Raw genomic sequence first — 72,089 nt, forward strand, 5'->3', positions numbered from 1 at the left:
CCATACCGGTTAGTTGCTCAATACTGCTCAGCCATTTGGGAAATTAACTTCATGTTCATTACAATACATTCACTTCTAAGAATGAAATAAATCCATATCTGTTTTGCACCTCACAACTCGTAGCCTGGACCATGATGCAAACTCTTACTGCTTTCGACTCGTTCAGGGCAGCATGTTTGTGCAATGTCATGGATTATGGCATGATCGTTTCTGTCATTTAAGATATTTTTCTCTACTAACGCTTGAGAAAAATATCTTTAGGTTGTTGAGACAAAATGTATTAGTTTGCTACCAAATGTAAGCCGGCTAACTGCTAAGTGTGCTAACTATACGCTTCTACGCTCCAAAGAATTGAAGTCTGCACACGTCACCGACCTTTCTGGAGTGTATAAAACAAACGATCAGACGGACTCGTCATTTCAGCGGGACTTGTAGATTTAACAGGGCCATAAAGCAGAAGGCAGCTGAAGATAATTCAAGGATGAAGCAAGGCTGTTAATGAGTCGATGTCACTCACTGAATTTGGTTATCGTCAAAAAACAAAATTCACGCCTGGTTGAAAAAAAATTAATGTTGATTGTAACCATTCATGTCGGCGCAGCCTGCCGTCGCGTATGAAACATCACGGTCTGTCCAAGTCCAGCAGTGAGTCTGAGCTGATGGACGACTGGCTTCAAGCTGGTTGTTGTTCGGAGGTGTTGACAGCGGTGAAGCAGACCGACGAGGAGGACGGCTTTTTTTTTTTAATTGAGAACGGTTTAGTGGGCTGTGATGTCGGTCCAGCCGCCTGTAACCTGCAGCTGAGTTTCTCTTTATCCGTCCCATGATAGATGTTTCACTACTGTTTGTATAAACTCACAACTCCGGAATTTGGTTACAATCCCAATGTGTGTGTATGTCCTGTGCGCTCTGCTTAGTGTTGTTCCACACTTTTTTGAAGGAGTAAATAACACAATTCTGCAATGTTCCTATTAAAGAACTTTCAGGGAGGCCGTGCCACACTGGAAATTGAAACAGCATGTTACAAATTGGCTGCGGCGGCCATCACTCCTCATCACTCCGGACCGGACTGGAGACTAAACAGGGACCAAGTTTGGTGAAGCTGCCCTCCAAAAGCTTCACCATTTTTCCGTGAATGCTTTTTGTCTGGAAAATGCTCTTCACAGAAAGGGAGGGGGGGTGGTGGTGGTGGTGGGGGTGGTGGTGGGGGGGATCCCTATGAAGCCAGTCTGTGCGGTGGAAAAGCCATCAGAGAGGAGTTGGGACGAGGAGCATTGGAGGATGAATGACAAGGCTCTGAGCTTTCATTTCAAGGTAGACAGGTGAGAATGAAGACGTTCACCGCTTCGCCACCGGCTCGCCGCAGTACGGCGGGAGCCTTTCACGGCTCACACTTCAGACTTGAAATCAACGCTCCCCTTAAATTAAGAGGGCCGCTTCATTTCATCTTGAATCAAGGACCTGTGATTTAGCTCCGTTGGCGCCGTTACCTGACTTCTTTAGGGCAAACCACAGAGTAGATGGGCTCTTATGAGAGGATTAAGTAAAGTCACGGTTGAAATAAAGACAGAGACACAAGACTTTGACAGTAAGCAAATAAATAGTGCTGCTGGCGGCAGCTTGCGTGACTTTGACATCACACTTCAAGGGATTTGTGGCTTTACGTGGATCACATTCAGCCTCAAGTGGTAACAACGTCACGCTTATTTTCTGTCAGATACTGAGACGAATGTCAATGAATGGTCTTGATGAGTGATTTACTGAATCCTGTGTCATTTTTTTTTTTTATCTGAATGGATTGAGAAGAGAACCGCCATTACAACGTCAGGAGCTGGTTTCAAGATTAATGTTAACATTTCCTGCGCAAGTGAGGTGGGATATTGAAGGCCTCCTGTATCGGTCCCTGTCGCCCTCTAAAATAATTAATTGTGTTTTATTTTGCAGGAGGAAACAGACTGAAGAACGGAATATGTACATATATATAAGTGTTTTGGTGAAAAGAAAACGTGTGCGTAATACTTTATGTCGATCAACTGTTCCATTTTGGTTGTTTTTTTTGTTCTCAAATGTTCTGTCGAGAGGGCCTACGTGCTGTTTCGCGTCTTCCATATCAAGTCTTTTTGTCACCTTATGGCAGAACTGCCCATTTGCACATGTCTACTTGGATAAACTCCCTGAAATGCATTGCCAGAGACGTTCAGAGATTTCTGCGCCGCAAATCTGTTCACTGCGTTCCAATTTTTCATCAGATGATCAATTGATCTACATTATCTATTGTTCAGCATTTCATTTGATTGAAGGGTTTCCACTGCACACGAGAGCCCCCCCAGGTTAGTCTCACCACACTGATGATGTATTGTTGCAATAGGAATCCTTCCCCCTGCCCCCATATCATACACTTTTTTTCGTTTTTCTTTTGAAAAGCATCAAGTTTGGAAGGATTCATCCCCTGAGGCGACGTTTAAGATGAGATAAGATGAGATGAGATAAGACATTCTTGTCTCCTTGGCGAAAATGTTCCTGAACAAACAAGAGTAGTAATTCACATTAAGGATTTTCTTAAATTCTTAAGATGAGATTTTATCAGCCAAGTTCCAGCAGCTCCTGATAAATTATTGTAAATGATAAAAGCAATTAATTTCTCTTGTCTTCTTCTGAAGCAAATGTATTTTGTGACAGAATTTGAAAGGAAACAGCAGAGGCGACAATTGACCTGCACATTACTTGATTAGCATGTACACAATCATGATTTTGATCTGAAATCGATTGAAATATAGGAATCGCATTTTATATAAATTGTGTAAAATATAATCTCTTGGGACTGAGGGTGATTATTGGTGCTATGGCCTGGGTGTGGACATTATCTGATTTATACACATATAATGTTTTTCTTTTCGTTGGTATTGAAGAGGAATTTCCCAATTTTTCAAATGAAATGTCCTTAAAACGTCTGAGTGAAACAGGATAAAATTGCTTATTTGTTATTGTATCCACGCTTCACTTCAGTCTTCAGATGAATATGTTCTATTTGTTCTTTCTTAGCAGCGCTACTGCTCATGATTTTGATCCATTATATTATATTACATGGCCTATTTGGCCTGTCATTTATTCATCACCCTTCGGAAGAGCATTTTCCTCTATGCCACTGATGGACGTAAGCTGCTCTTGAAATAATAACATAGAGGGTTGACTGTTTTTTCAGAAGAAATAATTTAATTTTCGATAACAGTTAAAGATACAACAGTGGCATAAATCTAAAATGATTTAAGACTGTGTTCTCACATTTTTTTCCAAGAGTAGCCATGTAAATCCCAGAGAGTTATTGCTCACAGTCATGGCTCATCGTGTCTGTACTGGCCATAAAGAGGACTCTTCCTAAAGGTGTTTCAAGGTTAGTAATGGGGGATAAAAGCTAGTCACTCTTTCCAAAGTTCACCTGAAGATAAAAATGGAGTGGTAGCAGTTGGAGGTAGTCATATCAAGCTGCTGTCCTTCAGAGCTTCTGTGTCCAAATAGAAGCAGGGTTTGAAAAACACTGGGGGAAAAAAAAACCAACAAAAACCAACATGCTACTGTGGGCATGTGTCTGTGCATGCATCCCTGTTTAGCCTCCACCTGCCAATCATTCCGTTGACGGCTCAGATTAATGAGCCGTAAATGCGCTTAAGTGAAGGCAATAATGCCCTGATCATATCAGCTATATATAGCACTCTGTCGAGCAGGGGATCTCTTACTCATTGTATGTTTCCCTCTCTAGATCCCTCGGTATCTAGGCCAGTTTGTCATGTGATCCGTGTGACCGTCGGCTTTGTTGTGACGAGTTTTATTTCGGTCTGACAAACAAAGTTGGACTCTGGTCACCGCTGCATCGTGGCTGCATTTCTGTGAGAGGGATGGTAATGGAGGGAATTTGATGAGCAGGCAAAGACATTCACTCTACAAAAGCAATAAAGTCCCTTTTTTGGAAGGGGGTGCAAACCCCCCCACCCACCCCGCATACAACAACAGCTCTTTCTGGCAGCAGCAGGCCCGTTCTGGACTAGTTTGTCTCTGGCTGGGCCCATCGGGCCCAGCAGGCCGCTCTCAGAATGAACGAGCCAGCGTATGACTCACATCAGTGTAAAGAGACACTGCGACTCGTCTGTGAAAGAAAGAAAAAAGAACAAGAAAAGAAAGAAATCTGAAGTTAATGTACAAATGAGCAATTTCTCATGCTTGGCTTAGAAGGTTTCTGTCTGGACCAAAGCGGGGTAGTAAACTTGATTTAGGCTCCGATGAATAACGAGAAACATTACAAATCTGGTTTTCAGATATTTTATTGAAGAAAACATCTTTAACCTTTTGACCCATTGGACACATAACATATTATAGCAAAAAAAGCTATCGAGAACATATCCTTTGAAGCCCGATCACAGATTCAACAGCACCGCAACACCTGCGGTGTCTGATACATTTATAAAAATAACAATCATAAAAAATATAATATACATGACGAGGATCTTTTTTCTCTCTTTTGCTTTTTTGTCCAACGCATGATTTGCAAAAAAAAAAACAAAAACAAAAAACAAACAAAAAAAAAAACTGCATGAAGAACAGACATCTGAGACGGCGCATTACAAGACGATGCAGTAACCCACAATCTCTAACCGACAGGCACGAACACTAAATCGACAGGCGGACTGCAGCGAGCTCGCTCGTCGGCCGTGAGGACTTCACTGAGTATAAAAATGGCGAAACACGCTGCCTGCACAGTTCAAGCCGAGGTGAGAGTCATCGAGAGGAAAACAACTGAACGGAGCAGCTGTGAGAGACAAGAGGACGAGAGCTGCTTGTTGAAGTTGAGGGCCGAACCTGCCTCCTCACGCTCGGAGATCACCTTGTTTCTACCTGCCTTCATAAAGCTCGCAATGATATAAGTGTGCTGTGAAAGCTGCTAGCGCGTAATCGTATATATCTGTACAATTGAATAAAGCTGTTAAAAAAAAGAAGAAAAAAAAAGAACTGTTAAAGTAGCCTCGCAGATGAAAGATATGGTGCAACTTAAAGATTCTCCTGGAGCTGCTGTGAGTGTGGTTTTCTTCACTTTCCACTTTTACTTGATAATGAAATGATTAAAACAAACTAAAAACAAAAAAGAAATTAAATCACAACAAATGACACCAGAGTGTTTTGAGCTGCAGGACCGTCTGTCAGGTTGTAATCTGACCTCACCGGAGACCGTGTATACAGTAAAGCACAGTAGCCCTCCAGAGACAAACCCCATCACCAGCTGCACCCATCTCTCCAGACCGACTCGCTCGCGCCCCCTCTGGCTCTCAACCACCGTGCATTTTCCTTACTCCCGACCACCGTATTATTTGGCACTGCGTTTTCTCTTTTTTCTGAAGTCTGAGCAGTGTGCCTGGAGAGAAAACCCTTAGATCAGGTTCAAGCCCTTCAGCAGCAGCTGAGGAATTCCCTGCAAGGGTGCTACAGCAAACAGTGTCTCATCATCTGAGGTGTCTCCTCAAATATGCTTCTACTGTAGGATGAACACACACACACACACACACACACACACACACATGCACACACACTCTCACACACACACACACAGGCTGTGTTGAAATGTGGGGGGGGGGGGGGGGGGGGGGCTCTCCATTAACCTCACCTGTCTCTGTCTCTTATCTACTATTTATGATTTACCTCTCAGAGTTAAGAATGGAGAAAAATATGCAGGAAACACTGATTTTGTTTTGTAGTTTTGATTGATAATCAGACAATTTGACCTCTGTCACAACAGCAAAATCAATCAGAGACAATATAACACCACTCAGGAGGGGACTTCCACACAAAATATATGAACCTTGGAAAAAAAAAAGAAAGATCAATCGTACATATGACTGCTACATTGCTGGAAAATCCACAGTAATGCATGGTGCTTTTTTTTTTCCTTTTCTTTTTTATCCAAACACTGTGCATGATTTCACAAAATACATTCACAAGGGTGCTGCTGTCCTGTGTGCCTCACTACAAACAGAGTGGGGGTCATATGGCCTGCTCATTCTTTTTTCTGCCTGCTGAGAGGCAATAGGCACTTATAAACACACTTATGTTCACATATACAAATAAACATTACAATAGCTTCAATTTTTTTTTTTTCATGATTTATTTTTTTTTTTTAACCCCTCCCGTTAAAATCGGGTTTTAAAATTACAAACGATTCAAAAAAAAAAAAAAAAAATCTTTGGTCTGCAAACAACCAGAATCATTTTCAAAACGTGAGGCGAAGATGTCAGTTTGTTATCGGCATCTTGCCTCAGTTCAGCTGGTCCAGGGTGCTGATTTTCAAGCCCTGCACACACATCGTGTGTGTGTGTGTGTGTGTGTGTGTGTGTGTGTGTGTGTGTGTGTGTGTGTGTGGAGGTTGAAACGGAGCTACACACAGACACACACACAGACAGACAGACAGACAGACAGACAGACAGACAGACACACACACACACAGACACACACACACACACACACAGCCCTGAAAGTTTTGCTGGAGTAGCTGTCAACTTCAGGACTCTGCTGCAGCCCCTCCGTCGACTGCATGAACATGCTGGCGAATCAGTTTGTGACAGGTTCAACGAGTCTGGATGACAGTTCCACCGCTCACATTCGAGGCCGTCACACAGTTGCGTTTCCCCTTTCAAAATTAGTTTTTTCCAAAAACTGGTCGGCCTTGTGGCGGGATCGGGTGGCTTTCCGAGGAATGTGAGACATTCACAATGATGCATACACTTGGAGTGGAAAGCCAACTCTTAACTTTTCATACTCAACGTATGAACACCAACAGAAGCTTTGATGCAAAACATTAAACAGAGGCCTCCTTCCTTCTGTCAGCTGTTGAGCACGGTGCAGGATCTGAGGACACCAGTATGCCGCTGACTCCTGTTTAAAGAAAGCACACACTCTGGCCCTCCTCTTTCCATGTGGGCTGGCTCAGTTACACGGCAGCCAGGTGGAGTACGCAGGCTGCTGGCAGGCGAACACTGGCTGTACCTGAGCTATGTAGTAGTTACTGAAGTTGCCATCTGCCACATAAGGAGCAGGTTGGTAGTAACATGTAACATTGGCCACGTTGGGGATGACGTTCTGCTCGGCGAGCACGCGCACCGCCAGCATGGCGATGAGGCCCAGGGTCTGCCGCCTCTCGTGGCCCATCAGACACACCGTGCTCTCGTTGACCACCCCATGGAGGGTCATCAGGTAGTCATACTTGCGGTCCTCCAGGCCCACGAAGTGGTTCTGCAGGTAGGACTCCAGCTTGCGCTGCTGCTCGCCGATATCGGGGAAGTCGATGAAGAAGCGTGAGCACATGTATCGCTGCAGGGACTTCATCTCGGACTCCGACGCCGCCCTGAAGCCCCTCACCAGAAGGTGGCAGTACTTCAGAAGACCCCCGCCTCGGATCTCCTCCGGGTTCCGGGTGCAGATGATCTTGTGGCGAAGGTGGTCGAGGGCCTCGCCGAAGTCTCCGTACACGCTCTCCCCCATGATGGTGGGGTGGAAGGTCTCGGCCATGGGGTTCTCCGAGCACTCATAGAACAGCAGCAGGGAGTCCAGTTTTATCTGGAAAGAGTCGACGCTGAACTCGAACTGCCGCCGGAGGGAGTCCACGAACTTCAGCTCCACATTCTTCCCCCTGTTGTTAGACAGGGAAATGAGACTCCAGCGGTCCGAGTCGTTGCACACCTTCACCATCTTTTGCACGTAGGCCTCCTGTTTGTGTGTGTAATGCAGAAAAAGAGAGAAACACTGAGTACATTTGCAGGACCAGGTACACTTACATAAGACTCAAGATTGCAGTACAAAACTGAATTATATATTTTCTACAAGCAAACATATCAGCAGTGCATCTAAGTCTTATTAATTAATGCTACTGTCCCCAGTATTAAAGACTGCACAATGTGCTTATATGAGAGCTCGTGGTTGAGCTCAGATCCCTTTCAAATTGGTTTAACTAAATCCTCTTAACTACAGAAAACCAACATTTTACTAGCACTAAACTAATCTAATTGCACATTAAGCTGTGCGTAATGGTCGTTAAGTCGAATTGGTACAAATGCAATTAATCTTATCAAATATCTAAAAGTAAACAACGGAACAAACAAACAAACAAACAAAGATTGCAGGATGAGAGTACCTTTAACGTTAGCGGGGTTATTTTCTCTTTATTCACACAGTCGGGTAAAAAATCCAGGAGACAGTCCAAAACTATGTCCTTCACAGTCTGGAAATCACTTTCACCTTTCATATCTGCGCAAAATATGAGGTCTAGGTCCTTATAGCCCAGTCCGCTATCCCCGTGCAGAATGTGGCTGGCTGCGGAGCCGTTTAACCGCACATCCCGCACGTGGATCTGCTTCTCCTCCATCCGACTTCGCACCACTTTAACGATCTGCCGCGGCTGCATCTCTAAAGTGGGGAAGTTTCCGCGGCCGTGGATCGGGATGGTCTCCGTCAGGATGGCGTCCAGCCGTTGCACTTGCTCCCAGCTGAGGACACTGACGTTGCTGCCTTCAGTGTCCGACTTAAAGCTGGTGGTGGAGCTGCTGTCGTCCTCTGACATGGTGACAAAAAAAAAAAAGTCCCGAGGAATTCAAATAAGAATATAGATATTTTTTTTATATCACGTCGGATCCGTTGACGCGTCTTTACGCACGGATTTTGTGAAGAAGGTTTAAAGTTATTTCTTCAGCATCTGGACTCTCGGTGTTGGAAATCGTCTGAATGGACTATAAACATGTTGTTTTTTTTGTTTTTTTTAGAAAAAGAAAATCGTTGATAATCGGAATAATTGTGGCAGGTCGCGTAATAAGCCGTCGGTTGGAGATCCGGTGGGCCAGTGGCGCAGCAGTGGAGCTGAAGTAAAACCAGTCAACAGAAGCGTGCAGGAGACCGATCCCTAAACTTTCTCCTCTCTCTCTCTCTCTCTCTCTCTCTCTCTCTCTCTGTGCCTTTATTGCATCCGTCCCGGTGCTGCTTGTCAATGCGTCCGAGAGCCGCGCATCACAGTCTTTGAAGGTCGCAGATGATCCAGGAGGGGGTTTGCTTTTCCGTCTGTGACTCCATCGCCCAAAGGCACGCCTATGATTTTATGAATTTGCATGAATAAGCTGCTCCTCGAGTCGCACTTTGGCACAGTCCTCCCTCCGATGATCAGCCCCTCAGAGGAATCTTCTAGAGTCTTCCTTCTTCTTCTTTTTTCACGCGCAGATCCTCCTACATAATTTTATCCTTCCGCTCGCCAAGAAATAATCTCCCGATAATGCAACGTGTGTGCGCGCGCGCGCGCTGAGGAAATCCAGCTTGCTTTCTCCGACTTTTGTTTAGTTCAACATATTTGCACCACTTGTGGAGAAGTTAACTGTTACCTGCCCACTTGACGTGCCGCGTCCTTCTGCGCGAGGCGCGTCTCTGTCGCCCGGAGAAGTCGGCTCAGCTGTGCGTCACCCCGCCCCCTTCTCTCAGCCCGCTGCGCGTGAACGCCGCGCTGCTCAACACTGAAAACACTTCATCAAACAAAACCCCGTAGCAGCCTTTAACGCAGCGGACGCTTCATTTCATGCTTTATTTCCACTCGGAACACATGTTTATGGAGGTGATCATTTCTGATTTCAATTGAAAAGCGATCCGCCGAAATCCATTCATTTAGAGAGTTTATATTCAAACAGATTTTAAATAGTTTTAAATCCTAAATAATGTATATGAAATGTGTTCCAGGGTTGCAGTAAGATTTAAATCAAGCCGATCAACATGAAAAGATCGCTTGATGTCGCTATGTCGCCCTCTGTGGGCGGCTCCTGGTTTCAAAGTAAGAACAACAAGGCCCTTTAGTGTTTGTATATATTATTTTCAAAAGGCCACACGCAAATTCCCACCCTGCACTTCAGTTTCGATCCGTCTGCTGTGATGCTTTAAACAGAAGGGAATATTTTTTCATAATCTGATAAACCTGTTAACCCCGGACTTCAGCTTAGGCTCTGTACTTGGATGTAAAAATACCTCTGGGATGCAAAGTAAGATGTTCCAATCAGCGAAAGGATTGGGTGATTTCACTTTTGTGTGTCTTCAAGATTTGCCACACTCTTATTTTGACGGGTAATCAAGGAAAAAAAGTCCTTCAATGCTCAGACTGAGCTTGTTTCACACTACATGTGAGCGGGTCAGAGGGCACTGGGAATCGGAAGCAAGGCAGCGTAGGCCTGGGGGAGGTGGTGGTGGGGGGGTCAGTGCCTCACGAGGAGGGAGGGCCTGCTGTCACGGACGCTCCATTAGGCCAGCGTAAAGACCTGCGTCACTGCAGCCACCCAGATCTGTAAACCCTGATTATCCCATTTACTCCGTAGCACTGTCTTAACTCTGGAGTCCCACTCAGGAACTCGGCCTCGGTCCCTCTGCGGGGCAGAGAGGACGCGGTGTCGCACCTCAGTGTGCAGTCACACAGAGCGGCTTCTTTTCACTGTGGAATACAAGATATTTGAGGTATAGTCTGAGGCATCGTGGCAGTAGGTTAGGTAGGAAGAGGCAGACATTGGTCAGTATTAATGACAATCTGATGAAACACCTTCACTGTCTGCAACAGTGACAATATGTTGGCCTGACATGTTAGTTTAGGGACCACTTGGTGTCTAGAAACTCCCCTCACCATTCTGAACAGTATTCTTGATATTTGTTTTGGTTGCATATGCATGTGTCATGCACGTTGAATGCAGGTTCCCTGAAATCAAACCCCACATCTGGAAATGTGCGTGGAACCATTAGGCGGTTACAATGGAGCGAGAGCCGCCTGCCCAATGCGTTTCCCAGGTGCGGAGACGCAGCTTCTACGGCCTGGACCTCATCCCACGACCGGCACAGCACAGCCGCTCGCTGCAGAGCTAAATCACAGCAGCTGTCAAGAGAAAAGAAACAGCAGGTACACACATACGGCACAACGCAGAGCCCCGCTTGATGGGATGTTCTGTTTAAATACAACCTGGCACTCCATTACTCACCGCGGAGTGGCTGATTCATTCACTGGAGGTTATTGAAAGACAGCGATGAGATTATATCCTCATGAAATTAAATGGAAGCGAGGGTTCAAAAACAATACACACCTTTTCCCCCTCCCTGATGATGTTAATGTTTATATTTCCCCCCTGTCAGATGGATTAGTTTAGTTTGAAGCAAACCTTTCCAGAGTCTCTGCTCTAATGGATGTGAAAGGGACTTCTTCTATTCCCCATGAAGTAATCTTTCACACTCACACGAGGTTTGCCTCAGGGGTCTTCGAAACCTTTTTTTTTTTCTGGACAGTTCAGACCAATAACGAGAAAGAGGGGGGGGGGGGGGGGGGGGGGCATTGGTTGTTTCCATTTCTAGTGTCGTTGATGTGAATGAGTTGGATTTATCTGCTGTGAAGTGCATCATTGCTGCTGCCTCTGAGCGTTTTATTTTTTTATTTTAATGACTGCACAATCTGGACTTTTCTGAAGTGACGTACACTCGTCATCATCCACTATCTGATCTCAACAGATCTGCCCTTTTAGTTTTGCATAAATTTCCCCGAATATTATTTCTGTGAAAAGTATTTACAGTGATTTTCTCCACTTATGACAGCAGTGACCCACTTCAGTCGCTTCTGTACGTCTTCTCTTATATCTTCCAAACGATGATGCAGGTCGATATTTTCATGGCCCAACCAGAAGGTAATGTTTAGCTTTTTATGAAGCATTTTGTCCTCCTTGATTGATGCACTTGCCTTGAAAATATGAAAAAATAGGAGGAGGTCCTTTCTGAAGGTTTGTCATACAAATGATGCTTTAGAAAAATCTGAATGAATTGTAGTATTTTGCTAAGCAATGGTCCTTCATTTACACACATTCATTGAGAAATGATCAGTTTATGACATTTTTTAAAGTAGAAATGGTGATTTTTGGATGGACCATTTTATCAATCTGTGACATATGTGTGTTTATTGTTGAAAGTTAAACCATAATAATGTAAAATATTCGAAGAAGCCGAACCTACTAGGGTGTGGAAACGCAACGGAAAAACATGTTGTGGCTTAGCGGCAGCACCATTTGTGTAAATTATTTTTCTTATTGCTTTCAATGTAATATTAATAATAGCTTTAGTGTAACTATTTCACGAGAATAATATCACACTTAAAGTCATGCTGTTGTAGTGAATATGAGCACAAGTTTAGCACAGAATGGCGATCGTGTTGATTTTACTCTTCATATCACAGCAATAATGCAAAATAAAGTCAGGAGAGCCTTCCATCTAAACTCTATGCTCCTTTATCTAAATTAGTGACTTAATAAAATAAGGTCTGCGATCAGTTGTACAAAGTATTATTACTTTAAATGTACATAGTTACAAAGTTTTGGCAAAACATTTAATTTGTCTTTTTTAGGGGGAGTGTATTAAGTAGAACATGTGGCAGTGTTCCAGATTTCAGTTCGGTATCGATAAGGAGCCAATAGATCAACCTTCATGATTTCCACTATTAACTCATTTCAATATGTTGAGTTGTGACGTCGTAACGGTTTATTAGTTTCTACTCAATAACCTCAACTACATTTTCTCTTTTTGCAGAAGGTAGTGTCTGTAAAGGCATAAGCACGACTAAGATCACATTAGATTTATTTGACGTTTAAACCAAAATAGCTCTATAATCACTCAAGAAATCCAAGTACAACCCTCCCTGGCAAGCACCAGACTTTACGCTTAGATTGTCCCAAAGCTTGAGCAGTGCGTGAGCACACCCAAAAGGTTTTTGCACCCTGGTCTTTGAACCACAGTATACTGGCTCAGGAATGATTTAATAATAATTCATGCACGTTCACTGACGCTGCCCATTCTGCAGCAGCTCGGCAGCTACTTGAACTCCGAACATGCGTTTTTGAAAGGAAGACACATACACAGATGATACAAGTTTAAAATGTTTATTAGTGATTTATTTTTTTGGGCGGGTGCAAACCTGTGTAGAGAAGGTAGTGTAAGTATGAATGTTTGTCTAAAATGTTTGAATGATTGAAATGTTCCTACCTGTTGTTTGTTCTGCCTCTCTAGGTGTTCTGGCCAAGAGTCCCCGACTGTTAATACAGGAGGGGTGTCCTGGTATTGTTAAATTAATAAAGATATATTTTTGTAGAAATATTGTAATTTGCTATCGCTGTTTTAATTGTTGAGAAAATTGGAAACTTTGTGAAGGTACCGACCCGTACTTACCTGTGCTGGGGTATGCTGCAAACCAATCAGCTCCATCTGCTATAAAATCCGCCCTGCTTCCTCTGCCAGAGGTGGCTGCTGCCTGGCATGTGAGGCTGCTCAACATGTGTGTACAGATTATTTGTATTTATTGTAAATAAATCCACTTCAGCTCTGTTTTGCACCTGCAGAATGCAGCAGAGCTATTTCGACAGTAATTAGCCAGTGAGCCAATTGCTTTGGTAGCATTTTGATGATGAAGAGTTTACTCTTTTTTAGAGCACAAATGTCAAAGCTTTGCTGGCATTATAGTGGAAAAGCATGACAGTAACTTGGTCAACGATCTCTGGAAACCCCCCCTCCTCCCGCCGGTGACGCTACGATTAACCTTAACTCCAGTATATTTATTCCAAATACTTTCTCTGCAGGGGCAATCCAAGAAACTCACAAACCCATTTGTGTTGATCAAACTAGTAAAAAAAAAAGAAAAAAGAATAATTAATCAACAAATTACAAGAGTTAAAAAAGACAAAGCATTCAAGGTGCAGTAGAGCTTTGCTGGTCAGCGTCTGGAGTGTTGAGACTAAGAGACTAAAAGTATTGTCCAACAACGGACATGTTGCACTGAAACTGTCATTGTCGGTAGAAAAGAAGAAGAAATAAGAGGGCGTCAAATTAGCCTCATAAACCGCAGCGGCACCACGTGCCACATATGGCCAAGTGGTTTCTGAGGCAGTGGTACGATGACATAACTAGAAAGCAGAGATCCCTGGTCCACTTGTTTGCTCCTCGCCCCTCCTGCCTTCATCCCCTCCACCCACAGAGATAACTGGATTTCCAGGAGGGTCGCATTAGTGGGTCCCGGCTGTCGGACAGACGTGCCGGCTGCTGACGCCACAGTCAGTTTTGGTTGTGGATCAGAGGGCAGAGATGGGATTTCCAGCTACTTTTAGTCAAACTGCGTCTGACCCCCAGTGACCAAAAAGCTGGAGAAGCGCTCCGCCACCAAGGAGAAGGAGAGTGGGGTTACGTGGGGTCTGAAGAGTGGAGAAGCAGCAGCAGCAGCAGCAGCAGCAGCAGTCGCCTCCACACAGAGCTTTCTTTTATTTCAGCTCTTCCTGACCCAATAGGGAAGGCATGTGTGCCGTGTTTGGCTTTGAATTGTTCTGGCAGATTAAAGTGCAGAAGTGGTCCCACTCCACTGGGGGATAGAGAGGCCCATCTCACCTAATCGTCCTTATTATAGGATCTTTGTGATCTCACTGCCTCTGCAGGAGCGAAGACAGTGCAGGCGCTGAAAGCTGCTGTTAAAGCACTTGAGCGAGTAATAGACGCCACAGACGCCCTGTGATCTCGGTACCGTGTGTGCTTGTCTCATACTTTACATTCGCTGGATCCACCTCCTCGACGAGATGACAAGCCCCCCCCCCCCCCCAAACCCCACCCCACCCACCCACCCACCGCCACCCGCTCCTGAAGCCACACTGGAAGACGTCCACATCAAACAGCCACACCTTGCACTTTAGGGATTTTGGATGTGGTTTTTCTAATCTCTGTCATGGCAACTGCACGCTAAATTGCACCTTGGATCCCTCATGGGTGTGTCGAGTTATGCTAACAACACATCTTGAGAGTCAAGAGATAAACGGAAACACAGCCGGATGCATGAAGCCCTGAAGCCGACAAGTACAGTGTGTCTTCTATTTTCATCCCCAGCAGGAACATGGATGAAGAGTAAACATGGAGACCGACTGGCGCTCGTGTGGGTCTGCGTATAATGCAAAAAAAAAAAAAAGAAGAAGAAAGTAGCAACATTTTCCTTATTTCTGAAAGGTTCTTAAAGCCAGATTACAACGTATTTGTTTTCATTCTTTGGTTTTAGTGAAACTAACAGTAGATAATCGGGGAAGCGTTCCGTTTTGTTTATTGTACTCCCAGAAAGTCTCCAGTTTATCGTGTTTATGTGAAGCTGGTGGTTTTCAACTGGGCCTCTCCAGGGAAGATTCTCTTTTTTTTTTCTTTTAAATTTAGAAAATAAACTATTGAAGTCTTCTAAACAGTTATGATGGTTACAGATTACAAAAACAAATATTAGAAATTAAAGTATTTAGCACCGAAAGACTGTTTCTTTTTTGTTTTTTTATTGCCTCAAACTAATATGATGAAATAAATGTTAAAATCTGAAAAGACAAAAGTGCACTCTACATAAACAATATTTCCTTTTGGACATTCAGTAGCCTCTGACTTCAACCACAGAGTAATCTTGTGTTTACTCTTGTTTAAGATCAAATTTGTACTTTATCAAACTACAGTTCTGTCATTGTTTGATTGTTGTTACGGGGATTGCAGCCGGTGCTTGTACACTCCGTGGCGTGGATATCCAACACCTTGCAACTATTGAAGACTACTGTAACAAAATACACTGACATTACAGCAGAATTACTTCTCTGTATTTAACTAATCTCTTGTTGGCAGGTTTGGATTTGAACCTCCAATCACAAGCTTGACTTCTCCACCACAACCTGTGCGGAGACTGAAAGTCTAAAATAATGTATGGATTCGTCATGATTCCATCAACCGCAACGTCCCTCAAGCTGTAATTCTCCAGGAAAGACAAAAATACGTCGCTGAGCCCGACGAGACACGTGGAGCGAGTTCTTTGAAATTTGCAAAGCTTCTTATTAGACTAATTGTTGCACTTACCCCTCCTGCAGTTTCAAGCAAATTATAAACATTTGTCATGCTTGACAATAAAATGACACGCTGAACACAAAAATAGGAGTCTTTTAGGTATGAATGTTAAAAAACAGGTTGAAGGTTGGATCGCAAGTTCTCGACTGGTCTTCACGTCCTTGGGAAAAGACACGAACCTCCAAATTGACTTGCAGCAGTGTGTGATGGCAGAAGGTGAAGACGGACAATGTGCGTCCGTTTCTTTACCAGAAATAACAACCATCTCACATTTTCTTAGAAAGATGCAACGTTTCATGTTCTCATCTGGAAAACGATTAAATGGATGTTCAAACGCTTTCTTTGAGACTTGGATGCTCACCAAGTAAAAGAATCAAATGAATGACGAATGTGGAGCAAATGAGAACTGGATAATGGTTTTTGCGATGTCCCTACCAAAGTGGGGTTTGCCCATCAAGAGGGACTGGGGTCATAAACCTGAGGCAGCCGATTACGTGAGGAATGTCAGTAGAATCAGGGTTGAAGCACAAGAAGAAGGAGGCGACGAGCCCCAACACTCGCACGCGTCATATAGCAACAACCGCAGCCACGTCGACAGGTCGGGCGCACACTCCATCACAAAAAATCCCGAGTGACGTCACAAGACTCTGCACAGGAGACACGTGACTCGGAGGCTGTCGGAATGACCGGGAGATGAAGCCCAGAGGACGTCACTTGAGAGGCGGCCAAACAGGCGGGCGGCCAAGCGGGCCAGCCGTCACGTTCTGGACACAGAGTAAAACACTTCCTTGAGGACTTAATGATCCTTGTCAAGCTGCCAGAAGAGTGACGGTCGTGGAGGGGTCGGGATAATCCGCGGCTAACTGGCTCCATGTCCACTAAATAGGATTGCGAGGGCGAGTCAAACCTTTACTCTGCTTTGACTGAGGCTATGGAAACTAAGCGGCCGGAAGACGCCGTGAGCCACAGGTCAGCATTCAAGCCAAAGTGGAGTATGAATAACTCTTAAGTAACTGTAAACGTATGAGCTTTACGCTCCATACATTTGTGGTCCCGGGTTGGTGAAAGCAACTGTTCTGACTGAGCCTTCAAAAACGCAGCTTAAAAAACTCGATTTGGAAATTTATTCCCGTGAAATGGAAGCAGCTCTCGATCATCTCACGAGACATGTTGAGCCTGCAAATCCACTTTTTCGTGCAGTTGTGGACGGAAGCTATGCACCAGCATTAAAAACATTTACTGATGGAAAAAATGACTGCAGAGGTCACGAAGTGTAGTAGTGGATAGCAGACCCACCTCACAAGGAGAATAACCCCGGTTCGAGTCCAGTCAGTGTTGGGTTTGCATGTTCTCCTCGTGTGTGTGTGTGTGTGTGTGTGTGTGCGTGCGTGCGTGCGTGTCTCGCTTCTTCTTTGGGTCGTCATCCCACAGACAAGAAGACAAGTTTAACTGGTGCCCAATATTTCCTCCCAGATTGATATAGCTTTTTCCTCCCTGCGCCAAACTAGTTCACTTTTGGATATGCGTTCAAATCAGGAGAGCTCCTACTACATTCTTTGTAAAATAAGTAAATAAATAACTGCAAACAGAATTCAAAATAATACTCAAAGTAACAACATTCCTGTGGTCTGATTTACCTTATGAGTGCCACAAATGCTGAACCTTACACTTATTTTAGAGCTCTAATGAGATTCCAGGACTACGGCTTTAGTTTAGGCTTAGGATCAGGGTTAGACACTTGTAATGAATCAGATTATTTAAAAACACGGGATTGCATGGACATGATGGGATTTGCTGTTAAAGGTGACGATCTATTTGCTTCCATTGCCTTTTTTCCCCCCCTGGAACTTTAATCTTGGTGAGGTTTCAAACCTGCCCTGAAGCACTCGAGGAAGATCTCAGTGACCTGTTTTGCTTCAGAGAAGTGAAATTACCTTGAGGATGCAAATATTGGATTTCAATAACTAAGGTTTCAGCATCTCATCTACTGTACCGTTTCCATTGTGGTGTTCCAATTCATAGTTTGAAGTCGACGTAGCGCTAAATAAGTGGTACGTCTGCTGAGAAGTCATTTGCAATCATCACAGCCTGAACAGATGACACAAAGAAGCAGCCTGATGAGTGATTACACGAGCCTGGATAAATGGACGCTTTCACCTGCCATTGTCTTGTCAGGAAAGGTTGGAAACGTCGGGAGAGTTTCCACATGGGCGACTGGATCTTCCCTTTTCTCTCCAAAAACAAATTAATCCTGAAGTTATCCTCACCATCTGGCGGACAGCTCTATGACTTTCCCATCTGCCTGGCAGGAAGGCTGGAAGGCCGATCCTCCACTGTCTCTCCACACGAAGAGTGCACCTTCCTTAAATACGCTGCGCCGCCCTGCCACGCTTCCCCCTGCCAAACTCCACAGCAATATAGCCCCCCGGGGGTTGGGGGGGGGGGGGGGGGGGGGGTACTTTTGCAGCTGGCAGGGGAAAGGTCCCATATCATACAGCTCTTCAACAATTTCACGTAACCGGCAGAGGTTCAACGACATTGTGTTCAAAATGAATTTTCCCAAAATCCAGCTTTGGCGCTGAATTTCAGCGTGTCTAAAACGTCCCTCTAGTGAGCTCTTCTGAGAACAGGCCGTTTCTGTCCACGCCGACTCCAGGCGTGGGGGGGGGGGGGGGGGGGGGGGTAACGAAGCCCCGGTACCATGCGCTAACCTTTACGGTGGATTTATCGCTATGACTTGTCGAAACACTGTTTTTAAAACACGTCAGTTTGAACCAGAATCTGAGCCAGAAGGAGAGGCTCCTGAAGAGGAATCATTTCAGAACGGTTGTGTGTCGTTACAGTTACTACAAAGTAGCTAACGCTAGCTCCCGCTAACTGTGAGGGCAACGGTTATGGTTTTTCATATTATATTGGATTTATTCAGGACATCAGGAATGTTTGTACATTTTTATCTGCCTGTGGGAGGGTCAAAGTGAGTATCCACTACAAGAGGGAGTGGTTATTTCCCCGCATGACATCATGAAAGGAAATTCTTTGATTGGCCGGTATGAGCACACATTCGCTAAAAAGTGGAGCAAGTGAGAGAGAGGACAGACTTCCATCACTTCATACACAGGCTGAGGAGACCGTTAGAAAACCATTAGGAAGACCATTTCAATTACAATTCATGAGACATAATGAAACAATAATTCGAGACCGATTAATAAATGCACATTTGTACTTGTACTTTCATGTCTGCGCATTAGTTTGCCAATCTCTGTACAGTTTTCTGAAGTCATACTTTACTTTTGTTGGCATATTGCTCAAAATCTGTTATAATTGCTTGCAAATAAATAATGGAGATTTAAATAAATGCAAGCACATAACAGTAAAGGCTTTAAAAGAAAAATGACTATGGCTGCACAAATAACCTTAAATGTACAGTACATAATGGCTAAAGAGGCAGCCACCAATGACAAGAGAAAGAAGACTACGTACTTACATTCAGGTTTATACTGAAACGATAGCAGTACAGTAATGGTTAAATGTATCCTAAAATACCAACAAAAGGAAAAAGGTTGCCGATAGTAGATTGCCCTCACGTACTGTAAGCAAATTGGTACAATGAAAAGCAAAACTGCTAAATGTAGAGTGTCTAGCTAAATAGTTTGTTTTATATAACTACAGTTATACATCAATTATTAGTTATAATGAAATCCTGATTTGATGAAAATAACAGCTGAAAAATTATTCTTCAGATGTGTATTACATTGTATTAGCAAACAAAAATATCGATGATTCAATTAGGTAGGATTCGCTATTAGTGTACCAGTACATAAAAACAAAACAAGTCCCTGATAAATGGTTAAAGTAATGCGACAAATGTATCTGAAATAGATGGCAATCCAAGTCACAGAGCTTCAGAAGAGTTGGAATAATAAGTAAATTAGCCTGAACGCCACCATATGGTGAGCATGTGTGCTTCAGTATAAAATGTAAATTGATTGAGGTTGATAGTCTGACTTTAAAACATCTGAGGGTCGAGATAAACGCCAACATCTTCATTCGGAGCACAGACACACGAGATGAGCAGTCCTCTCAGAATATCCCCATATTAGTCTGCAGGTTGCATGGCGGTGGAAAAAAAAAAAAAGACTTTTTCCTCTCCAAGGTTTTGATTTATGTGTCATCTCCGCTCTGGGTAATAGGTCTTAATCTGTAATTAACATTTTCCCCACGCGCCGTCTCCCCACTGACTTCCTGTGTGATGCTCTGCCTGTAATTAAAGCCAATATAATCTCTCAATGGCCACACTCCACGTCCAGATCGGGGTCGCGACGGCTCATCACAAGGTTGAGACTTGATAATGGTCCTTTGTTCGTGCGGGGCAGGTGAGGTGTCAGATTAAATGCCATTTCTATTAGATGAAATGAGAGCCAAGTTTTGAAAGAAATGAGAGAAAATGAAGCAGTGATTAAATGTCTCTGAAACAGGCTCATTGCACAGGGTGGGGTATTTTATTATTGCATGCCAGTTCCTCTTCACATACACGACAATGGCACCTGAACATGAGAACACATGGTCCAGATCTGACGTACCTACACCCAAGCTTGCACCCCCTCCAGGGGAAAAAGATCTGGAGAGCTAAACCACTGATGAAAATGGAAGGTAACACAGAGACATAATAGTTTAACTGCTATATGTATGGATCAGTCTTCAATAAAAGGCACACCACCATGTCTAAAACAATCATTTCCAAACAAACACCTCTATTGAGCATTTAGCATTCACTGGAACAGGATCAAAAGTGTATCTGAACTGTGACAAATATGCATGAAAGGAGTTTTAAACACACATTTTTTTCAGTAAAATATGCTGAAGCGACCCATCCAACAATGCAGATTTTTAAGAGGAGCATGAAAAGAAACTAACTATGGCGCCTTGGTTAACAGGTCACTGCAGGTCCGAGGAGCAGCTGATGCTCTGCCTCACTCACATACAGGCAGGCCTTTGTGTGGATGGAGCACGGAGCCATCGCTTTCAAATTATTTCTCACTTCTTTGGCATCTTCCACTTTGCATCAAATATTCCGTTGAGGGAAACTTGTTAAGTTTTGATGTTACCCTACTGAAACAAAGCTGTGACTCTTTAAAAAAAAAAGAAGATTAAAATGAAAAGCAGCAACCTTAAGGCGCAGAACAGGATTCATCTTCCAAAAGAGCAGCAACAAAGTAAAATCTAAATAACACTGCAGAGAGAAGCGTGGCTTTGCTTCAGGCTCATGGTAAACTGGGTTGTTTGAGTCTTGTGGTCTATCTCAGCATGGGCAGATGGATCTGATGGGCCTGTTGGGGGGGGGGGGGGGGGGGGGGCAGCAGAGACGCCGACAATAACACAAAGTGACAACTGGATGAGATGTTCTCACTTTGATGGTATGCAGCGGCTGTGGCGTTCAGACTTCAGTGTTTGTTCCAGGTCGGGGCTGCCATGGGACCCCTGGAAGACCTTTCCACCACGATCAGCTCATCAGGGTTGTCTCGCGCCTTGTAGTGGAGCAGCAGGTCCTGGATGGCCCGCTCTTCGATCTGCAGGCGCAGGGGGGGGTGAAATGTGCCGGTGGGCAACAAAACCGCATGTCATTTGAGGGTAAAAGAGAAAACGCTGACACTCAAAAGCCTAATGGTAATGTAGAGTGTTTTACATAATGGCAACCAGAAAGCCACAGGGGGAAAGCAAAGTGTTCTGAGGAGGACTTGACAGACGTCTGGTGGCGGCCGGCGAGGAGCGGCGAGGCTCCGGCACAAGACAAAACTGGGAGGCTCCTCGTTTCTTAGCGGCACCGCACACAATGTGATGCTCATTAGCTGAACATTCAGTCTGTCAAGATGTAAACAGCAGGCGCTCGGCACTGAGGGGCCGTCGCTGTAGTTTTTAGTGGGTTTTCTGAAGCTTCAAATTTATTCATGGTGGCATCGTGTATGTGTGTGTGTGTGTGTGTATGTGTGTGTGTGTGTGTGTGTGAGAGTGCTAACACACTCCGACAAGAGATGCGTCACCTGGATGAGCGCCAGCGGCTTCTCTCGGCTGCGGATCAACGCGGCTTCCTGCTGCTTCTCTTCCTCCACGATGGAAGCAAAGGTCACCAGGGAGGACGGGGGAGGGCTGCCCACTGCACCCAGCAACCAGGGCCTGAGGGGCAGAGGAGGGCCACACACAAACAAGGTGGCTATCAGCGACTGTGCTGCTGTGCCGTCGTCGTGAAAACAAACGAGAGTCTCGACAGGGTGGACAAAGGTTCAGCACGGCGGTGAAGACAGGCTCCGGCCACACGTCCAAACCTCTCCAATTGTGCAACTCCAAGTTAAATTCCATAGTTTTACACCTAGTTTGGTTCATCTGTATCATATAAACACATTTCTGAAAATGTTCCTCTTGAATTTGTTTTTATTATTTAATGCAAAGACTTTCCCCACATCAACGGCTACAGTAATAAATGTGAGGATGGTGTCGAGTTTCAGAGAACGAGGCTCAAAAAGGACAAAGTGGTTGAGATCAATGGGGTCAAGGCTTTGAGGCTTTCTCCGCTTGGATGTCGTCAAAAGATTGGCAAATTAGTGTGTCGAAAGAAAACCATAAAAAGAAACTTTCTACGATCTGAAGGTATTGCGTGCTTTGTCAAATAAGAGGGGGTCTGCCGCTTTTCCCAGAGGAAATCTGGGGGGGGGGGTCTTCAAGGAAGCGGGTTGAAAACCGCGGCACCAAAGAAAAATTGCATGTCTGCATTAACATGCTCCACGACCGATCCTGGAAATTCTCCATCTTGGTGCATGACCGAAAGAGTTTCTGGGCTGTGAACCAATGAAACATATATTTTAAGTGCATCATGCAGCTCAACGCCATCGACCATGAAACAACCACAGGATAGACGGAGAGGTATAGTTACGTAGATACGGTCATGGGATTGGAAAATGAAGAAACTACAACTTGTGCAGCTTTTGATCTTTATCTTGAGGAGCCGTTTTGCTGAACCGCTGGTGTGCGAGAGGCAGGAGAAGATGCTGCCTCTCCCTGGAACCATCTCCCCATGTCATAGTGGTTTATAAAGCCGTTTAGATTGAAAGACCAAATGTGGTGGACAGGCAACGTTTATGAGGTGGCATCCAACACCATTACTCGGGAAGACTCTTTTGATTTCACATGGAACCGTTTGGAAACCAGTAAGACTGTAAGGAACCATCAAATGTGCAGATGATATGTGGCTGAGTGTTTCACTGTTTTCGGAATACGATGATTGAGTCCATTGAACAGATCAGAGCTGAGGTTTGGGACGACATCCTGAATAAAATGCACCTTTTATGGCTATGTGGGGCAGCAGGGACAGACCAAGGACCACAGTGACATACTAATGCCTTTGAAGTTGATACGGCCGAGTTGCTCGCAAACAGTTAGTTTGTTATTGAGCAGATACAGAGCAGCATTCATTTCACGTCAAGTTTGCAAAACAGAATCTATAATCTGCTTGCACACTGGCCTCCAAAGAAAACTGCTGGCCTTCTTTAACAATATGAAACAAACAGCCCTCTTCTATCTTGTTGCTGCTCTCTGTGTTTATTCCTTCTAATGTTTTATGTTCATATCGAGGCTGTCCTAACTGTATAAACATGCTCACATTTTTTTATACAATCGACCTCGGCATGTAGTTTCCCAATGCTTTTTAAATGTCTGTCAAGCATCTTGTAGAAAGATCGCTCGAGAATTGTGCAGTTTACATAAATTTCTCTTTATGCACACTGAAAGTACTTTCTGTAAAACTCAGACTTGCAGAACAAGCCATTTCCTCTTTGGATATTTATACGTTTTGTCTCTAGAAGCGCGCAGGATCATTGATGTCTAATCGACATAACATTTAAAATACGGCATGTTGAATAAGTTACAAGAGCTACCTGGAGTCTGATTTGTGATTTAAGAGATTTTCTAGCACAGAACTCATTTATAGCAGAGGGTGATACAATTGCTGCCAAAAAAAACCTCTGAGAATCGCTCATAATGATGACTGTTGACGTCGTATGGAAAGTGGGGCAAGTGTCTGATTGTGTCTCCTCCAAATATTTCCAGAGGTACATACTCAAAGAAAAGAGTTCAATCAAATGATATAAAAAGCCTCTCAATAAAATCCGACTTGGGACATGGAAATCGTGTCTGAGGAGGCAGAATCAAGACTGAGCCAAGATGCTTCTCCTCCTTCCTGGGCCTTGAACTCGTCCGTCTTCACTCATCCAAATACCAGGGGGAAACCTGAAACCTGCTCCCTGTTGTGTGAATCGGTTGTGACACGAGGGCTGCCCTTATCAATCCTGATTACCATCACCAGCTTCACTACAATGACTCACTCAGCTGGTTAATATCCCAGAGTCCGCCCTCAGCATAGTGCAGAAAGCATGGGCAAACCTACAACCAGGAGAAAAGAATAACAGCTGCCTGACTTCTAAGATGGTCAAACACTTAACAGGAAGAATCAGAAAAGTATTATTACGAGTGTGGAGAATGTTGTTTGTGTGAGCCACGTTTATCCAGTTTATCAGGGGGTGTTGAAGAGGTCGGGGTGACTCTGTCAGCGAGCAGGTCACCCAAGCTGCACTGGGTCAGTCTGAGCTGTCTGCCTCCGTCAGAACGGAGCACCGCGGCTCTAAATCTGTCCAACCACAGCAGAGGCTTGTCACTGACCCAGCACAAATCAACGGCAAATGAAGGCAACGCTTCCTCTTTAGTTTAGGTGTCATATTGACACTATTCCTGTTTTCTTGTGTCAACACATCATTTTCAACAAGTGTCATAATCAGGTTAGTATATTACTGACAAGTGGAATAATAACATGAGATAAAGGTATCAGGGTAATATCTATGAAGCTACAGATTTTGAAAAACCTAAAAGCATTAGTTTGGAGATGCCTCAACAGTGCCTCCAAGTGGAGATCAGAAAAAGTGCATCTCATTTGTAATGTGTTTCTGTATGGAAGAGACATCCTTAATAATAACGCAATATAAATTTATCAGAAGCAGAGTACTTTTTTTAATCCTAGGGGGAGATTCTTTAACATTTACAGTCTTTTACACATTTTAAAGTAAAGCAGCTTTTTACATCACCATAATGGATTGGAAGCTATTTCTGCTTTAAATGCATCATTTCAGATTGGAGGGCATTTAAATTAAATCAGGTTAACTGTGTATGAACTATAACACATGCTATATGTCCAATTATTAATGGTGCTGTAAATCAATGTGATGTAATATATGATTATGCCAGTAAGGATGGTAGTGTAGTGCAAACTCAATATTAAAACACATTTCTGCCTTTTTTTTTTTTTTTTTTAAATCAAGAACTGCAAAATCTCATCTAACCTAACAACCTATGTATTATGAAGAGCTTCACTCACCCAGCGGCTTTCTCTGGCTCACTGCTTTCGGCACATTTGAAGGTGACCTTCCTGGCCGGAGGTGTAGCAGTGACAGGGGATCCCACAGCAGTCTGGCCCCTTGGTGCAACGGGCTGTCCCACCCTGATCAGGCGGCTCTCCTCCTCCTCCAGTAGAGCTCGAAATGAACACGAGGAGGGCGGGGACTGGACGGCGGTTGCCCTGCAGGTGAAGATGTTTGATGAATTAATTCACCATAAAAGCAAAGCGTGATTGCAAACTGAGGCAAATCTGGTTATTGTCAGAATGAGGATATTTAGAAAGTTGTTGTGTTTTTTTTAAATTATGATTTATAGGCATTTTAACTTGCTGCACTTTGTGCAGAGAAATGTTTTCCATCAATATATTGTTTGCTGGTATACTACTTAGCAGCTGGAATCCAATCAAAATAGCCAGGAAGACATTCCCTGGAAGCAGCAGTCTTCATATTGTGGCTCAGTAACTCACCAGGCCTTCCCACTGCTTTTGGATGGGGTGACGGCGGGGGTGGGTTTGGAGGCTGTGGACTCCACGCTGGCCTCTTTGCTGGCCATGGCCAACATCTTCCTCTGCTTCTGGGACATTTTGGTGGAGACGGGTGAGTGCTTGATGCTGGTGCTGATCCTGTGGGATTCGGGCGAGACAATTTTCAACAATATGCACAAACTCAGAGCCAGGAGGGGAAAAAAAATCCTAACGTACATAAACCAGTCATTAAACACACTTGCTGCCTGCTATCAGTTGACATAAACAAATCAGACAGAGCAAATTATTTCCTGCATAAACTAAACAAAAGCAGATCCCTGCCTTCCCTCACCCTCCGGGGCTTTTAGGAGTCGCTCCAAGAGTCTGCACAGAGTTGGCTTCCATGTCCATGATGGTTCTCAGGTCCAAGACTGGAGGTGCACGAGCAGGACTGGAGATAGTCAAAACACAACCACACTCACTATGAAGGCCCAAACATTTCTCCCTGTTGCCATACACCACCCACTCCAAGCACAATGTGGGAGGATGTCAGGTTAAAGCGGAATCTCATATTGAGGTAATGTGATTAACTGCAGTATCAAATGTTTTTTTTTGGTAAAGTGAAACAAAAATAATGGAAGAATAATTCTGCCTCACCAAGGTAGAACCTTGGAAATGGTTTGTGGAGCGGAGTCGGGGGGAGTCGGGAGGCCGCTCCCGAGAGCCGTTGGGGTGCTAGGTGGTGTCTTCAGCCTCTGACTGAAAGCCTTCTCATCCTGCAGATAAAACACAAAACTTCGGTACCTATGATGTTTTAAATCTGATCTACAAGCAGCTACAAGTTCTTTAAGGGTTGTACTCTGAATGTTGAGTAAAAATACTCGCTGAGAAATACTTTGATTTGCAGCTTTTCTTGGTTCAATGCGTATTTCTAGTGTGAAATGTAAAATGAACCTCAGTTTTGTCGTGGAACACGGGCGACTGCACGTCTCTGGGACTCCCCACCCCCATGTAGCTGCCTTCGGAGTCTGATGTGAGGAGCTCCTGCAGGGAGTCTGTCGAGTTTGCCTTACGAGACTTCACCAGGCACGGGGAAACCACTGAGAAAACAAAGTGAGTTTTGGTTTGGTTTTTTTCAGTTAAAGAGCATATTATATTATTACACGTGAAGACTGTATTCAAAACATATATTCGAGTTTCTCTGTACGTGTGTGTGAGTACCTGCAGCAGGAGAGCTTTGAATAATATCAGAGAGCGTGTACCCTCCTGAGCTGTCAGAGCGTCTCCTTGGTTTCTTTTTAGCCTTCATCTTCGCCTTCTTCAACAGGATTTCCCTGCAGACAGACGGATGTACAACCACTCACACATAATCATTGGCAGTACTACATTTATGTTAAAAGCGATGCATTATCACCAAGATGGTATACACTGATTTACGTTATAGCATGCAAACCTGCAGGAGTGATCCAGCTCTGCCTCTGGTTTTGGGCTGAATGCAAAATCCAAATCTTCATCCTCGTACATACTGAGGTCTGGTGCATCGGGATACGGGGTGATAACACGCTTCTGCATCGCTGGAATCTGAAAATCAAATTACACACATGCAGTATTTTAACATTTAACAAGGTGTCACATGATGAATTTGTTAAAATTTACAGTGAAATAGACTTTTTTGATCTTTTTTTTGACTAGTCTGGATTCATTTTGATTTTATGGCTGTAGATTGACAAGAGATAGATAAAGCCCCTTTTAAGAGGTGACTTGAAGTTTTTGATGGTACTGAGAAGCTCATGTTACAAATGTGTGACACATTGATGAATCTCATGTATGACTGGATGATCATACTGCATGCTAATGAAGAGCATATGGCTACAAAGGCTTATACTTCTGCTTTTTGGCAGCTCTTTATTAATTTCTCGATAACAGTAACAGTCTGTGACGAATGTAGAAGTACATCAAATCCTGTTAATAACTAATATGTATTCACTCAGTTTTTCAAAAGCCTTCAAAAATCTGTGATTTCATCCATTCGTGCAAAAAACCAGACAAGTAGCCTGACAAAGAAAGTCTACCTTTTCGCTCGAGCACATCAATCAACATCCCACAAGCTTTATTTTCATCATCTATTTTCACGGTCCACTTGCAGTACATCTCTTTGCTTCAAACACATCAGAAGCTGTGACAGCGAGCTGCGAGTTAATCACAACAAAATCCACCATATCCTTCAAGAGTCACTTATTTTATTCAAAACAAAAGTGTAACGTTTCCACAGAGGCTGCCACCACCGGAGAAACTGGCTTCTCAGTTTGACTGTTGAGAGTTGGAGCAACGTCACGAGCCCGATCAAACGCTCACGATCAATACTTGAAGCATCAAGCTCCAGCACGCTTAAGAGGTTGTTAAACTGCACTGCATTCACATGCTACTTCGTTGAAACGACACAAGTGAAGCTTAAACTTTTAAGTCCCGGAAAGTGGGATGCGGATGGGGAATGTTTGAAAGGCTGGGAGAGTGACTCACCGTCCTCCTATAGGCTGCAGAAAGCTCGATGAGCACTTCATCGCTAAGAATATCCAGAGCTCTGGAGAACAATGGAGTAAAAGAAAGGGAGAGACACACATATTGATAAGGAAACAATATTTTGCCATTAGTGTTTGTTGCTGCATGTGTATCTTGTTTAACGGCGCTCCGCTATGTTTAGAGCAGAGGAGAGCTTATTCCTGTTATTCCTTGTAGTTGATAAACAATAGCAACAAGTAAAGGGCTAAAATAATATTTGTATCATTAAAATACAGGCATTTAGAATAAACTTTCATTGAACATGTGTAAAATGAATATATTGCAGATTAGAACAACAAACAAGAACATTTTGCATGAAACTTTGAGTGCGCCCGATACTCGCTGCCGACAAGTATCCCACTCCATACCGCCATAGCAATAGCTCTATCATTGTGGGTATGAGTGTGTCAGAGAGAGAGAAGTTAATATTTATGTGTAATAAGTATCAATAAAGTACCAGTAATAGAAAAAAAGTATCAACGCACCAGTACTAGTGAACAAGTATCAAGGGCTGCAAGATTCGTACAAGTGTGCTATGCAAAGCCTAATAAGTCAATGCAAACACTGCCTATGGATCAGCTATTGATGATAGTTTCTTAATATGAAAACACGGAGTCCTACACTCAACCAAAATTCACTGGTCAGCCTGAAGCAAACCGTGTTGCCTTAGTATGAGTTTCATTCTCAATGTGTGAAAGGTGACAGCTTGGCTTTACCGACATGTAAAATAGATTTTTTTGTTCGGTCTGCAGGTTAAGTAGCTTTAAACACAAGGTGGGTTTGGTCAATACATCAATAACATTAAAATCAGGGTTAAAACTATATGGTGGTCTGGACCCAGCTTGTGATGAGTGTTATTCCAGCAGTAAATGTGTATTCCCGCTGAATTAATGACAAGATATGACTGTCTTTCTATCCACAGGTTTAAAAATGCTGTGTTCCTCACTTGGACTCCAGCAGGGCGGCCATGTTGAGCACAATGAACTGGAAACAGGACAGTTTAAGCTGCTCAGCGTTGTAGATGGTAGCAAACTCCAGCAGCTCCGCAGAGTTCTTCAGGGTCACTGAGGGGAGGAAGACCGTTTATTAAAAACCCATGAAATGATTTTCAACTGTGCATTTCCATCATAATCTCTACATTTAAAAAGACATTCTGTATTCACCTTATTATTGAGGCAGACAAACTGAGCTTGTTTCTGTTGTTAGCCAAATACAAAGAACCACACACACAGTCAGAGTTCTTGTTGCTGTGAACGCCAACAGCAGCATCATATTTAAAGATGATCAGATTTCAAAATGGCATCAAGTTAACGAGGAGACATTTATTTTACACTTTAAAACAAGACGACATTTTAAGTCAATGATTTGGGATTTAAGTGGAGAAAATGGAAAAGGCCTAAAGCAGAATTGTAGGTCGTCCACATAGTCAACACTTAGTAACACCCCCTATGGCAAACATAAGTTCAAAGAGTCTTTCATTTCTTGTTTGGGGGATTTCCACCTATTCTTCCTCCAAAAAGCTTCCATTCTGTGATATTCCTGGGACGTCTCACATGCGCGGCTGCTGTGACGTCTATCCTCAAATCCTCCATGATGTTTAGTTCAGAAGACTGAGGGCAAACGCTTCAGCTCAGGCCTCATGAGGTAGTCCGTTGTGATTTCAGAGGTCAGATTAGGAACAATATCCTGTTACAGAAGCTATCCCCTTTTTATCTTTAGCAGTGTTTTTCATGTTTTTAAAGGACAGTCGAATATTTGTTTACAAACGTCACAAAATTCTGTACGCTTTCTCCTCCCAGGACACCTCCGCTTGTTGCAGCTAAAAAGTTCTGTGTGTAAAGACAGTAAAGGCTTTCTTCTGAGGAGTCTCATGCGGGCCATATCGCTGTTAGTATCGCTGCACGGCAGAAGTCTGCACCACCACACACGTTTATGATACCCAACAAGCACAGTTGAGTCATTGTGATGGTTCGGCTTTGAAAAGTGACACCCGAGCTTCCTTAAAGTTTGTGAACGAGCTGCAGTCGTCACTTGAAATTTTCCAGGGGTGCAAAAAGTTTGGCGCGTCATTTCATTTATTCTCGGCAGTTCACATATGCATGAGCAGGCTCTGTCTCTCACTGCCGTTAACCTTGTGAACCATCAAATTTGGTACTTTGATGTGACAACAGATAAAAATGAGGATGGTCAGTTTAAAGATAAGAAGATCAGCGAGTCATGAAACAAAACAGAACTCACAGTTCTCGGTGATGACGACCTCGCACATCTCCTTCAGCCGTGTGATGAGGAGCTGGTCGGCCACGACGAGCACGTTGCAGACGAACTCCACATTCAGACACTCTGAGGAAACATTCGTCATTAACGTTTCCAGTACACTACTCATACCCAGTTCAACATTTATTGCTATTGTACTTGATAAATATCACATTAAAAGTGTGTTTCCAACATTGTGCAACAATAGAAGCTACCTTTGATGGTGGGAGACTCATCCGTGTAAATGTACTCAAGAATGACTTGTAATATTTCTGAGCTGGTGGGCATCTCCAGGGCAGAACAAGATGTGGCCTGAAGGATAGGAGATGTCAAAATATGAAGTGACTGCATAGAGAAAAGAGCAACATTCAATACAGACGCTGCATACCTCAATCCAAGGGTTTCCAAGCATGCTGTTGAAGTATTCTGTAAAATAGATAAACAGTGAGGTAATCCAAGACGACTGAAGTGAAAACAAGGGGGAAAGGGGAGAGCAGGTGACTATCCATAGCCTACATCTACACAAGTACACATTATTTATTGCAAGTACATGAAACTAGATTTATTAGAAGGAGTGACTCCTATCATTGTGATTACATTCCCTCTAATCTGTGATTTGTGAAGACATTATAATGAAGCCACAATGCTGGTAACCACACCCACTCACTCAAACGTGCCTAACCAGGAGTCTTCATATTAAAAAAATTGTCTTATTCTGGAATGTGTTCTTGATAAATGACGTTCTACCTCTTATAGCTTACCCAGTCTTGCGCACAAGACACTTTTGTGACAAGGAAACTCTTTCCCGTCTTCAGATTTCAGAGTTACATCGCAAAGATAGGAGCTGCACGAACACAAAACCAATATCAGAAAACTTAAATAATTTGCACTTGACGCCCACTTTTCACAAACTCTCATTATACCCACCATTTCTTCTGGTAGAATTTGGGTTTGCTGCCAGTTTTCTTGTTTACAATGTTAATTTTCCCATTTTCAAATTTGATGCCATCCAATCTGTGAAGGGAAAAGAAAAAAAAAAAAAAAGAATCTCCTTTCAATGCTTGCCAATAACTTTGTAATGTATTTGTTTTCAGAGCATTCTCGGCTTCTCACCGCGCAGACAGGCTACTGAGGCCAAGCTTTTTTGCTACGGCCTGTAAGGCTTTGACTGGGTTGGCCCCTCCCTCGTTGGCTCGTGCCTTGTCACCTTTGCCCCCTTTCTGTTTTTTACCAGGCTTGGAGCTTTTGCTCTTGGCCTTGTCGCTATCTACATTGGTGGCAGGGCTGAGGGAACGGTACACCTCCAGGGCTGAACGGCCTCTCAGACCCAAGTCCTGCAGGCTGCTGATAAGCCTATCCTCTTCTGAATCCTGGCGGGGGCAACAGCGAGAGCAGACAGCAGTCTTCATTCAACAGCCACAGCAACATCAGTGCAGTTTTTGAGCTGCAGAAGAGTAACTATTTACATTTTTAATTGTGAAGCTTAAAAAACACCAGTGTATATATATATATATATATATATATATATATATATATATATATATATATATATATATATTTTATTTATTTATTTTTATTTTTATTTTTTTTAAAAGCTGCATTATTGACTTTCTCACCTGGTTTTTAACCATCAAGACCCCCGACACCCTCGGCCGAGCCCCGTGCACCAGCAGCTCACATGAGTCAGTGTAGATGAAATGCAGGACGTACTCCAGCATGTCCGCTGGGATCTTCTCCAAAATGAGCAGGTCGCAGCCCACTGCGTCCTCGCTCTTCCTCACTTCCTTGTCAAGGTCCTCGTCGACCTCGCAGTGCTCGGACACGAACTGCTTGCGGAAGAACTCGGACCTCATGGACAAGATGTACTTGTGAGCCGGGAAGGTGCGGTCGCCGGCCTGCAGAGTGACGTCGTGGATGCTGTCCGTTTCGTCCGCCTCGTCCAGAAGGCTCCGGAAGTGTTGGGAAAAGGAGGACGGAGAAATGCTGGGAATCTCGAACAAGCTGGAAGACACACATTCAAGTTACTGAAAATATCGGTTGAGTACATAAAGGACACAAAAACAAGTACAGATTTAAATTACACAAATCAGAGACAAGATGCCAAAGAGAGCAGATATTGTACATTAAAGTTGTAAAGCATTATAAAAGGAGAAACAAGTAGCATTAAAAAAGGCCAAGACTTTTTCCAGCTGACTCCCAAAACTCCCAAAAACAGTATGAATGTTATCAGCCGAAAGCAGATGAAAGAGACCACAAAGACAAACAGTGCACTGTTTAGCATCATGCCTGGGCAGCTGGAGCAAATCATCGCTGAGAGTGGCTCTTTTGTTCCTCATCATCAATCCTCATCTCCTATCTTATAGAGAGAGGCTCCGACTATCGCCTCTAGATGGCAGAGTAGCCAATAAAGCTTTTAACCTCACTCTGAGCTACTAAGTGTTTCCATGTGCGATCTGATAACACCACTCATCATCACCAGTTTATTCCAAACAATTCTTCATAAACAAACTGTTTGTTCTCTGCTGAAGAGCATTAGCGGTTACATTATCATGCCTCTAAACTAGTTTGCAATAACACTAGAAATGATCAGAAGGCATTAAAACGTCCCCAATCCTACGTATAATAAACAGTTTAGGAACATCGTGAAGGGAATTAATGAAATATTGAACATAGACTGAGATCAAGAGAAAGTATGGAATATATACAGCCATTCACAAACAGAAGAACATTTCAGTCACGTCCCACACTGAATTTCTTCTGGACTCTTACAACAACAATATTGTAGCAGATTATTCGACAGGACCGATCACTTCTGTTAATGGGAGAAACCTCTGCAGGCTTAGAGGAAGGATTGAAAGTAGATTTTAGGTATTCAATTAATGCAGTGGCAATACAGTGTTTAACAGTTAAATGATTAAAACCCAACCTTCTTTCAAATAATATCAGGATCCAAAAAGTTTGGGGTATTCACCAAATTGAGCAAATAACATATCCACCTTGATTCATTGGATTTACTGACATTGAGAGTTTTTATGCATTTCTTCACTCATGTTTGACATGTACATGTCCAAAACCTTTCTGTTTTTTAAGCTGATCTTGTAATAAGGCAGATTAGCATCTTTAGTTGAGAAAAAAAATCTTTTTATGTAAATGTAACAGCTTCAGTAGTTGTTGAGTCACTCTTTTATCAGTTTTAACTGTACAATGAACTCCGCTGTATTTAACAATGGATAAAACACTGAGCGCTGGCTAAATAAACAGCTCTGATATAAATCTCACTGAGACTCATGTTTATGCTCCGTCTTATGGTCTGACATTAAAGGGAGCTCTCCCACCTCGTTCTGGGGTCCGCCTGCAGCGCTCCAAAGTTGCGTCCTTTGGAGTCCATGGTGATGCTGACGGCTCTGTGGACGTACGGGAGTTTCTCCAGGCGGATCCGTTCATACATTGTGCCCGCATCTGAGTGGCCGCAAACCTCCACGCTAACCTCTGTAATGAGACAAGACTCAAGTTCAAAACAAGCACAGATCAAACTACATGATTAAATGAAAAATCACCAACAAGCTGCGAAACACCTGCCAACACAGAGATTGAACACATGCGGCTTGTGATGTTCTCACCTTTCTTTTCCTCGTATTTCTTATATTCTCCTGCCCACGCGCCACTGAAGCCCTCCCCGTCCTGAGTCACAAACATCATGCTGTTCTTGCTGAGAGCGATGTCCGACATGAAAACCTGACGCGCGTACGCCCACCGGCACTGTCTCACCGAGCTGCCAGAGGAACGCCAGCAAAACACCTGACGGAGGCGGGGAATCAAAAAGAAAAAGAGTGGGAACATTTAAAAAAAAAGAAAAGAAAAAGAAAACCTATACAGGCAAGGCTGACTCACCATTTTTATCCACAGGATAACATAGAGGCTGATTTTGGGGTTGTATAAGTGTCTACTCTGTCAAACGGTTTAGAAAACAATAGAAGAGAACTTCTGCTAAAAATAAGAAATAAGACAGACTCCCACCATGTCCCAGCACTGGGAAAGCAAAACCTATTTGATTGTAAACTTGAGTTTTAACACAACTTAAATGACTGAAATCTAATGTTGTCCTTCTTTACTTGAAGAAAAATAAACACTCACCCTTCCAGCTTCATCCAACGCCAAAATAGTGACCTTTTCCCCTTGTCCTTCATTCAAAACCTGCGGGTCCACTCGGTGGTCCAGACCACCTCCGCTCACCAGGACCTTCTTGATGTTTAGCTGCCTGAAAGATACACACCAAAATATTATTTGTAATTATTCAGGCATCAAGGTGATTTATATTCAGTGGACACATATGAACCCACTCAGTCCCACAAGCAAACATATTCTGAGCACTAACTTAAAAAAAACAGGGAAAAAATGTGCAAGTGATACTGAACAGACAACAGCTTATAGAGAAGACACGCAGTCAATTAAAACTACGAAGAGATGATCTAGGGCACAAACACATCTAAGAAACTGTCGTAACGATAATCATAACAAAAGACGAATCTCCAGATCTACTCGGCTTCACAAAAGAAGATATAGCTCCCATGTTTAGTAGCTCGATCAATACAATTATAGCTTTGGTCAATTCAGACTGCTCTCCTGGAATAGTGGAAAGAATAAATGAACGGGTCATGCCAACCTGTTCATCTGAAGTTTACTGGTCTGATTAATAGTGACTGGGTTGCAGGTGGGTACAAAAATAAATAAATAAAATTATAAAAATATAAGTGGGCTCATTTTAATAAACGGTGTAGGAAATGTTGTCAATAAATAATCCTCATATCTCATTGAGAGTTTAAAGACTCAACCATATGTGGCTGATTGTTTCTCAAAGTGTGGAGCACGGCCCCATCCGTACAAGGTGATGAGAAAATTCAAGTTGGAACGGTTTCAACGTTGAATCATTTGGGAGCAGAGCTGAGAATAAACAATACCAAATTTCAAAAAAGAAGCAACGATGATCCCTTTCTAGCTGTCGGGTTTAACATTAATGGAGGAAATAAGGTTCTTCAACTCTGGTAACAGGATGAATCCAACAATTCAAAGACACCAGAAATATTCATCTCCTCTCTCTTTTCTCCCAGAGAAAAATCTCAAACTGTTTTAAGCAGGAAAATTGCTCACAACAGAAGCATCAAATCAGCAACAAAGATGTGCTTTCCAAAGAAACTCATTGCAGTTACTCAAACAGTGTGACAGTGAGATAAACTTTCACTAGTTTATCTTTCATGGTTAAACAAATAAATAAATAAATAAAACTCATTTTAAGGCTTGCCCCAGGAGTCATGTGGTCAAAATAACAGGATTGCAGCAAAATGATGGCATCCATGTGAAATTGTGTGGAATTTTGAACATAGTGTTTTGACAATTTGCAGTTGTCCGGGTTGTGTAAAATACCCATGCTGCGGCAGTTTCCATTTCATGTTTTGATGTTCATAAAAATTCAGAAAAAAGTATTCCGCATGGCTGCGTTTGTTTTTCAAGAATAAGAGAACCAGACCAGTGTCTTTACAGCGAGCAGAGTAGAGACCAAAGCAAATAAACCCCAAATATTTCCAGAGGGGGGTTGCCAAGACAACGATGGGAAAACAAAATCAAAGGGAGTTACATATGCAAGTCAAAATGTCTTATATCAGTTGGCTGTCTGATGTCTGGAGGTGTCATTTCACAACTTCATGATTGTCATTTCAACGTGAAAATCAGACAATGTGCCTGTTGTTAAAGCGAATTTCCTCTGCCCTTAAATGAACGAATACAAGTCTTTTTTAAAGAGATGAACTTAGACATCAGGACACTGGATTTTGTAAATCACAGAAGAATGTATTGAGGAATCTAAAAAAACTGTGTATATAAACTGGTACATTCCTATTACAATTGGTGTTTAATGTAACATTGCCTATGTATTTCAGTTCCATTCACCTTGAAGCCATTTTCTTGCACTGGTAGTCAGCCAACAGGTAAACATCCCCCTTGTCTGTCACTACTACTGTTGCTCCATCACTGGCGGCTGCCATGGCTATGGTAACATCCTTGTGGTGCAGGGCAGACACCTGCCGAGGTGCAGTCACACACTTTTCCCCATTAGGATCCAGCAAGTAACCTGAAAATAAACAGTGGAATATCAAATGTTGAGAAATATCAAGTGAAAACTCGAGTTCTACGACAAAGTGATCCCACTGGCTGAAATGGCTGCATATAAAAATGACATTTTCAGCACAAATGCTGTTAGTAAAGCCACATTATGTATTTATATATAAAAAAAGAAATCTTTACAGCTGTCTATTATGTCACAGTTTTCTCCACATTCAGGGCCGAGACATACCCAGCTGGCCTCCATTGAGTCCCATTGTATAGACCGCCTCCCTGGTATACAGCACTGTGTGAAATCTCCCTGCTGCAACGCCAATCACCGTCCGGCCTTTCAGAGTCTTGGAGAACACCTACGTACAGAGGAGGTTAGAAGAATCACACAATATCATGTTTTTTCACATACACCAAAAAGTCCTCTTTACTCTGTAATCCTCCCGCATTTAGCTCTTACCTGTTTAGGCACATGTGCTGAGGCAGGAGGAGGAGCCAGGCCAAGCTGGTGGAAGGTGTTGAGACCAAAAGTGTAGACGTAGCCTTCCTCCGTCAGGACCACTGTGTGGTCTTTGGCCGCTGCTACCTGGGAGCAGTGGTGGGACATTAGACCCTCCACCATCCGAGGAATCTAGGGAGACAAAAAAAAGGAAAGAAGTAAGCTGAGAATACAGGATTAATTCTCTTTTTATAGTCTACTTCCAAGTGCAGCTCCAGCAAGTCAAGAATTCCAGACAGACTTTTGTTGATTGGTAACAGCGTCACACGTCTCAAGTTCGTCACCACATTTTGTTTATATAACGCTGCATTAGTGTAACTTCTGGTATAACAACCTTGAAGAGGATAAAGCTGTATAGAAGATGCGCGAAGAATAAATTACACTTTGTGTCAGAGCGTTCCTTCATTTAGTCACTGTGGAAATGAGCAACAAAATTCTCTGCATGTGCTTCAAAAATATTATTTGTGTGTGAAAATAATCTATATATTATCACTAAGTGAAGCTATAATGACGTTTACAAGCCAGTGAAAAGTGAAAACATAATCAAACACATAATGTGATGTCAGGTCCTCATCCATTGAAAAAGATGGATTTTCCAACACAATAATAGACTATTTTTAAACAAAACCCTACTAACTTTTATCTGACCAAATTTAAGTTGTTTGATTCATTCAGTTATGTTATCATGTAAATAAACTATCTCAAAAGAGAGGACACTTCAAAAGTACCAACTGGATACTTTATCAAACTCTAAGGGTCAACAACTCCGGGCATTAAACAAAACAACACTAGTTCCCATTGGTCCTGTCACAAACAAAATAATTGAGCCTGATATTTGGAGTCTGCGTTCATAGGATTGTGGTCAGGGGAGAGCGCTCCATCTTTATTAGTTGAGGACAGCACAAATGGAAGAAAGTAAATCATTATTGAACAGCAGTACACAACTGAAACGAGGACATTCGTCAGAACTTAACACTTTCTTTTAGTTTGACAGGCATCGTCACTTTAGGAGAAACATGCCACAAAATCCATATTCATGACGAATCGTTCCTGTTTGTCACAGCTGACGGAAGAGGTTATGGTGAAGATTAGACGGGAATGAATGGATTAATTCATCCTTCTTCTATGTCACCTAACGCCTGCTACACACAACAATATCATAAGTTCACAGCTAGCCCCACTGTACAACGTGAAGCTAATAAACTTTGGGCACGTTATGAAGTTTGCTGTGTGCAGACCGCCCGGTGAAAATGCAAGCTGAGTCGCGGCCTACGATGTATGTGAGTGGACGAGATTGTGCAAGAATATAACGCAATATGCGTGCACCATCCAATCATGCAACTAAACATTAAAGGACCTGTCGCCTTTGTAGCATTTATGCATTTGGAGAGAAATCCTAAATAAAGTTTTTGTTTACATACCACATACTTTTTTTGATGCGTTTTGCCATTGTAGCCGCAAAGCCTCCATTTGGATTGAGAGCCAGTGTCACGCTTATCAGTATGTCGTCCCATCCTGCATTTCTACTGGTTACTTAGTTGACGTAAGTCACAGCAGTGGTCACAATCACCCCAAACTTCTGACAGTCAGAATTTATTCACAGGTTGTCTTAGGTCACAACACCATGACAACGGCCGTGATAGAACCTGTGTGACCTGTGTGATTTAGAGCCAAGACCGAAGACATCCCCACGATTGTCTAATGAGTGTTATCTTTCGTCTGAGACGGTATGTGTAGCGGGCATTGAACAACTTGGGGTGGAGCGGTGTTGGAGCTGATCCCGGTTGAAATTGGGTGAAAGCAGAATACACCCGGCCAGAACATATCGCCACTCTTATCACATATACTCACAATCACAACTACAGGCAACTTAAGAGTCTCATTTTAAACAGAAGTCCAAGAAGACACCTCACCAGATACGTCTGTTCATCTCCATGGCCGAGTCGTCCTCCCTGTCCATGCCCACAGGTGAACACTTGGCCTTTCTGCGACAGAAACACTGAGTGGAATTTACACAGGACCACCTACAGGGAGAGGAACAGATTAAAACAAACACATTTGTTAATTTCCTTTTAGATTTAATATGTGTGGTATTGAGGGGAAAATTCGGAGGATCTGTGCTGTGCTGATTAAAGCTCCTGTCATTTATAACATTGACCTTATCGGCCAGAGGCCGCGGCGCGACTCTTTCCATGTCCCTATGCCAAGCCCTCATGTAGTGATAGTAAAACACTATGCCAATAAAAGGCCGAGCTACAAGTGGAAAAGCAAACATCATTACTAATACATCGCTCCTCTCGAGCCCTCAATAGGGCCCGGGGATGTTTCCTGAAGTATCTCATTGATGTGGACATTCACACACATGCATGCACGCCCGTGTAGCTCATTTAATTAAAAACATGTCATTGTGGAATTAATATTTAACCCCTGGCACCTGCTGGATTGGGTTAGGAAGACAAAGACTACACTCAGTGCCACTGGGTCATTGTGTGGTCATGAAATCAGATCCACTTGTCCCCCGGTGCCTTTATGACATTACTCTGCATTACAAGTAACACAGGTCAAACAAAAAAGTCTTTTTCTGTAAACACCACCGATACAACACTGAGCATGGATGAATTACATGCACAAACATGTTGAATCATTACAAAAACATATCTATCGCAGTCACGCTGCCCCACTTTATCTCCTACGTCTGGCACCTGGTGTGTGCACAACCCACTGGAGGTTGTTGAGCTATATTAATCACACTAAGAGCATCAACATGACAACTGCATGAAATAGTAGCCTGGCTGGCACAGTCTGGTAGCATAGGTTAACAATGTACCACACCAGCTCCACTAAGTCACAAATTAAGATTCGACAAGAGAGGGCAGTCATTGACTGACACACCAACAATGACCTGGATTAGATAACATAGACAGTCGCTCTTATTCCTCTCTCTTGAATGAACACACAACCTTCACCCACACCGGCATAAAAACATATTTAATAATATTTCATATGTGTAATTTAATTGAATTAACATGGTAAACTCACAAGTATAAATTCCAGAGTTGTAGATTTGTGGCTCTAAGCCAGCCAGTGTGAGCCAAACATAATGGAAAAACATTTTTACAAATGCTGATGTACCCTGAGGAGCAAGGCAGTGTAAACTAGTGCTCGAGGGAAGGGGCTGTTTTGCTGGTTTTAACCATGTGATCCGCCTTATCTAGAATACCCATGTGTGCTAGCTTTTGGAAGTGGTGGTGGTGGTGGTGGTGGTGTTGTTGTTGTTGTGATTCATAACGACGCTCAGTTGAAGCATGAGGTCATTACTGGTGTGAAGGTGCAGTTTTCAGGGTTCCCACCCTCTTGGGAGGAGGCACAACAGTGGAGGGTGTTGTTAGTCTACCTGCTTGATGTAAACTCCAGTCCTGGCAAACACATCCACCAGCTCAGGGTGATGTCGGCTCTCTTGATTGCCGTGGCCGAGGCTGAAATTAGTGTTGTTTCCCCATGTGTATACTTCGGTTGGGTCTGTAGTGATGAGGAAAACACAAGCAAAGCCAACACTGAAGCTTGGTTTAAAGATTAGCCTTTTCCCTCACTCAAGAAAGAAGCCGATATGATGATAATAAGCCTGACCTGTGTTTCTGAACACCACATGTGCTGGTCTATCCTTCATTGTGAGGTCCAGGACAGAGAGGCCCTCCTTGTCCTGAGTGCCGAGAAGCCCGCCATGCTGAAAGAAAACATTGTTAAGCTTCACCTGTATCAGACATTCACAGGAAGGGAGTTTTTAAAATGTAATATCCTGAATCTCTACCGATCCGACGCCATATATATTACCTTTATATATATGACTTGCAAAGATTTATGATGTCAAGGATGACACAAAGACATTGTTTGCCTATTCCTGAATTGTTCATTTCTCGGACCGCTTCTTTTACACTTTTTAAAAGCTTCAGAGTCATGTGGTTAGAGACGTTTGTTTTCAATTTATGCAGACTGTTATACGTTACGGGGTGATTAAAGCACCTCTCATTGAGGCGTTTACTGAAGACACCACTCTTGTGTTTTGTTAGCTGTGCGTATCTACATTACCCACTGGACTACAGGAGCCTTTCAGCTCAAACTCGGGGGGGACATAAGGTCGCATTTGGTCTGCAGTCTACTGAGACTGCTTTCACGCTGCTCTTAGATTAAAATCTCAATTAGGTGCTCAATTTTTAGATGTTGTATCAAACTGCTTGTATCGAAGGAAGCTCTGATGCTTTCACCTTTTGACATGATGGTATTGCAGATATTGCAAACAGCCGTTGGGCTGTTTTTCCTTCCTGCTTTCAAACACTTACACACAACTGACATTTAGCTTGTGATGCTGCTGCAGGAAGGCTTTTTCATGGTTCAATTTGCTGCACAGTGATCAATTAAAAAACACTAAAATGAGGACATCACCAGTTCACATCAAGTTTATTACATGAAAGATTTCCAACTATTTTTGATTTGTCTGTCTTTCGTTTTATCCAAATGTAACCAGCGTGAAGATAATCAATTGGTTGTTATGAAGAACCAAAGGAATAAAACATTCCTTTTTAACAACTTGAAATCAGACCATGTCACTGACATCACGATATCATGGGACAATCAAGCTTCAAAACTCACCTTGACCAGTGATATGAGGCAGTGGATCTGCCCGTAAAAGGTACTGCGGTGCAGTGCAGTCCAGCCGGATTCCTTGTCCTTCCCCATCAGGTCGGCGTTCCTACTCTCCAGCAGCCACTCCATCAGGGCCTTCTTTCCGAGGGAGGCCGCCAAGTGCAGGGCCGTGCGGCCGAAGGCATCCCGCAGGCTGGTGGCGTTGTGGCAGTGCGACGTGAGGAACGCGTGGAGCTGCCCCTCGGAGCCACGCGTCAGCGCCGCTATTACCTGGTCTGCGTGTTGCTGTGACCGGCATTTCGGGGTGCACTCTGGCGGTGCCAGGCTCATCCTGCCTTCCACCAAAACCCCCACAGTGAATCCCTCTCCCTTTCTGTTTGCAAAGTGCTTCTGACACACCACCACCCACAACCCGAGACACACTCAAGAATGATATGAAGCAGGGTGCTCAAAGTAACAACACTGTCACAAAAACGTCAAATAAAAAAAAAATAAAAAAACAGGAGATCGCTCCCAAGGGAAAAATAAAATGTACTAACAAAGGTCGAAATGGTTTGGAGTGCTAGAATTGTGCTTGTGTTGAGGTTCCACTGCACCCTAGCGACCCCAGAGCCTTTGTGTGGCTTGTCTCAGTCCACCATTTCGACCAAAGGTCTTACACAGACTAAGGTGCTAGCAGCATTCACAGGCATCAGGTATTCAATAAATACAAAACTTATTCTACTTTATACAAAACTGAATATTCAAATGTTTCCAAAAATAGGTTTTTCATCTAGTTATTTACAAAAGGCAACAAACTGTACAACCCTCTGACCTTCTTGCCCAGCAGTCCAACCATCAAACTTGAGGGGAAAGGGTCCCTTCCCCCCCAAAATTCTCACTTTGTTTTTTAAAACTCCATAATTGTAGAGTGCACCTGAGGAAAAAAAAAAAAAAACATCAGTCATTTATTAGTGACAGATAACAACAATTGTCCAAATAAAGGCTTGGTAAAAAGTACCATTAAAATGCAATGACATGCAAAAATAAGAAATGCAAAAGGATAATTCAATATTATTACTTTGTTCAACTTAATGTGAAAGAAATCATTTCTAAAAAAGATTGGAGATATCAGTTGTTCAATACACCCAAATATCCACTAGAGAATATGACTAGACACTGTAATATTCTCTGAGACTGCATTAATTTAAAATGAACCAAGATGAAAAAGTGGACAGAAATCCAATGAATAAAACTTGAATCTATTAAGAGACTCATGCATGCTGTGGCCGATTCGATCCAGCCAACGTCGTGAAGGACTTATGTGTATCGGTGCACACGCTACGGCTGAAAAGCACATCTGGGAAGGCAACATTAATGCTGGACAACAATCTAGAAGTTTACATTTGTGGTCATCCAGTCCAGAAAATGATGTTTATCGTGACAGTGCAGCATTAAACTTTACAATCAGTAAAATTGGTCAGGTGCTTAAATTAATGTGGCGACAGTTCTCACGTGAAACCTATTATGAAAGAAAGAACCCGTAGTGTTTAGCACAAAGACATTTATTTTTAATTTTTTTTCATGAAATAGACGACTTTGTAGAAGAGCTTCACGACATCAGTTGAACATGATACAACGGTTATATTGTCGAGCATTGGAAAAGTGATATGTGCAATAAATACAAACTCCTAAGTATATTGTGTGTCTGTGTGTCAGTTATGTGTTTTTTTCAACTGTTATAGCTTTCCCATGTTATACAATACTTCATAGTGTATGTTTAGGAATTTGGCGGAAGCAGTTGGCAATTTATGTTTGATTCTTGGTTTATTTGACCTTGTGTTGAGTAGGCATATTGTAATTACAATCTCAGATTGTAATTACACGCTGATCAATTAAAAAACTTTTTTTGTCGTTGTTTTTTTGCAACAATGGTTCGCAGAAAATGTTGAATAAATATTTGGTCCAAAAAAAAAAAAAACCAACTCCTAAGTATATTATGTCTTTGAGATTTGTTCTTCAAATAACAGTAATCTTTCTCCTGCCCCAATCTATATCGATTCTCACACACTATCTGTAGAAAGTCATCTCAGGCAGAAATGTGTTGGCATGTCAATAATAATAATAGTAATAATAATAATGTACTGCCATTATTATACTTTTGAGATAGGCATATATTATACATGATGATACATTTGTCATATATTATATGGCCTTACTTTGTAGACTGTTGTGATGACAAACATCTTATTATAAATGTGAATGAAACATGATGGTATTTGATCCAAAAGCTGTGGGTAACCACCTTGTTACTCACTGGACATCTGAAAGGCAGGTGGGTTTGTAAAAATACCTCAGTGAGCACATTGATGAACCATTTTCTTGGGACACGCATCTAAAATAGTTGCATTACTGTGGATGTAATTTTTAGGACAAAAAATAAAGTTCAATAAAATCAAACTGTAAAGCTAAAAAGTCAGCTTGATTGTATTGATCAGACCTGGATGAGTATTATTAGTTGGAGAGACCAGATATCAATTCAGTTCCTGTATGAGGGGGTCACAGTTAGGAGAAACACAGAGACGTTTGGCAGATTTAGCTGATGTTCTCCACTCAGCTCCGGCTCTCTGGTACAAGATTCAGAGTTCAAAGTGCAGACTCAACCACTTTAGAAATCCCTTTCTCCCTTTGTCCATTATTGTGCCCAACAAAAGAACAATGGCTGTTGAACAACTTTTTTTATTTCTTTGGAGAGACGCACATGTTTTTTTGCTTGAATTTGACATTTCTGGTGCTTTGGATTCAATGTGTTTCATGATAGATGTATTTTATAGCTTTTATACAAACGTTTCACATTTTGCTGCAATTGTCTTGATCTGTGCTTTAATCCACTCGCGCACGATTCAAAATGTTTGAAATATGTACTACCAATCAATGTAAGCTCTGCTGAGTGATTTCATATTTTACAAAATGCAGTGTTTTAGGCTATTTTTTTTTTTACAAATGAATTTGTCATGAAAACACACAAAAGTCTATATTACTCTAGTGTTCATTCTACACCTTGAGAGGGATTCTTCCCAGTTATCACACAGGACCAGAGTACAATTCTCAGCCTCCTAAGTTTGTAAAATGATGAAGAGATGTCCCAACTATTTCAGACAGCTCCTCATGTGTCAATCTGAATTTAGCAGCTATATTTAGACACACATCCGTCCATAAGAGACACTAGTACTAACATATTACACAACGTCACAACCCTTTTTTGATCACATTCTGACTTCGACCACAAGCAAATCACTTCTCCATGCAGTCTAAAGCTTCAGAGTGTAGACTACGTTTTATATTCGGGTTTGAGCCTCAGCCCGTGCCGATGCCTCGCTGGCAGCTCGCTGCTGGTGAAGGGGGTGTAACGATGACTGCACGTCGGGATTATTATGTAACAGGGCTAAGTTAGCCGAGTAACATGAGCTCGTTCACTGCACCTCTCATTCACACACACCGCCGGTTTCTGCGAAACAGTACTTTGGTGATGAAGCCATTACTGTACTGGGAGATTCGCCGCTCTCTGTGCGCCTCTCGTTGCGCGTTTAAAACGCTGCACACAGGCTAACGTTAGCCTATCTCGCCGAGCGTTAGCATCTCCAGTGAACCAGCGCTTCATGGTCAAAGAAGGGACGTATTATTATTATTATTATAATTAGCAGTGTCTTTATAGATCTAAATGCGGAGGTGAACTGGCCGCCAGGTGTGACCGAGTCACACCGTTAAAGAAACGTTTTAGGAGTGCGGTGCTTGTCAGCTAGCGACACCGACCCATCACAGCACGCTAGCTGCTACGATCGGGGAAAGTCTTCTCTTACCTTCCGCTAGATAAAGAAGAAAGAAGACATGGAGAAAGTGGCGTCAACGACGTAGGTCCACTCTGTCATAACTACAAAAAAAGACACGTTTTTTTTGGTTTTACTGAACCACCGGTGCTAATTTTTTGACAGGTCTGAATATCTCAAAACGCTGCAAGGTAGTGAAAGCCCTCGTAAATGTCGAGACTTCTGATTGGTCGGTGCTTTTACAACGAGGATTCCGATTGGTTGGATTTTGGGGGCTGAGTTCAGAGTGAGCTGTTGCTGTAAGGATGATGTAACTGGAAAGATTTCAATTTGTATTTGTTTTTGTTGAAATATATTTTAATAATTTGCATGTATAAAAATGAATTGCCTTGTTTCTGTGTTTTGCAATGTATTGACGTTTTCCTATATGTTTTATGTGTACCCGTTTTGTCTGAAACTTTAATGTTCTGCTTCCTGTGATGGCCAGGACATGCTTAAGAGATTTCATTAAAGCCCAACAAGGGTTTTCTAGTCAAATAAAGGTTAAAAAAAAAAAATAATAAACATTTTATTGATGTAAACCTTCAACACAAATGAACTCAAAGTGAAAAAAAACATAATGGAAGACTCAGAATGACTACAAACATGGTGAAAAACACAATATCAACTGAGAAAGACTCAAACAACACAAGAATACATGTAGAATACATGTATTTATCTGAAAAACACAAATACCAATAAGAAAACTGTCAAAGGATCAACACCCAATGAATATCTCAAAATAATTACAAGCACTGCCATAATTAACAGAACTCGAGACTCAAAACAAATTCAAAGACACCAAAAAAATCATTAATAGATAAAGATCACAGAGATCCTAAACCACGACAGCGGAAAAGGGGGACTCTAAAATGTCGAAATTGCCAAAGAGTTGGCACCAGAGAACCACAAAATGTACACAGACATGAAGGTAATGGGCCATAACAACAAAGAGACTCCAAATAATCACGTTGCCATGCAGAGAGATAACTTATCTCCCAGACATGCAAAACCACCTCTAAGACACACAGAATGGCCACAAAGAAATTGAAAAGTACCACAAGGAGACTTGAAATTATCTTAGACCTGCAGAAGGATCACAAAGAAAAAAACTTAACAGAGATATATAAAAGTTATAACTATCACAACACCACAGAGAGGCATTAAAATCAATTTACATGCAAAGTCAAAAGGAATTTTTTGAAAAAGACATCATTAAGCCATAAAAGGAGAACAAAGAGACTCCAAACCAATTACAAAGGCACACAAAACACATGAGAATGACCACAGAGACGTAATAAAAAATAAGCACAAAGACTATGAATACACCTTTTATCTAAGGTGCCAAGAGGCCCTTTGTCTCATGATTTACCCTTTGATAAAATAAGACTTTTCCATCTCTAATGAAGTAATCTTGCATTACAGTGAGATTTGTTGTTTATAACGAGTCACGTGAATACTGCACTTTTATATTTCTAAATGCAGAATAAATACAGTGTAATAGTTTTTGCGCGTGCCCTACACTGGGACATAAAAGAGGGGCGTAAACCGTTTGTAGATCCTCTGTGAAAAACATCACATCAATTCCAATAGTTTCATGGCGAGCCGGCTGACTTTGGGTAAAGGTATCAGTTTCAGCCACAATTCAGCTTTCATGGAATTACTTTGATGATTGTCACATTGACCCAGGCTAAGAATAGGAGAGGGTCAAAGGAGGGGAAAGCTAAGGTTACACTGGGCTCCGCACCAGGGGCTTCCAAATATGACATATTGATGAGCACGCCCTCCTTCTACCATTCAGGCATGAGCGCATCCACAGTTTTTCTTCTCAGCTGCATAATCCCGTGTAATCCTGCAGACAATGCAGTGTCCACTCGAGTCACTTCTGAAAAGTCAATGTACAATTATAGTGAAATTTGTTTCAGTCATACTTGTAATGATAAGGACGAAAGCGAATTGTGGTTTGTTTAGATAAATAGCAGTAAAATATAGTCTCCGTTCTGTGGCCTCATGATTAATGTGTTTCCTTGGACACTTTTCTTTTATGCCACTCAGTTCCTTCGGGACATGCGTGCTTTCCACAGAGACTATCGGACTTTGTGTGTAGTGAGAAGAATTGAATCAAATCCTTTGAGGGGGCTGTGGATGAAACCGATGTACCCGCAGGAATCCCCTCCGAGAAAGAACACAGCCAATATTATTTGAAAATATCATTTGATGTAAAGTAGGACAGCAGATTTCTTTGTGGACTATTTGATGCCTTATTCATTTATACAGTTCCTTGGTACTTGAGAGCAAAGAGAAAAGTGAGTTAAACCCCATTTCTGGATTATTCACATCATTCTTCTGTTTACCAATATCATCATTAGTGTTATTTTGTCCATGCATTGAGGATATCATATGTTGCTCTTATACACATCACAACACATTTTCCATGTTACTAATCAAAATCGATGGGCTATGCAATTCTGCAAGAAAAAAAAATATTTAAAGTGATCGAATGTCTTGAGTTTTACATTCCTCAGGTTTCCTTATTAACTTGTAACACGTCTATATTAGTTACCACTGCAATAACAAGGTTAACATGGTTGTTTCCGTGTCACCTTAAATATAGTACTTTATAAGATATTCAAATTATTGCACCAGTTTTTTGTTTGTTCGTTTTGTAAATGTTTGCATTATCAGTACAAATCATTAAAAACTCTCTTATCAACATTCCTAAAGCCAAATATTAATAATCCAAGCCTGGGGTCAGTAACGGGACAAGACAAATCTATGGTAAATGGAAATCAAAGAAAATGTTTTCTCTCTGTGGGATTGTAAAACTATTGTTTCCTCCCACATTAAAAAAAAAAAGCAAGTTTGAAGCTAATTTGTCATTCTAAAATTCCCCAGAGCAGTTTGAACGCCTCTCTTTGTGCCCTGTGAAGGACTGGCAGTCTGCTCAATATACACCCTGCCTTTGTCCATAGTTAGTTCATAGTCCGTTACATGGCCTGACTAGTTTGTCCTCTTTGCTGTACATCATAACATCTTCAACAAATACGTTGCCATGAACTATCAACTGGAACAGTGTGTTAGGATTATACATTTTGCAACATGTTTCTCTTCTGGTGACAGTTACTTAAAAATCAAATAAGGTAATTAACTTCAATTGAATGCTATACAATCTACAAACTTGTATGTGAGTATAACTGTTGTTTCTAAGTTCCTCGTTGGTAAAATCTGATCCTTTGTTTTGTGGTTTTACCCCATGAAGCCCAAGGTGTCATTTATAGGATATAAAGGATAGACACAACTCTTTTTTTTTTAAATTCAATTCAACTCAAAACTGGGAGCTGGTTCCACATGAGAAGAGCCTGATATCTGAAAGCTCAGCCTCCCATTCTACTTTTATAAACTCGAGGAACCGCCAGTAAGTAACACTCTGACAGCAGTGTTATGCTGGGATGATATGGGACGAACAGATCTTTATTATATGAGAGTGGCTGTTAAGAGGTTCATAAGATAAAAGAAGATTGTCAAACTTAAGCTCACAGGAAGCCAGTGGAGAGACGTTTATTTGTAGAGTTGTCTCCTTCTTGTTATTGTTTGTACTCTTCGTCTTACTGCAGAATTTTGAATTTATTGGATACTTTTTAAAGAGTTATTCGGACACCCTGATGCTAGGGAATTACAATAGTGTAGTAAATGAGTAACAAATGCATGGACACATTTCTCAGCATCACATTGAGTCAATACGTTTCTCATTAAAGAGACATTGATAGAAAGCAGTCCTGCAGATTTGTTTCATGTGGGAGTGATTAGTGAAAAGTAACTCCCAGGATCCTCACTGGAGGTCAAAGAAATGCCACTAAGTGTTACTCTATGTTTTGATAGTTTGTTTCCCATCTGTTTTGAGTCAAATATAATAACCAGGAGCAGTAAATAATAAGCTGATCCATATCATAGGGTTACATAGATAAATAGATTTGTGTAACTACTGCTAGCTTCTTCCTTCACACCACCCGTGAAAGCCAGCATTTCTTTTTTTCTTTCAGAACAAAGAATGTATACAGAGATCCACCTAATAACCAAGAAACAGGCTTCCCGTATAACCTGAGCCCTCTTCTACACGTGAGGCTGTACCACGACTTTACAGGTTCCTTTTACGACACTAGTCACAATATTTCGATTTAATTCGTTTATTCGTTACTACCAGTATAGCTTTAAGGATTAAATAACCCTTACAACATGACCCAAGACGTCAATTTTTCAGTAGAGCTTTAGAGAAACTTGTCGAGGTGTTTTTATACCCCCTCTTCTGTCGGTTAATGGTACGCTCCTTCCTGGCTGTGGTCGTGCAAAGCTCTGCGAGTTCAGTCCCTCTCTCCTTCACAGACGGTCGTTACCGGAGCGGCTCTCTGCGCGTTGTAACACACCTCTGGAAGAAAAGGCATTTTCTGTAACCACTTGTTATCCTGAAGGTTTTTTTTTATTTTTCGTCGGACTTGCTGTGCCTTTTTTTTTTTTTGCATCACTGCATGTTTTTTTTTTGTTTGTTCTGTAAAGCCCTAACGTTTGAAAAGCGTGACGAAGAGGAGGAGCGCAGAAGTTCTCCACCTTCATGGAAATGTAGACTCATCCCACACAAGGATGGTGTGGGGGTAGCTGTGTGGAGTTGGACCCGGGGGGCAGTTTGTGACAGGATAAAGCTGGGAGAGACTGGTGGAAAAACTTTCCCTTGTTGAAGAAGAAGGCGGCGACGGAGCTTGATCGTTGGAGGGGAGCCTCTTTTAGGCATTTACGCACGCTTTGCGCACAGATTTGTTTAAGAGACAAAAAAACAAAACAAAAAAAAAAACATGCGCCAGTCGTGCAGCTGTAACCCCGGACAAATCCGAAGGAGACTATTCCAGTCTACTGGTGTGAGTGTACTTTTCCTCCTCGTAGTCGCGCTGTCCTGCCATGGCTGCCCGGACAAATGCTTGTGCTCCTCCCAAACTGTGAAATGCCAAAATCAAGACTTGGATGCGATTCCGCATTCCTTACCGGCCAATACCAAATTCTTGTTCGTCACAGGAAACAGCATTTCCCGTATTAGTGTGGCCTCTTTCCCAACCCGTCTGGACCAGTTAACAGATCTCTATCTCAGTGGGAATGAGGTGGAGTATGTGGATGCGAAGGTATTTAATAACTTGCCCAACCTTCAGAAGCTTGACTTGAGTAACAACCACATCCTAAATATAAGCAAAGAGGCTTTCCCTGATGACAGCAAGCTGCAGCTCTTGAACCTCAGTCGATGTTTTCACAATCATTCCACCATGCATGGGGTCCTGGATTTTCTGCACAGGGGGAACCTGGCTCAACTCACCAACCTGGACCTGTCCAACAACGACCTTGTGATTCTCCCAGACATCATCCTGACAAACCTTTCCAACCTGGCCAGCCTGAACCTGCAGAACAGCTCCATCATTAGCATCCAGAACGGGACCCTGAAGGAGCCCCCGCTGCAGGACCTCGACCTGAGGGACAACATCCTGAGGGAACTGTCACTCACCACGCAGGCCGAGTTCAACCTGAATCCCAGCCTCCGCATCCAGCTGGCGGGGAACCCCTGGCGCTGCGACTGCTTCCTCGACGAGACGCTGGCGTGGCTGAGGAACTCGACGCAGGTCGTCGACGTTCAGAACCTGACCTGCGCGGACCCCGAGGCCCTCAGGCGCCACTTGCTCCTGCAGGTGGAGCAGTCGCAGCTGAAGTGTTCGAGCAACATGGATGGCGTGCTGGAGACCTCGTATGTCTTCTTGGGACTCGTGCTGGCCCTGATCGGCGTCATATTCCTGCTGGTGCTCTACCTGAACAGAAAGGGCATCAAGCGGTGGATGTACAACATCCGGGACGCTTGTAGGGACCACATGGAGGGGTACCATTACAGGTATGAGATAAACTCTGACCCCCGGTTGGGCAATCTCAGCATCAATTCGGATGTGTGAGGGGAGGACCCGGGGACACTGGGAGCATTCAGATGATAAATGAATGACTTTATAATATTTAGATTTGCATGAGAGTCTTCCTCACCATCCCCCTTTTCCCCTTCAAAATGGTACTACTCTGATTTTACATCCATCCCCTATCCAAAAGCACCCCTTACATTCAACCTCCCACCGCATGTCCTGTACAGGTACCCGGCCACTGCTCATACAGTCACACTGCATGGACAATGAATCATGGCAGACTTGGGTGTTTCTTTGGTAAGCTGCGAAGACTGATGTGTTGTATTTTTTACTTTTCCTAAAGGATAAACGGACAAAGTGCATTCACTTTTACAGGAAAGAATACATGGTTTTGAAAAAACTAAAAAACTGCTGGTCATTGCATCCTTTTCATTATCTCTCTCTGCTGCAAAGAAATGTTATACTGCTTGAAATATTTTTAATATGTGTTCTACAGTATGCCTTATTTTCGAATGATTTCTGTGCACATTGCATAGGTATTTTGGGTTTTGTAGGTAGATGTGATTGCTCTTTTTTTTTTCTTTTTTTTTCTGTGAAGATATTCAGCTAAATAAAACGCCTCTGGATTGACGGTATCTTGTCTCGGCTGAGGGCCTTTTAATCTTAAGACAAAGGAATGTGATCCCACGGAGCGTTATAGGAGAGTTCAGTGCCTCTCACACACATACATACAAATATACATAGGCTACTCATTCCACAGCTCACATGAACCATCTGACACACTTAAAAAAAAAAAACAATAAAAAACCCTCTCACTCCAGCTGTTGGAGGGTTCAACAATGTGTGTGAAACTCTCCCACTTCTTTCCCACGTTGTAGTTATAGTATCTCCACAGTAACGGTTTGAACGCTGCTTCATTAACAAGCGAGATGCCACAGTGACAAGGGAAGTAAAATTCTCCAGCTGAACAGAGACCGTGCTGTCGGAATTTAGATGAGCCTCTATCTGTAGGTCTGAAGGTGATGCGAGTATAGCCAACTGTTATCTCCCCGTCCAATTTTCTTCCTGCTGTGAATCTGATCAAAAAACAAACAAAAAAAAACTTCAGCTGTGTGTGTATGTGGAAGCTGCAGCCGGTGGGCACGTCTCACACGCATAATGTGGCTCCCTTTACCCGCAGACGCACCTCCAGTGCATACATTTTAGTTGGCTCTAGATGCCAAAAAAAAAAAAAAAGAAGAAAGAAAACCCGTGAAAAAACAGCGAGTGCTGTTTCGTGGCACATGCAAATGAAGGCAAAACTGAAGAGGAGATTCTCACGGGGGCACACAGAGGTATTATGGAAATCAGCCCACGTGCTTTGCTTTTCATCAGACACTGTTTTTGAAAAAAGAAAACTAGCATCCTTGTCTTTCCATTCATGTTTGCACCTAATTGTCTGTTACTTTTCCCACCTTATACAGTCCAGTATGGATTAATAATTAACGAGTGGCACTCCTTTGCATGTCGTTGTCTCCCACTCTAAATTAATGATGTTTGTTGTGTCTGCATGCGGGACTGACTGAACTTTCTTGAACCTTTTTAGCAGCACCTCGAGATAATAATCTCCCTGCGTCCCTAACTCACACGAACACAAAGCATCTCCCAACGAGCATGCCTCTCGAAGCCTGCCCTGCAGCTGCATGTAATTGGCAGTGCAACGGAGCGGCTCGTGCGTGCCGCCGGATTTCACTCACTGTTGGCCGGGGCCCGTGTCTAGCGGCTACGTGGTCTGATTTCACGGCATATTTTGGTTTCCTGGCACGAGGAGGGCAAATATATTTAGTTTTTGTCATCGGTGATTGCCGTCGTGGGCGTCTCCAGTCTGATTAGGCTGGTTGGGCTTCAGAAGGGGAAGCCATGTGTTACGCTGTCTGCTTCGCTCTGGTGTTAACAGCTCCATACGTCTCCTGACGAACGGAGCAGCTGCTCGGCTGAAAACTCGTCCTCACACCTTCAGTTTCACACTTTGCTCCTAGAAGTCTTTGTGACTGGGAGGTGCTTCTTCGAAAGCTGCAGTGTCGGTCCAGGAGAGAAGAGAGCGCGCTGTGCATTTAAGTAATACTGTGTTTATAAGACCACACCTTCAGTTTTGGCTGTTTGAGGTCACTTGTTTTGCAGGTTATCGCCAGCCATGTAATCACTGTAAAGATGGATTTGGGGTGTGAGCTGCCACTGGTAATGTTCCTGAGTCAGCGCATAGAGATGGAGGTAGTTGAAATATCAAATACTCCCTGCAGTCTTTAACTATCTTATGCTTCGTTTTAGCATCCTCAGTGTTTGTACATTATGCTGTGGCGTGTGTAAAACTTTAATTTGTATTAATAATAATGTATTTATTATGTTATTTTGCCAGCGTCACTTTTGTCAAACCCGGCTTGACATTATCAAGTGTATGAAACGTACAATTATGTGCAAACTCAACATTTCGAGGTAGATGGCATTGCATCCATCTGTCCTCCATACCGCTTTGTGCAATTCAGGTTTTTGGGGCATTAGAGCCGATTACTATGACCAAAAGCACGTTACACTCTGTACAGACAGACAGACAGAAAACTAAAGGCAATTCAGAGTCACTTATTCTTTTTATGCATGTTTTTTGTGCTCTGGGAGATATCATGCAATCTCTACACAAAATGGGCCCAAATTGAAACTCCCGATAGGCCGACTGTTGTGAGGAGAGATCTCGGAACTACGACACCACCATGTGGCCCGGGCTGGGTCACAAGCTAATTTAAATGGAACCTATATGTTTTGAAAAGGCTTAAATTCATTTAACGAGATGTTTTTTTATGGTAATGTTTCACTTATCTTGACTCATTGCATAAATACCTATTTGAATCCTTGTCTTACAATGAGGGTTGAAAATCTCTTTCTAAAATTACAACGGGGTAAGATTGTGATAAACTGGATCAATGTTCCCCCATCAGTTTGTAGCCAATTCATAAAAACCAACAAATGATTGTTTACACCATTAAATCCGATGCCATTTCATTGTAATAAATGTATTAATAAGTGCATTTTAAGTTGAGAAATATCAAATGTATTTGTGTTGATGTAATGAATTTATTGTAATCTGAGTTACTTATTCAATTAGAAGCCATATTTATTTTCCCCAATGGTAACTAAGAGTACATTTTGTCGACCTCTCATTGATTACAGTTACATATTGTTGGTTTATTTTAAATTGATGCTTGCTTTCTTTTTATTCTCTATTGTCTGATAGTAAATTGACATGTTATTTAAAAGTAAACCATGATCTGTAAGGAATGTTGATGATATACTTATGCTGAATAAATTACTAGTAAAACCAAGTATCTCTCTGGAGAATTAGGTCAGTATATGTTGGGCCAGTGGGTCCAGATCTCTTTTCTTTAGTGTATCCTCTAAGAAATTCTGCAGACACACTCTCTGATCTCTAATTGGCCCAAAAATTACGGTGAAGTTGTTCAATGGCTGAATCACTCCCCCCGACCAAATACAAAAATAAAGCTTTGCACAGTTTCCCAACTCTTTTATAGATTGTAGAACGTGACTTTTTTACGGTTTTCTTTCATTTACAAGTCTCCAGGAAATTTTGGTTATAATTTGAGCTCCACATACACAAGGTGAATACTTATTGCAAGACAGATAGAAACTCTTGTTTTCTGGATTTGTAATTGTTGCAGGTTCACTTGGGAAAAAAAAAAAAAAAGTTTCACTTCACACACGTTATTCCCAAACGCAGGGCTCTCCATCCCGTGAGACACATACAGGTGCAGGCTGCTTACAACCTAATGTTGCCACAGAGACCGTCACTTGGGTTGCCTCCTCCTCCTCTTTCTCCTCACATTCACTCTTGCAGAATCATATTAACGTGTGATTTTGCCCAGCCACGCCTCGAGCTACGCATGGTAGAGCAGGTGTAATTGCAGTGAGAGGAGAGAGAGGGGGTGGAGGGGGGCGGGGGGGTAGAAAGTAGAATCTTGGAGAGTGAGTGGCCGAAGAGGGAGAAGAATATAATAGATGAAGTGGAGCACAATGACACCTTCTCAGGCCCGCTCAGTGGACCCTTTGTGCTTGTTAACGGCGGTCTCCAAACAGCTCGGACGTCTAAATAGCCCGGTCATTGACTTATGGTGTCAGCTGCAGCCCAGAGAGGAGGCGGCGTGTCTCCACCAGCTCCCTGGACTCTCCGGGCCGTCTGTTAGGGCCGTCGCCTAAAGCTCATCTCCAGACAGAGGCAGGACTGATGTTTACTCTGGTTGGTAAACACAGGCTTTGTTGCTGATACTGGAAGCTCTGGGATTCAGGCGCTGTTTTAAATGACCTGCTGATGCCCGGCTCTTTGGCAGCATATGGATACGCATATGGTCTTTTGTTTTCCACGCTTCCCTCACCGAGGTTTAGGGAGGAATACATACGAAATGTCCATTTTGAGTTTATAGTAAAGCATTTGTTCTAGAGTAATGCATTTCAAAAACTTAAAAGTGAAACACACAATAATTACGTGGCACCACTTGACAAGTTACATATTTAAAATTTACTATGAAGGTAATGTAAAACATTTTTACATGATGTAAAATGTTGATGTTGTCTTTAAAACACATAAAGCAGATTGTGTGATCTTCATGATTGATTTGGTGTACATTTTACACTGGATAGCCTTCCTAACACAACCTGAACAGTTGACCATTTACAGCCTTGATTGAGGGAACCCCAGGATTGGAACCAGCAAACGCTTGGTTAGAAGCTTGCGCGATGAAACCTCCACCTCAAAGTCGTTGCTGTAAATGTGCTTTACAGTAAGAAAAACGACACTGTGTTTTCACTGTGTTATCAACCTATCTCACACTAATCGTCAAACCATTTGTTCAATGGAATATTAGTCATGGTTGCCAGTGACACACAGGCCCATTTTACTTTGCCTTTTATTATAGACATGATTATTTGTAGTTATCTTTTGATAAAGGGGCTTCACTATTATAATGAACACCAGACAGCACTGTAAAGATAAGCCGGCATAAAATCTAAAAGCGGTAACGGTAATTCTAACCTGGATGAAGGCAATGAAAGGAAAACAAATTGTTGGCACACATGCTTGAATTTTATTGACTGAATAATCAGGTGGTGTAACAAAGGTGGACGTGACCAAACATTTGGATGAACTTCTAGGTCAGTCTTTTTCTGTTGAGTTTTTACAAACATGAATATATGGAAGTCCCATAAATGGGACTCCTTGTTAAATCAATCCAGTTAACAGTTTCTTTTAAATATCCCAAACTAATATTTAAAGTACAGAGCCACATGGTGGTGTAGTGGCCTACAGTCTCATTTATATCAGAATTTAAACAGCAAATCTGTTTCATGTGTGATCTTAAGTTAAAAGACTCTAAAAGAGTCTTTGTTTAAGTTTAACAACAATGATGCTTATAATACTGTTGGAGTCTTTATTAGGCCCCAAAACGTTTTTAATCTTTTTAAAAGCTCAAACTACATCTTTGTATTATGAACTTCTTCTCAAGTCAAACTATCCAGTGAAACTCCCTCCTCCACAAAAGATGCCTAACTTTTGACGATCTGCCACTTTATTGTGCTAACTCAGTCTGCCAAAGCCTCATCTCCAGCAGGATACATATCGCAGTCCATCTCGCAGAGCAAGGCTGCAGCCAATTATGTTCCAGTCTGTCATGTAATCTGCAGCTTTACTGCTCACAGGAGACTTTTGTTCCCTGACTTTATACATCCTTTGCCTCTCCCCTCGGGTGGTGCGTCTGTCTTCAGGATAAACTTGAGGAACCAAATCCTCTCTTGTTATCATCAAACCACGAGCTTCGCAGAGGGGTATGAAATAGATAAGGATAGTTAAAGCATCAGTAGCTATAGATAATTACGCACGTGTGAGAGACACAACAAAGCAGCTGAGAGATGAATCCAGTGATGCACAGCAAATCTTCCTCAGAAGACAAGGGGACTCTCATTTTGTTGTAATCTCACTTTTTAAAAGGGAGAATAATTACCTATGCCAACGAACGTTGGGGCGAAGGTTATGTTTTTGTGTGTATGTATGTATGTATGTATGTATGTATGTATGTATGTATGTATGTATGTATGTATGTATGTATGTATGTATGTATGTATGTATGTATGTATGTGTTTAACCAACTTTTCGCAAAAACTACTGACCCAAATTGCATGAAATCTTCAGGGATGATTTGTCATCATCCATGGACAAATCCATTCGATTTCAGGATCGAACAGCTCCTGGAGAGGTGAGATATTTACTCTGCTGTGGACACATTGGAGCTCCGCGGTGAACCGTCAGTCAGCGCTGCGGCACTCAAGCTGCCGCGCTGACTCCGCTCCGGGGCTTGCAGCTAATATCTCGGTTCGGCAAGTATCCAGAATCACCGGTGTGAGCGCATTGACTCGGGTAGTGGTTTATCTGTGTGCCTCAGCTCAATGTTTTGCACAGTGATGTTGCTATCTGACAGGCCAGTTAGCATCGATTTGAGCTATAGGCTAACATGCTAGCGATGCTAACTGGGTTCCACAATTAAATGTGGTGTTGGCGAAGGTCTGCACTCAACCGAGGGCCCGTTCTAGCTTCAGCTGTAATGATGTTCATTTGTTAGGATTTGAAAGAGTTGACTGATGACACTGTCAAAAAAAACCTCAAAGCCTGAAGTCAAAACCCCAATATATACTACTACACACACAACACACAACCACGTTCGTTGAGCCACATTTAATATGCCAGTGCACTTTCTTAGTGTTGAGAGAGAGACTGGCAGGTTATCGGATTGCCAGAGTGCCGTAATTACATTCACTGTGTCGCACTGGTCTGCTGCTCCGCAAACACCTGGCAAGTAGACCCAGCTGCTGACCTTTCCTTAGAAGAAGAAAGAATAACACACACACACACACACACACACACACACACACACACACACACACACACACACACACACACACACACACACACACACACACACACACACACACACACACACACACACACACAAACACACACACACACACACTGTAAATGGCAGTCACAAGATGGCACGCTTTCTAGAAAATGACTCCTTCCTGGTTATACAGCAATTATGGCAGGTCGTCATGTGTGAGTCGTGAGTACTGATGGTCTTCTCCTCCTCCTCCTCCTCCTCCTCCTCCTCCTCCACCGGAGCAGCCCTCCCTTCACATCGTTCCTCTCTAATGTGGATTTATGATGTCGCACATGAGTGTGTTGTGGAAGCCTGCCCTCCTGTTGAGCCACGTCGGACTAAATGAACAAGTGACCCCCTACCCCCCCACCCACCCAAAACACCCCCAAACGAAGATGGATCTGAGCTGACAGCGCGGCAGTCTCTCCGAGCCAGCTCGGCCTCACTGCATCTGCCGCACGTGCTCGAGGGAGAGAAGCAATGGGGGAGATGCAGTGATGACCGAGATAAGGATGAGCAAAAGCAGCTAAGATATCTGGCAGCTTTGCTGCCTTGGATTTGCACTGAGCAACAATGAAAATGCTGAACGGTGGAACTCAACATGATGCATGTACAATGTTGAAATACGTACTGAGGGTGACCTTTACACAGAGATTTGCCAGTGCTAAGGATCATGTGAGGTTTGTTTTTACAGAATCTTGAGGATGTAAAATGTTAATAATATACTGACCTTTCCTGTGTGACCTTTTATTTCTGGAATACTTCAGAAGATAGTTTTAATTATCTCTAAGATGTGTGATTTTTTTTTTCATCAACAAAAACGTCCATTTGGCAAAATTATTCTGTCTTAGAAAAGCTGTTGACAGGCACGCACTTTTGTCATGAATAGCCTTATTAGATTTTCCCTGTGCCCTGGTAGATCACACCTTCTAGTACATTGGTTGGGGCTTCTCTCCCAGAAGCCCCCCCCCCCCCAGTTTGGCTTAAAGAAACACTGCCGACCCCTCCATCATCTCTGAGTGGTCCAAGCATTACAGAGAAGCCAAATGCTTGCAGACATTCTCAACACAAACACACACAAGCAGGATTACTAAAAAAAAGGAATCAGAGCATATACCGGGTATGCGCTAAAATCAAAATCGTGCAAATTATGCTTTTTACGATATGTGTAAACATAATTTTCTTCATCCCACAACAGACAAAGCCTCAAACTCTCCCTGATTGCTGGATTCCTCCCAAGGGGTTCCCAGACCCCAAGTTGGGAAACACTGAGCTACAGCTGCTCTTGATCAATGCGTCTTCACCATTATTTTTAGGATTACAAGCAAATTGCCTGTAATAAAGGCTGTAGATGCTGAACACGTTGCATTGGAGCAAAAATGATGGCAAAAGAAATAAAAAATACTGGGCATTTTTTCCAGGTCTGTTCCAAATGATAGAAATAGTGTCATTATCGTTTTATTTGGCATTTGAAAAAATATTTCAGAGCATTAAAGGCCTTGGAGTCACCCTGTGATCTGTGACTCACCTCCAAGCTCAGTATTGGGAACCACGGCTCGAGAGCATGGGATTTCAATCTGCTTTTTTTTTTCACTCATTCACTTCGGTTAACACTGTTTAAGTGTCGCAGACAAAAACACAACACCTGAAACTGGAAACCTGATCCCAGAGATGAGTGACACAGCAGTAAAAGGTAGCATCTTAAATGTTGAGTTTGAAGGATGCAGTTTGAAGGATGCAACAAATGACTTTTCAAGTCTTGTTTTGAGACTTCACTGTATCTTACATTAGAAAATATTCTTAGGTATTAAATAATTTGGTGGTAAAGAGATTTAATGAAATGCTGATTAGTTATAATGTACTCCAATTGTATTTCATAATGCATCTCTTTGCTTTAAAGATTTGGAATATAATATATTTCTTTATTGTACTGTATATGTGGTTACTGAACAACCTTTTTTTTGGTGGTTGAGGGGTGAGGGGTGAGGGGGGGTTAAATTGAATGTGTTGTTAATCAAATGTGCTTGGATAAAACTGGATTACCTTTATGAATCCAGACATCACTGCAATCTACCCTATGGTTTTGTGACTCAAAACATTCTCGTCTGTTGCCTCAGCAGCAGCCAATCTCGCTCTCTCACACACACACACACACACACACACACACACACACACACACACACACACACACACACACACACACACACACACACACACACACACACACACACACACACACACACACACACACACACACACACACACACGTGTACTGATTCCATCATGCTTGATAGCGCTGCTGATCGATGTTGCCGGCCTCAAAGAGGAGCGTTTTTGTCCTCCAACACATTTTCTGAAAACTCCTGAGAAGTATAAGCAGTGCCTGTAACACAAGAGCAGCCTTTTAAAATCCACTGGAGACTGATTTATGTGTGGGCATGTAAACTCAATGTGGGGCTCCATCATCAAGCGTTCCCTCGAGGGAGCTTTCAATCAGATATTGAGACTTTTCAAATGTTTTTATTAACACAGACTTTTGTTCCTTGAATGAGGTGATATTGTGACAGGAGCGTGGGCCCAAAACCTTCACCTTTACATCGTTAGTTGCTTATAAAGTCGCCCAGTGCAGGTCTGAAAATGCTCCTATCATGAAAGGATTGTGTGATCATGATTACCTGAATAATCTTTCTGTCATGAATGAAATAACATGGAGATTTTGTTTGTCTGAGAGGAAGCTTGGACAAACCGATCACGTTAGTGACGATCCCTGCATGTGCAGAGAACAATGATAAAGAAAGAAAAGACCCAAAACTAAGATTAAATGACCCGATTAAGTGCGACCATCTGTGTGGATGTGGAAACCTGATGAGGGGCAGATAACATGTTCAGCCCCTGAGCTCATGGAAACATGTTGCTCTACAGTCCTGCTTACTTGCCTCCATGTGTTTGCCCTGGCTCATTATCAGATCCTCGCAGCTCAGATGTGCCACTGTGACTTGATTACTCAATTCTCAGTGTCTGGACTCGGCTTACTTACTACTCATCGCTTACTCAATGACTCAAGGCAATTAAAAGCTGTATGAGCCCCAGAGAAGGAGGTAAAGAAACAGGTGGGGGTTTTTTTTCTTGTATTTTTTTATGTTTTTGGGGTCTGGTTTATAATTGGATTGTATGATTCATATTACACTAAATAAAATATGTTTTGATCAGCTATTAGTTATTTGAGTTGAATCGTGAGCAGATAGAATTTTCTAGATTTCATTTCCACCGAGAGCCAATTTCTGTACATGGCCTTGAAAACTGCGTCCGGGAAAAAGAATCTCTCTCCGAGGTCCACTTAGTGTGATCCGGTTCTTTGATCACAGCGCACAATCAGCTTTTAAGTCAGCGTGAACAGGAAGTCTTGGAAAACAAATGGAAAGTGGATGTCGGCAGTTCCATAATAATGCCGTAAACTCAATCTGCTGAGAGAGATCATGTGACGAGATTAAAAGTCTGGGAACATAAACCAAAAACGGACACTGTGCACAGATTGTTGTGAAAGTAACTTTAACTTTTGGTTAAAAAAACGATACAAGAAAACAACTTCAAGGAGGTTAAAGGGAGCGACTGTAAAGATCGAGGCACTTTTCACAAAAAACAAACTCAAGTGATCGTTTTTAGATTTGCCGTTCATTCTCAAAAACTGAAAACAAAGTCATTTTTATTTAGCTGTAATATTAGTTGGATTTTTTTTTATTCTATGCCCTCACGCGGGCGAAGAGAGAAGTTGAACATGCAAACCACACACAGTAAGGCTCCCCAGCCTGGATTCAAACTGGGGATTGTCTTGTTGTAAGACGAGACTGCTAACCACTACACCACACTGCGAGCCTGTAATATAAATAAGATCAATATGATAAACCCCGCTTTGCCTCCAACTAGCGCTCTGCCAGTATTACACCCCTCTGGTCTCCATATCCTCTTTCTCTGTAACCTCATAGTATCTAAAGTTACTCCACCAACAAAAGTATTTTATAATCTGAATAAATTAGAGCTGCTAACTCTCAAGCATTAAGGGTGAAACTTTCAGCAAATTTTCTAAATTTTACAATTCAATTAAAAAAAAAAAAAAAAAGTATCATTGCATAAATGATTCTTTTCACACCCACCGTCAAATGTAGGCTGAATGTTGGAATAAGCTTTGCTGTTGGTGTGCATACGTGGTATAAGAAAGTTTACATACACTATAGCTTTATGGATTTCGGCACATAATACATGAACTGTGTTTTTATTTGTATATATGTATGAATGATTATGATGTGTATGTGTGGAATAAAATTATGAATAAAATGTCTTTGCCGATGTGTGCTCATATAAACCCTTTGAAAAACAGTATATACCAATATAAAATCTCTAACTGCAGTTATGTTTATCAATGTGCTTCATATATTACTTTATACTCCAATCAAATCAAATCAAATCAAATCAAATCAAACTTTATTAATATTGCAATTTCGTATAGTAGAATGGCACAAAGTGCTTTACAGGTTATTAACGGATTAAAACCCACCAATCTGCCCACCCCCTGCCATTGTGTATACATGTCAAAGATAAGTAAATAAACAATAAAAAATTCTAAAATCCTTTAACAGGTTAAAAACATTAGTTGAAAGCCTTTTTAAAAAGAAAGGTCTTGACGTTGCTTTTGAAAACATGAATCTTCTCTGCAGCCCTCAGCTTCTCCGGCAGGCCGTAGTGCAGAAAAGTTTTTTGTAATAATGGTGGGGATGATTAACCGGGCGGTACTAGGGAGACCTGAGGTTTTGTGTTGGCTTATAGAGTAAAATATAGCTGTGCAAGACTATTGTGACGTTTAAAAAACATTTAAAGAACCTTGAAATCAATCCAAAAAATACGGGGAGCCAATGCAATGCCTCAAGAACTGTTGCTATGTGCTCCTGCTTTCTGGACTCCATCAACACATGAGGAGCCCAGTTCTGGAGAAGCTGAAGGGTGTGTGATGTTTTTTCTTGGGAAGGCTAGAAAGCAGGGCATTACAGTAGTCAATTCGACTTGAGAGAAAAGCATTTTTTCTTTGCTGGCCTGAGAAAGAAACGGGCGGACTCTGGCTATATTCCTAAGATAACAAAAAACTGTTTTAACTACATATTTTACATACGGAATAAAACTAAGCTCAGAGTCGAAGATGACGCCAAGGTTCTTTACTTGCTCTGATGTTTTCAAAGACAGTGCCTGTAATTTTGACAAACGTGTCCCTCTGTTAGCCTTAGGACCGACAACTAAAACTTCAGTTTTGTCCTCATAACGTCATTTAATTCAGTCATGAAAATGTGACCCAAGAAAATATGAATACTAGATTTGAGGTTTATTTTAACTTTTCTTTTTTTTTTTTTAAATCATGATCTCTTAAATAAAAAGAAGAAATGCTCACTTTAAAGAAACAACTTTTAATCAGTACAACTTAAAATAAAGGTGAACATTTAAAGGCTTTGATGGATGGATGTATGGATGTATGGATGGATGGATGGATGGATGGATGGATGGATGGATGGATGGATGGATGGATGGATGGATGGATGGATGGATGGATGGATGGAACCTAAATGGACCAAATGAACATTTTGCAATCTATTACCTATAGGATTGGTTCTCATCATTAGCAGCAAGCAAATCTGTTTTGTTGCAATTTAAAAAAAACAAAAAAATCCTTCCCAATAAACAGGTTTAATCAAAATAAATTTGCTGTGAAAACACCCCCGACTCCCCCAGCAGTAGGTCTTTCTACACCATGTTTATCTGAACACACTCACTTAGAGAAAAACACACAGACGCATTTCAAAAAGCTTGGGAGACAATACCTTTACAGCAACTTCCCAAAACGAAGGTGATAAAACATGGAGGAAAAATAGGATCAGTTACAGAAATACAATTTCAAAAAAGCACTAATAAACTTCAGCTCTCTGGTGTTTTTCCATACAAATAAACCCAGGTGGCAGAGGGACACTTCTTTTCTTCCATCTGGCAAAGCTTAAGTGGATCTTATCAAATCCGAGCTGCGGTTTTGTAGGACCACAGAGAGAGAAATAAATCAGATTTATAGAAAGGCAGAGAAACAGTGGTGCCTCAGGTTGGGAGGTAAAATCATCTCTCTGTGTCTGCCTGTGTGGTTCCTCTTCAAATTTGCCGTGTGAAGTGTAATGGAAAACTGAAGAAAACCGAAGTTGAGAGAAGACAAACACTAAAACAGAACCAGTATCCAGGAGTAAAATTGTTTGTCACACTGAGCTTGAAGCATTTTACACCTAAAAATTCTGAAAGGTTTCGATTTCTTGCCTTGTACGTTTTCTCAAACCACTTCAGAGGCAAGGTCAATAACTAATCAGCCAAAACAAAGTAGCAATAATTAAAAAAAGTTTTGCAGAAGATTCACAGCCGCCAGAAAGATTGGCTGAGGGAGGCACTTAAACAATCTTGATGGTGTATTTACCACAGCCCCGCTTGCTGGTCCTCTCTGTGATTGTTCTGCGAGGCCATATGGTCAGCGGGGAACAATATTAAACACTTGGTAATATGATGTAGATCAGCAGAGGGTGTCACAGTGAGTAATGGCCTGGGCAGCACAGCAGCAAGGCACTGGGAGCGGAGACAGCCTGGAGGAGCTCGATCAAACCAACCCCACGATGCTTTCACAAGGTCGTGTTGTGCAAAAAGCCCCATTTTAAAATGTGGCTCTTTTTTCCCTCCCAAATTAGAATGCTCAGCAGGCCTTGAAGAAGCACTGTAACAAGGACCACAAGGAGTACGAGAGCGGTGTTCCCCCCATTAATCTGCTGCTACAGGAGCTTTTAAAGTGGACACCGGTTCAGCTCCCGTGGTTATCGCACTTGTAATGGAAACAGGAATTTATTATGTTGCTTAAAATGATCGGATCTTTCATGTTTCCTTTCACATGAGACCCAAAAACAACTAACTGCACCCATTTGATACTGCATGTTCTCTTAGCATTTCCTTTCTTTATGGCTGTAAAAGTGCATTTATTGTGATATTTACACTGGGTAACACCACTAGAGGAAAAAGCTCTAATATGTTGAAACAACACAAAGGTCTATGATACATTATTGCCGGGTTTATTTGGCTTAATAAGAAATGACAAATATATAATATGTCGTAAATCATTTGGAGTAATACAAATTCTCAAAATGAACATATTTTATTCAGAGTGGAACTCAGACAAACATAGTGGAAGGAGAACATTTGTTCTTTTATATAACTTTGTCAAATTGAGGATGATGGATCAACTCCAGCTAACAATCAGTTAAGACAGGATACAAATTCCAAAAAATTGCCAATTCAGTCAGTCAGTCACAATCACATTCCCATGCATGCACTCACGGGAAGAACATGCAAACTCCAAACATACATGCTTGATCCCACAACCTTCCCGCTAAGAGTTGGCAGAACTTTTTTAATAATGAAAAACAAACACAAGACTCAGAAAGCTGGAAAAGGAAGTAGTGCAATAGAAAACAGCTACAAGAGCAATTTGAAGCCAGTTAATTAGTAAGAGGTTGGAGAGGCGGGTTCTATCAGTAATGAATAAGGGCAGAGGTTTATTAAATTAAGAAAAACTATCATGCATTGTGAATCATTTTCAGTAATGGAATTACCCAAAGGAAACATTGTAAAGACATTAAAGATCTCACAACTCTCAACGTCTTTCTAATAATGTGCGCCTAAGGTCAAATCTATCGCACAATGAGGATGGGCTCAATAAAGACGGACAGAGCATGTGCTGAGACAAGCTATCCAGGGAACAGGAACTTGGGAAAGTTAACAAACCAGTTATCTCAAGTTGCAAATAGAGACATGGAGTTTTTCTAAATCTCCACTGTGGCCGGAGTCTTCAGAAATTATCATTTGTGGTGCCTCGAAGCTGCGCTTATGCTTAAATGCAAGGCCCAAATGCAGAGAAATATTACGGTTTTTGTAAATACAAAGGTACGTGTAAATGTGGCCTCAAGCCCAATATATAGGCTCCTGCTGAAACACATCAGGGCAGGGAGGAATAATCTGACATGAGGAGGGAAAATGAAGGAGCCTGGAATGCAAAGCTTAGAAATAAGACAGGGAACAGACAAGACTGAGATCGTTCACCATGGCAAAATCTGAGGTTGAATACTGGACAACTGTGGTCTACAAGTGGAGGTCCATTTATAATAGACAGGATTCTTTTCAGGAAACCACTGCATGGAATCAGGAACACTCCCAGTAATCTTTGTCTGCAAACACAGTTCCTTGCCCAACCCACAAACGCAAGTTAAAGCTGTATAATGCAAAAGAGCACACTTTAAAGCGCAATTGCCTTCACTGGGATGACATTTGCAATGGTTTGAAAACTAAGAGAAGTTTTTCTCTGGTGGCATGGGGAGGCATTACTGCCTTTGGCATGGGCAAGTGCACACATCTGGAACGAGCGAGAGGTTCATCTGCTCCTATTCAATCGTCTCTTTCAAGGAAGGCCTTGCACATTTCACCGAGACAATACCAAATCAGTCCACATTTATCATGACCACATGACATCACAGTACAAATGAGAACTGCTCTGTCATCAGTCCAAGTCCACAGATAGAAACCTTTCAGAGTCTTGTAAAATACCTCAAGCAAAGACGGCCCAGGGAATCCTGCGTCAGACAAAGTTGAGACAACATTCCTCTCCTAAAACTCCAGCAACTGGTCTTTTCACTTCCCAGACATTTATAGCTGCTTGGTTGTTTGAAGAGGACGAGATTTCACACAGCGGCAGCCGCTTTTTTTGGTGGTGTGTCGCTGTGATCAAAGTGTGTATTTTATGAAGGGAGAAAAACAGCTGTGTTTTGTAGCGCAGGTAAAGGGAAGAGAACATGTTATTTGTTTGACTTTATAACCAAGGAATAGATCAACAGATACGCTTGTGTACATTTTGTATGTCACTTCAATATTTCTTGACATGAGATTCCATCCAAAGCTGATACCTTTTCTAATTTATTTTTCAGTATCTGCATTCCACTTTGTCAGTGTCACACCGTATGAGCTTTCCATACATGTGTTTTACATCCGCTACCTCGAATGGAGCCGTTTCTCCGAGGAGTGAACATGGAAATACTTACATATCTCCAGTTACAATCTCAGCCCCCACTTGTCAAGTGCGTCGTTCCGCCTCTTTGCGCCCCGTCTTGTCATTTTCTATTCTCTCTATGAAATGAGACGAGTCTCTGTGCCAGGAAAGCGGTCTGGCAGCGGCCCTGGAGAATAATGAAACAGGCTTCAGATACAGGCTCAGACATCCACCCCTCTCTCAACCCCCTTCCTCCACCCCCCCCCGCCCACCCCCCCCCCACCCCCCATCCTGACAGATGACATGCAGCACTGTTGAAGTGCTGCGTAACACGAGCTTCATATGTAGATATCAGATAGTACTTGACGGTACCTCTATTACCGCCCACAAGCCAACGCTTCGGGCAATTAAGATCTCTCCGGTTACCCCTCTGAACGCGAGCCAATCCGAGATGAGGAGGATAAAATCTCAATTAGCCTTTGTAAAGTGCTGACCTCTCTACATACCAACTCGCTCATCCCTTTACTTGTCTGTAGGATCAAACGCCAGGTCAAGACCCTTCCTACCGGTCCGTAGTAGCTACTCCAATTCCTCCTTGATGCTACCAAATTCTTACAATTCACTGAGGTACACGGAGAGCGTGAGAGGGTTTAATCCATCATGCTCCCCACAAATCCCTTCAACAATGTGGGGATAAACAGGAAGACAAAACTTGATCTGACAACTGGTCCTGTGAATTAGACGTCCATGAGCGGGCAGTCAGAGTAGGTGTCAGTTCAGTAGCCATGAAGGTATGTGGCCAAGTCACTGCATTCTTAGTTTTCAGGATGGATGAACTGGGGCACAATGCACCATTTCTCCTCATACTTTCTCTCTCCCTCCTATGTTGTTCTTTCAACTTCTATTTTTCCTCGGCCCTGCAGAGACACCGTTTATCAAAGATTCATTTATTTCAGTTGAATCCTTGTAAATCAGAAACGTCTGGATCACAGCCAAAGCTGAAAAAAAGTTTTGAAATGATCTCTGTGGGGCATTGTTACTCCACAAATATCCTTTTGATATGATAGAGATTATGCAAATCACAAGAAATGAGGCGCGCTCTGTGTTGAAGTTCCCTTTCACTCCAAACAGCCAAATCGTCTTCAGTATAAGGTTTGTGCTGTTTAACCTACAAGTCAGCATATAAAGAGATCCCATCTCTCTGAAAGCCCAGTTAGTTTTTCCAGTGTTTATATAGTATTTGCATGAGATCAAGCTACAATAACAGCACACTTGTTTACACACGATGTGTTCATTTTTAGATATTCCAGCATTGCTTTCTTTTTCCAAATCTATAGACTTAAATCTACTAAACTTTAATCTAAAAGCATTCTCCAGATCAATGATCTATAAAGAAATCTGTCTTTCAGAAAATTCTCAGGTATATGATCAAGGATGCTTAGAGTATATGAGTAACAATGTAGTTTTCATGTTGGGCCACTAGTTTGTGCTGTTTTTGTAATAACAGTAGGCACACACACACGTGCGGATAACAATACACTATGAACATCAACAATGGCGAGTATACAGACATTCGTATGGACAGATAACAAAGTTGGATCGTTGATGGCGGATTGGTTGGATTGTTGATTGGTGACTCAACTGTAAAACTACCAAGTCTCAGGAGAATATGGGCGGAGAGTCATGACACTCTGGAGGCAATTATTGTTCATCTACTCACGGACGTGCAGAAGAGCTGTTTACTACGGCTGTGGTGTGCAGTAGCAGTGTTTCAGACTCGTTGCGTTTTCCACTGTTTACACGGAGACCGAGTCAGAGCGTTTTTGAAAAGTTCCACCTTGGGAACCATTTTTCAGAAAGTCGCATTTGCAGTTCCTTCAAGCACTGTTGTCCTGTAAACACGACAACAAAGATTTTCTGTTTTCACTTGAAATCTTTGTAGTGTAAACTCTTTGGCGGTATCACCCAAGGTAATCAACTACAGGGCCGAGGGTTTGGTTCATTGATGCTTTTAACAACTTTCATTGTCGTAGTTGGAGTCACATGTGGTCACATGGGGCTCAGATCATTCATAACTGACCATGACCATTTCAAGTTGAATGTGAGAATTTGTTTGGTTGGCAGGAAGGAACAATGTTGTATATTGAGGAGAGATGGGGTCATAAATCTCCTCTGCTGAGAGAGATTTTCCACTTTGATGTTGACGGGTTCTTTTGCCTATCTCTCACACCGTCTGTCTGTTCTTTGAGGTGTGAATAGGCTGCTGTGTCCAGACTGGAGGATTGAGACTTGCTCTGTTGGGCCACATGTTTGTTCAGAGGTCATTCAATTTCACCGATATAACCTTGATTGCTTTGAGATGCCTCACATGAAAACAAATAATTAGTTTATGGCACTTTTTCTCTATTACCTACGCAGCCTGACTCGACTCCGCTTGCCTCGCCTCTGCTCGACTCAGTTTCGTTCATTCTCCATCACAATAAAGCAACACCACGGCATTGGGCGAAGTCATCAGTTTTCCCCCGTCATACACAAGTAATCGCAACCGATAGAATCTGTATCTCCTGATGCTGAGTGAACATGGATTTGAAAGAGTTACTACTCTGCGTCGGATATCAGTTCAAATTATTAATACTACAAAATGTGGATTGTTACGATCATGTTTTCAAGATGTGGTGAATGCAGGGAGTGCGAATGATGATGCGGGCAGCTGAATTCTGGACCAATTGAAGTTTATGGAGGGACTTGTGAGGGAGGCCAAAGAGAAGAGAGAGTTGCAGTAATCTTGGCAGGAAGTGACGAGGCTGTGGACAAGGTGGCAGTGTGTGTGTGTGTGTGTGGGGGGGGGGGGGGGGGGGGTGGGGGGGGGGGATAAGGGATGGAAATAGGCAGAGGGAAGAGCAATCGTGGGGAGGAGAGAGGTTTTTGGATAGAATGGACTTGGTGCCAATGAGGATGATCTCAGTTTTATTGCTGTTCAGTTTAAGGAAGTTGAGGGTGAACCAGGTTTTTATTTCAGAAATACAATCAGTGAGGGAGGAGTGAGGGAGGGTGGATGAGGGTTTAAAGGAGAGGCCCCAAGACAGAGCCCTGGTGCACACCTGTGGTGACAGGGAAAGGGATGGATTTAAAAGATTGAGTGAACTGGGTGCAGCCAGAGAGATCGGAAGCGAACCAGTCTATGGGAGTGTGGGAGATGCTGATGGAGGATAGTCTGTTGAGGAGGGTGGTGCGACAGATGGCATCAAAGGCTGCACTCAGCTACCATAAGGAGGTCGCTGGTGATTTTGACCAGTCCTGTTTCAGTGCTATGGAGTGGGTGGGTTATAAGTAGGTTATTATGGGATAGATGAGAGTGGAGTTTGGAGGCAACTGTTTTTACCAGGATTTTGGAGATGAAGGGCAGATTGGAGATGGGGAGTCGGAGGGGTCGGCACAGGGTTTTTTGAAAATTGGGGTGATGGCAGTCATTTTGAAGGATTTGGGAACAGTTCGGGTTGTGAGGGAGGAGTGGATGATGGCAGAACTGAGGGGGACCAGAGAGGGGAGGCAGGTTTACTGTCTTGTCTATGTGGATTACTTGTTTAGTTACATCAACTTAAGTTTGTCAATTTTCATCTCTTTTTCAACCTTCCTGGAGTACTCTACCTAACTGTTTACCCGTCCGTCCACCTTTTGTAAAGAAGAGCCATTGAGAAAAGAACTGTGTACAAGTTATTCACACAAGTCTATTCTGAAGCCAGATTAAAATTCAAAGGTTCTTCATCGGACCTTTTTCTTGTTCTCAAAGCATCCGGTCTTTATTGAAATGGTTAATACTTGATAAATCAGCGCCAATTTGAAACACCACTTGTAAATGCTTTTTTTCCACATCTAAATGAATTCATGTATTTTAGAAACCTCTTGAAACTTCATACCGCACTAATCAGCATCCCCAACGATTCTCCTGAGGGCATCAGTGTGAATGTCAAAGATTTAAAAAAAAAAAAGTCTTTAAGGTTTCCACCAGTCACTCTGCAACCAGGTTATTATTGACGCTTTTTAATATTGAACTTATATCATCTGAACCTTTAAAATACATGTTTTAATAATGGTGACCTGCTCAGCCAGGGTGTCTTCGGAACCGTGGTCCGTAATTACAAATATTGTTGTTTTTATTAATGGTACACATAACAAAAAACTAACTCAACGTGCTATTTGAGATGTATCCATTTGTGCAGATAATGTATAATGAATTAAATAAATGATACGATGAAAGTAATTCACTGCTCTCATTAATTTAATATGTGCCAAAGAAAAGAACATTGTGAATGTCATATTCAGCCATTTGCCAGTTAAATTGCCTTTCCCAGACATCAGGTAAACTCGTGCTT

General features: G+C 42.3%; 3 protein-coding genes across 3 annotated transcripts; 1 reads left to right on the top strand and 2 right to left on the bottom strand.

Moving 5' to 3' along the window:
- Positions 1 to 4,313: 4,313 nt before the first annotated feature.
- tent5aa (terminal nucleotidyltransferase 5Aa) lies at positions 4,314 to 9,048 on the bottom strand. The gene is made up of 2 exons (XM_080470963.1): positions 8,171 to 9,048; positions 4,314 to 7,746 (listed from the first exon to the last, which is right to left on the bottom strand). The coding sequence occupies exons 1-2, from the start codon at positions 8,594 to 8,596 to the stop codon at positions 6,967 to 6,969; spliced, it is 1,206 nt and encodes a 401-aa protein (XP_080327089.1). The 5' UTR covers positions 8,597 to 9,048; the 3' UTR covers positions 4,314 to 6,966.
- Positions 9,049 to 20,392: 11,344 nt separating this feature from the next.
- ibtk (inhibitor of Bruton agammaglobulinemia tyrosine kinase) lies at positions 20,393 to 45,872 on the bottom strand. The gene is made up of 29 exons (XM_080472093.1): positions 45,710 to 45,872; positions 41,877 to 42,786; positions 40,857 to 40,953; positions 40,624 to 40,748; positions 39,143 to 39,253; positions 37,191 to 37,361; positions 36,972 to 37,089; positions 36,569 to 36,749; positions 34,760 to 34,883; positions 34,246 to 34,423; positions 33,961 to 34,114; positions 32,242 to 32,626; positions 31,739 to 31,995; positions 31,553 to 31,639; positions 31,387 to 31,469; positions 31,014 to 31,051; positions 30,841 to 30,937; positions 30,611 to 30,712; positions 29,319 to 29,436; positions 28,334 to 28,394; positions 27,267 to 27,394; positions 27,035 to 27,147; positions 26,768 to 26,913; positions 26,471 to 26,589; positions 26,166 to 26,264; positions 25,817 to 25,972; positions 25,331 to 25,531; positions 21,954 to 22,086; positions 20,393 to 21,482 (listed from the first exon to the last, which is right to left on the bottom strand). The coding sequence occupies exons 2-29, from the start codon at positions 42,198 to 42,200 to the stop codon at positions 21,357 to 21,359; spliced, it is 4,032 nt and encodes a 1,343-aa protein (XP_080328219.1). The 5' UTR covers positions 42,201 to 42,786; positions 45,710 to 45,872; the 3' UTR covers positions 20,393 to 21,356.
- A 4,203-nt stretch (positions 45,873 to 50,075) lies between these two features.
- Positions 50,076 to 54,997, top strand: tpbg (trophoblast glycoprotein). Its single transcript, XM_080471001.1, has one exon. The coding sequence runs from the start codon at positions 50,560 to 50,562 to the stop codon at positions 51,688 to 51,690; it is 1,131 nt and encodes a 376-aa protein (XP_080327127.1). The 5' UTR covers positions 50,076 to 50,559; the 3' UTR covers positions 51,691 to 54,997.
- Positions 54,998 to 72,089: the final 17,092 nt, after the last annotated feature.

Source organism: Lipophrys pholis, assembly GCF_963383615.2.
Source record: "Lipophrys pholis genome assembly, chromosome: 9".
Taxonomy (NCBI): Eukaryota; Metazoa; Chordata; class Actinopteri; order Blenniiformes; family Blenniidae; genus Lipophrys; species Lipophrys pholis.

What these genes read in the sequence shown, in the direction of transcription:
- tent5aa (XM_080470963.1), bottom strand. Translation starts at nt 8,596, where the DNA reads ATGTCAGAGGACGACAGCAGCTCCACCACCAGCTTTAAGTCGGACACT. An exon ending in TAACCCCGCTAACGTTAAAG is followed by an intron (nt 7,747 to 8,170) that starts GTACTCTCATCC and finishes ACACACAAACAG; the next exon opens with GAGGCCTACGTGCAAAAGAT.
- ibtk (XM_080472093.1), bottom strand. Translation starts at nt 42,200, where the DNA reads ATGAGCCTGGCACCGCCAGAGTGCACCCCGAAATGCCGGTCACAGCAA. An exon ending in AAATTCTACCAGAAGAAATG is followed by an intron (nt 31,470 to 31,552) that starts GTGGGTATAATG and finishes GTGTTCGTGCAG; the next exon opens with CTCCTATCTTTGCGATGTAA. An exon ending in TGAGTCTCCCACCATCAAAG is followed by an intron (nt 30,713 to 30,840) that starts GTAGCTTCTATT and finishes ATGTTTCCTCAG; the next exon opens with AGTGTCTGAATGTGGAGTTC.
- tpbg (XM_080471001.1), top strand. Translation starts at nt 50,560, where the DNA reads ATGCGCCAGTCGTGCAGCTGTAACCCCGGACAAATCCGAAGGAGACTA.